General features: G+C 44.6%; 5 protein-coding genes across 6 annotated transcripts in view; 3 read left to right on the forward strand and 2 right to left on the reverse strand.

Annotated features, from left to right (window-relative positions):
- Positions 1-8,953, reverse strand: part of tesk1b (testis associated actin remodelling kinase 1b) — an 18,540-nt gene extending 9,587 nt beyond the window's left edge. The window contains exons 1-2 of the mRNA XM_031850798.1: positions 8,758-8,953; positions 7,241-7,960 (exon numbers count right to left, since the gene is read on the reverse strand). Coding sequence (XP_031706658.1) covers positions 7,241-7,435 — 195 coding nt within the window. The 5' untranslated portion in view covers positions 7,436-7,960; positions 8,758-8,953. The remainder of the gene's footprint in view (positions 1-7,240; positions 7,961-8,757) is intronic.
- A 6,489-nt stretch (positions 8,954-15,442) lies between these two features.
- faah2b (fatty acid amide hydrolase 2b) lies at positions 15,443-19,889 on the forward strand. The gene is made up of 11 exons (XM_031850801.1): positions 15,443-15,730; positions 16,341-16,423; positions 16,871-17,007; positions 17,136-17,345; positions 17,505-17,624; positions 17,766-17,901; positions 18,027-18,144; positions 18,229-18,348; positions 18,538-18,649; positions 18,847-19,035; positions 19,131-19,889. The coding sequence occupies exons 1-11, from the start codon at positions 15,539-15,541 to the stop codon at positions 19,304-19,306; spliced, it is 1,593 nt and encodes a 530-aa protein (XP_031706661.1). The 5' UTR covers positions 15,443-15,538; the 3' UTR covers positions 19,307-19,889.
- On the reverse strand, positions 19,144-25,002 carry nelfa (negative elongation factor complex member A). The gene is made up of 11 exons (XM_031850799.1): positions 24,786-25,002; positions 23,677-23,848; positions 23,339-23,500; positions 23,143-23,232; positions 22,857-22,984; positions 22,697-22,766; positions 22,514-22,614; positions 22,271-22,379; positions 21,789-22,117; positions 21,573-21,672; positions 19,144-20,973 (listed from the first exon to the last, which is right to left on the reverse strand). The coding sequence occupies exons 1-11, from the start codon at positions 24,993-24,995 to the stop codon at positions 20,789-20,791; spliced, it is 1,656 nt and encodes a 551-aa protein (XP_031706659.1). The 5' UTR covers positions 24,996-25,002; the 3' UTR covers positions 19,144-20,788.
- On the forward strand, positions 24,555-27,841 carry nicol1 (NELL2 interacting cell ontogeny regulator 1). The gene is made up of 4 exons (XM_031850803.1): positions 24,555-25,531; positions 25,744-25,876; positions 26,432-26,520; positions 27,310-27,841. The coding sequence occupies exons 2-4, from the start codon at positions 25,765-25,767 to the stop codon at positions 27,379-27,381; spliced, it is 273 nt and encodes a 90-aa protein (XP_031706663.1). The 5' UTR covers positions 24,555-25,531; positions 25,744-25,764; the 3' UTR covers positions 27,382-27,841.
- Positions 27,842-35,231: 7,390 nt separating this feature from the next.
- nat8l (N-acetyltransferase 8-like) lies at positions 35,232-49,170 on the forward strand. 2 transcript variants are annotated; one of them, XM_031851263.1, is made up of 3 exons: positions 35,241-35,799; positions 36,985-37,149; positions 47,173-49,170. In XM_031851263.1, the coding sequence occupies exons 1-3, from the start codon at positions 35,496-35,498 to the stop codon at positions 47,538-47,540; spliced, it is 837 nt and encodes a 278-aa protein (XP_031707123.1). In that variant the 5' UTR covers positions 35,241-35,495; the 3' UTR covers positions 47,541-49,170. The 2 variants fall into 2 exon arrangements, with proteins under 2 accessions (XP_031707124.1, XP_031707123.1); XM_031851264.1 differs by lacking the exon at positions 36,985-37,149 and having other exon boundaries at positions 35,232-35,799.
- The last annotated feature ends 3,666 nt before the right edge of the window (positions 49,171-52,836 follow it).

The raw sequence follows: 52,836 nt of genomic DNA on the forward strand, positions 1-52,836 counted from the left end.
ACACACACACACACACACACACACACACACACACACACACACACACAGGTCAATGAGAGTCAATCTCCGCTTCCGCACTCAACCCTTTGCATGGATGCACACATGTAAATCACATAATTGTGTACAGTAGTTTGTTCTTCTTGGAGCAGAACTTCAAACACGCAGCAGGAGTGTGGAGGGACTGCAGGATTTATCTTTATATACTAACAGCACTTAGAGGACGAGGCAGACTCCTGTAGGCTGGTGGATGGAGCTCTGTGGCCGATTAGGTTTCTTTATACACACACATCCTCCTCCAGCTTCCATTAGTGCAGATTTATCTGGCAAGCAGGACTGTGGGGCTCTGCGTTGGCTGTGGATTTACATCACACTTGTCCGCTTTCTCCCCGCACACATCTGCCTTCTCACTTAGTTGAAGAAATTCTTACACGCTCGTCTGGTATCCTGAGACTCTGAACGGTGACACACACAAACTGTATTTCAGGCATGTTACGGTGCAAACGTGAGCCAACTGCTGATGCCGCAGTGGTGGGAATTGCAACGCTGCTTCACGGTTGTCCCGACGGTTTTAAGACTACAAATAAACAAACTTCTCACTCATCATTTTTAAAGGGCTGAGAGTCTGTCTGCAACTTGGACAGCATTATCTCAGGTGTGTGTGTGTGTGTGTGTGTGTGTGTGTGTGTGTGTGTGTGTGGCATCTGAGAGGATTAACACTGCAAAGACAACAAGAGGGAAATGTGTGGTGTTTTTTTTTCCTTTTTCAAAACTTCTCTATGCCAACCACTTTACTGGTCATCTCCATGACACGCCACTGGAATGCCAACGTCCACGCCTTCATCAAGATTACCCCACGACATGGAGCAATTTATATTTCTCACACACTCACACTCTCTCACACACACACACACACACACACACACCCTAAAGCTCTCCTTCAAAAACACACTCGGCCTTGAAAAGTGCTGCAGTCAGCAGAGGAAAGGTCGCCGGCATCTTTCGCTCTGTGCCGCCAACATGTGCAGTAATGTCTGTCATTAGCCGGCGGCCCGACTGATGCAGAGCGAGACCAGGGAGGAGGAGGAGACTGCAGACGGACATAAGGGCAAAAAGGAGATGAGTTAGACCTTTCAAAGAGCTGTGGTTTTAGGCTACTTGGATAGAAAATATGAGGAATATAATAGCAGAGAAATTGCAAAAAAATGTGCTTCAGTCTCACAAAGTGCAAACCAGTAGTTTAAAGGATGAAGTGAACTAATATAAAGTATGTTAACTTCCTCAATGGTAGCTACAACCCTGGGTTTGTTCCATGAGGGTCATTATTTTGCGTCTGCAACACTATTCAAGTGCACAAAAAAACAACACATGCTGCAGTGTTACAGATGTGGAGCGTTGTTGAATGACTTTGCCTCTGGGTCAACTCTAAAGGCCTCTTTTCTCTTGTGGATTTCAAGGTTAATTCACAACTTCCCAACGTTATAACTGCGGGGCTCCAAATAACCGATGGATTCTGCAAAGCAAAACAATAATATCTAAATGTTTAGTTGTGGCATTTGTGTGATAAAGCATCTTTACAGGCCTACTGGTCTCATTAAAAACAGAATCTACTCGTCAAAAACAGAAGTATCATCATCATTTAATGTGCAACTTCTGCAGCATTTCTTTAACCAGACTACAGCAAAATGTGCCTGAGGGTCAGCTTTACAAGCAAGCACTTGAGGACAAAAAACAAACAAGCTTCAACCAATTTGACAAGTGAGCTTTGAGCTGAAGTGTGATAACTGAGAGTGAAATGTCCCTGAGGGGGTGAACTCCACTCACTCTGTGTGTGCGTTGGAGAATTGTGAAAATGAGCTTCTCCTTCAGAACAACTCGAGGCTTAAGCCGCCGCCTGAGGCTCTGCTCTCAGTTATAGCGAGAAGAAGCAAGAGTGTGAATGCATGTGTGAGGGCGACTGAAACGAGGCACTCAGCCATGCCGGGTCCATCAGTGAACAAGCAGGGAGGTCCCCCTCACCCTCTGTCTGTGTGTGTGTGTGTGGACGAGCCGGGCTCAGAAACACAACCTGATCCAGGAGGCGAACAGTCCAGGTAGCACACAAGCTGACACGCAACGGCTCACTCGGGTCTGTTGCACAACAGCAACACGTCGCTGACCACGCCCCCCCTCACCTCTTCCTTCCACATGCATGACCCCAAACATGAGGGGTCACTCAAGACACTCATGCAGAAATACACAGGTTACACGACTGACCGGATGTCCATCAATCACCTGTTCTTTTAAATGAATGAAAAAGTGAGTAAAAGGTCAGTGGAGGTCCTGCAGGAGCAGCTTAAAGGCTCAGAAAGCCGACATTACAAGTTTGAGACTGGGAGTTTGAATACGTGGGGCATTTACCAGACAGAGAGGGTATAATGACAGACTGCATTGAGATGCATTATTGGAAATGTAGGATGCAGTGTTGTTGGAGTTTGACTCGTAACTTAAAGACAGGTTTTCTCGGCCTCTGCTGTTTTGACCATCTTTTTTTAAAAACCGTTCTCTTGCAAGTGCAGTGCTAAAATCGTTTAAGTGCTCCTTTAATGAACAGGGTTTGGGAAATGAGTCGATAAAAAAAAACATCTCGTAACCTGAGAAGATGTCTCAGGATTAAACGCAGAAACAGGGAGACAGTTTCTGGGAAGAGATGGTCCTGTTGAATCCTTTAAAAAGGTCATTCCAAAACCACAACTAGAGATAACATGGTTCATAACGTATACAGACTCCGTCAGCAACATGATGTCACAGGGAAGTGCCGATAAAAATCAACGGAGCTCTGCTGCGCCACAAAAAACATTTCACCATTTCTGCGATACCGACTTGACGCACACATGCAAACACTGAGTGTGTTTACCTTCTTACAGGGGAGCGGCCTTTCCTCGAGGTTTTTAATCGACCGCGGTGCCAACATGTGGACGGGAGGAAACGCTCATTGTGCGCCGGTGTAAACACACACGCACTCTTGAGATAAACTCGTAAAAACATGGGGAACCATAACGGAAAGGAGGTGGGATCTGAAAAACAGTTAATTGTGAAACTCTTGCTCAACACTTCTCCATTTCAATACTTTAAGCAACAAACATGGTGGCCAAGTGACGATGGGGCATGCTCAGCGCTTTGGTGTTTGTTGCGGCTGTGCGGAACATAAACAATGCTAAGTACTTGTGCGGAGAGTGGCAGCATGTGAGCAGGCCCAGACTGGAGCAAGGGAGGAGAGGAATAATAAAGGGAAGAGTGCTGCACTAAGCTGCTGATGTTCAAGTCTGCACTGGCTCTGCCATACCAACACCACCATTCAATAGAAACAAGACACACACAGGCACACGGAGCCTCCTAAACCCAAACACTGAAACCGATCACAAGCGCACGGGTGACAGCTGATGATGGATCGTGGTTTGTGCACGCATGCAACTTCTTTGTTGTCGTTTTATCTTTCAGGAGGCGCCATTGTTCAGGCAGCGAGGCTTTGCTAACAACTGGTCACATCCCAACAAGTCCTGGTGGGAGAGTCCCGCTAAAAGCATCTCTTTCTCTCATGCACACCATTGCTCTTTCAAGGGGAGTCACGGCCGGAAAATTACCAGAAGATGAGAAGAGATCCCGTCTTGTTCAGAAAGATCATGTACGAGATAACCGAGGTAGTCCAAAGGACTGAAATCAAATCAATGGTTTAGTCTTTAAAGCCCAGAGCGATGTCCCTGGTGGCCTCGGGGTCTGCTGCAATTTAAATATATGCAAACCTTGCATGCATTTTTTCTAATGATACGATTTCACTGAAAGTCAATATATGATAATTCTGAACTTTTCTCAAAAATGAAAACTGGATACACGCAACACATTCGTCGTACTCTCACTGCACACACACACATACCACAGCAGTGTTTGGCAACCCATTTCCTTCACATTGTCACAAGCAGCTGCCACACACTCAGACATCACACACCCCACCATCTTCACTCAGGTTGACAGTATTTGTCGTTTGGAGACTCCAGTCTGTTTTAAATCCGCTCTTTGTGTAATTACTCTCCATCTTATTATCATCATCATCATCATCATCATCATATGTGAGCATAAAGCCACTCTGCACACACACACACACACCTAATCTTGCTCAATCACAGCCGTTATGATAATTACCATGATGACTCGTCTTGTAATGGAGAAATGCTCACGTGACTCATGTTAATGTGTTTGTATTTCAGTTTTACCTCCCACATTTCGCAACCATCACCAAGACAAACATTCGTCATCCGACCTGAAATTATCAAGAAAATGTAGCTACAAGTCAATCGGACGTTCTCTGAGATAAGCACACAAACCAGGGTGTGCCCCGGCTAACAGAAACATTTATTTCTAAAAAGTATTAAAAGATGTTATTTGTTTGATCCCGGAAAAACACTCTACACAAGTGTTTTTCCCAAAACTGCTTTGAAACCAGTGAGAGCCTGCTGGTGTGGTAAACGTTGAGCAATTAGCAAAATGACTACAAGCCATCTGATAGGCAAACACTGATCCAAACATACAGGACTTCTACGAGAAGTCACAGACTGGGACGCTGTGGAAGCTTCTGAAAACACTGTTGTGAGATTTCCATGCCTCATGTAAATTGTGGAGAATTTAACGAGAACCAAATGTGATAAGAAGCCTGCGTTTCCTTATTCTTAGACAGCTGTGTTATCTGCATTAGCAAATACACAAATCCATTATCAGAACGGAAACAGCCGGAAAACGACACAGTAATCCAATTAGAAATCAATCCGACTTGTTTGGTAAAAAAAAACAAAAACGAATAAACTGCATCTGTGAGAAACGCACAGAATAAATATATAATGACTTCCTGCAGTTAAAGAACCGGTGAGTGATGATGCAATGTCTTTGTTGTTGAGGGGTTTCATTGCTTTCATGTTTTTAGGGTTTTAGAGTTTGAGGCTGACGGAGAAAGAAAGGACAAAAAACAGAAGCGGGAGTCTTGCACAAGGCCCCCTCCCCACACACACACACACACACACACACACACACACACACACACACACACTTTGAAGATTACTAAAACAGAAAAACGTTTTTTTCAGGTTACACCATTACACAATGGAGAGGTGAATGCAACCTCCTGTCTGCAACCTCCATTGATCTGCACCGAGGACTGCGCACACGCGCGCGCACACACACACACACCAGGAGGTCAGGAGCCTTTGTAGCCAAGTGCAGGACATCCATTTTCAAAGCCTCAACACAAGTAAATGCATCATTTTCATTTTAGCGACGGCTATATTCAATAGCAATTCAAACCAAACATACGAGAGTGTATTTCCTGCAGGACATTAAGGCCCTGAACTGAACCAGCATACGGGAACAATCGTTCAGTCAGTTTTTAATGAGACCGATAGCCGTGGAAACAACTTAGCATTTATACGGCGCTATCAAAAAGGGCAAGCTGATCCAAACCTAAGTGGCAATGTGACAAGCGAGCAGTAAACACGCTGACATTTGCATGCTCATTGGCCATTCAAAGGGCAAAGCTGAGGGAGTGACTTCATAGACCGAGTGGAGCACAAAGCAATAAGAGTGAAGTCACAACACAAAAAGACTGATTTAAAGAGGTGAGGGTCGACTCGGCCGTGCATTTTGAAGACTGGATTCTTCAGAGTTCTTGACTTCAAGTTGATGAAACGTCAATGTCTCAGTACTACCAGGCTTAAATATGGTAGCATGAATCACAGAGGTTGTGTTAGTGACTCCACAATGTACATTTTTATGTTTTTTTAACCTCTGCCGGTTACAGTGAATGTTTATCTACTCGTCGTGCCAAACATTTAGCCCATCCCACATGGGATTACAAGTAGCCTAAGTATTTCAGATCTCAGTCACACAAAGTAGCGCTGAAACAGTTCGTCGATTCACCTTTTAGCTGATGAACAGACAATCAATCTGCATCACTTTTGGTGGATTACTTGCGATTTTTCACGTGTGTAAATGTGGCTACTTGCACATGAGCACAATAAAACCAAAGAGTCACTCCTAGCAACTACCTTTACATGCAACGGGTGCTTTATAGGGAGTATTGTACTATTATTATTTTAAGGGCTGCAACTAATTATCCTCACACACTTGAGAAGCAGGAAACGGTAAATATTTACAATTAACTGACTTTCAAAACTGTTGATTCATGTCTGTCGATTGGCTAACCGATTAATAGTTTCAACACTTTGCATGACGTACTTCAGTACATTCATTTAAAAAAAGGTTGATACGTGTTCCGACTCATCTGTAGTAAACTTATGTTGGTGGACTAGTCACCAACATCACCACTGTGGTGTTCAGTGATCCTGCCTGACACAAAACATGTGTCAATGTAAGTTTGGTGGGCATATTGTTATGATCGAACAATGGTTTTAGTCACTTAGTCAAGCAAAAATGATTTTCTTCTTTCTCATGTATTAACTAAATATCTGAGTGTTGAACAGTCTGACAAAACTATTTTTAGACAAAATGATTAAAAGAGGAAATATTCGACACATTAATGGAGAATAAAAACCCCTATAATGCTCAAGATAAAGCAAGTTGAACAATTTCTTCCTTTAACGCATTCCGCATACCTAGAAATGTAATTAAAACTCGTGTTTTTCTTCATTATAAACAAACCTTATCATATAAGTTAAATTCCCAAACGGCAGTGTGAAACAGGGGGGTTGTTGTTGGTCTGAACAGAGATGGAGAGTATCGGGTTACCCACACGTGTGCCAGATCTACCTGTCCTGACCGGATCCACTTACACCCCAAAAACACCTGTTCATGTGGGTCACTGCACATGTGGCGAGGAGAGCCTCATTGGATGGCACAGTGAGGTGTACATTTCCACCATAACATCATACTTTCCCTCAAAAATATATAAAACAACCTCCATCACCAACTTCCTCCTGTGATTATTCAGCATCTTGGTATTTGGGTTAAGGATGCACTGGTTGCCATAGATACCACTAATCTTAAGCAAGTCAACAGCTCACTCACAGCTGTCACATAAAGTTTGGTTCAGTTCACTCTCTTGTCCAATCATCTTAAAATCAACAAAAAACAGACAAACTTTTTGTAATCAAGATGTTGTGCAACCATGGGGACCTGCAGGACGCGCACGCTAAACCTCGCGTGCGTCCTCAACAAGACGCCAAACATAACTTAAGGGAGTCATAAGACAGTTTCTCACCTTGAACACCTCGGAGAAAAACCCCGCGCCGATCTTCTCGCAGCTGAAGTCGTCTAGGCGGGCCAGGCTGGACACGGCGCTGCGCAGGGCCCGGTACGAGGACGGTCTGGTCCGGTTGGTTCCGTGGACGCTGTGCATGGGGGGCTCTGCCTCTCCCTCCTGCTCAGACTCGACCCTCTCCGTCTCCATCTTCATCTCGGACGCCCCGGGAAGAGGAGGAGGAGGAGGAGGAGAACGTGTGCGTAGTTTAAAACCCAGCCCGACTACTGTTTACATTTCCCATGTCCGCCACAAGGCCACGGCGCAGGGCTCCACGGAGGGGAGGAGTGATAAACTCTCGGTGGGGAAAACAAATGTCGCAGCTGCGGTCAGCGACCCGTTTGTCCCAATTCCTCCCGTTAAATTCCTGCACACCTCCGGGACAGGCTTGTTTCTGTCCGAGTCTACCAAACTACGCTGCTGCTGCAGGGCTGCATCCTGCAGAGTCGGTGCGCAGTTCTGGTGAAGTCCCTCGTGCCGTGCAGCAGAGGAGGCTGTGCCGTTTTCTAAACTGCGCAGGCTGCTGCTGCTGTCTTGGCAGCGGCGTCTCTTTTTCGGTTTCCTTAACTCTGCTCCTCCTGCAGTGGAAAAGGTCGGGGCTCCCCTTCCCGGTTCCACCAATTGAATCCCGGGTTTCCAGTGCCCACCGAGCAGCCTCAGTGACGCTGCAGCCTATTAAAGCTGAAGAGAGAGAGAGAGTGGAGAGAGGGGGCGGAAACAGGGGCGTTAATTCGCCAAATCATAAAGTGAGTGCATCATATGAGACTGATATGACACTAAAACTCCTGCTCGCACTGACTGAGCTACAAGAGTCTGGCAACAACACATGCTGATCACAAAAAGCGATCTGACGCACGCACAATGCTTGGAGGCGGCATTAGGCTCGTTTGCGCCTCTCAAATTGTGTTTTATCTGAATTACCATGAAGACGAACAGGATCGCATTTGCTCTCAATGAACGCATGATGCAAACAATGATGGGATTAAGAAGAAACCCGATTCCATTAGAGAGTTGATCGTACATGAGTTCGTTTGACGCGTTATCTGCTCGCAGATAACAGTCGTGGATGCAGCAAGATATCGCCTCAGCTTGTTTTTGCCTGTACTTTGCACGCGCGCACACACACACACACACAGGCGCGCTTTACTACTGACCCGATCACTCGGGCAGTATTGGTGGACGCACTAATGGTCGCTCGGTCACATTGGGGGTCTCTGAACACGCGCATGCCGCCTGCATGGAGCCTCCTGGTGCTCTGCAGGGACCAGCGTGTCGCGGAGATCCCCAGCCTGACTGCGGCTTGTAAATTATGGATGCCAAACTGTGCTGAGTTTGTGAGCTCGTCTATCACGGACTCAAGTCCCACAAGTCGCACATTTCAGCTTCATGATTCAAACTGGAGGAAAAAAAAAGAACCGCTGACGCACAACTGCACAGACAGGCGCGCGTGTCCTCCTGAGAAGGAGGATAGGACTTACCTGGCCTTCTTAAAACGTAACCTCCACATGTATGCGCCGGTGTCCTCTGCAGAGCCCCGAGCCCCGATCAGCCCGGTAACCAGAGCTTTATTTTTACTAATTAATCATCTTTGTGCGCAGCCTTCACACACGCACTCGCGGGCTTTAGTGGTTTCGGTTTACGTCCCCGCGCTGCCTGCCTCGCTGTGGGTTTGGTTGCATGTAGGAAGCGGAGCGGTGACTTTTGCTGTGCTTTATTGGAGGCGGCGAGGCGGGGCGGGTCCACACGTGATAACCGCAAAACATGCACCTGTGGGGGCGTTTGAGGCGGCTCAGTTCTCACCTTTAGGGGATGTCTGGCTTATCTCTATCAGAGATAAGCCATGTATGCGTCATAGTTCTGCCAAAGAATGGTGAGACTTTTAGGGACCGTTATACTGTGTATATATGTTATTATGATTATTATCATCATCATTACTACATGATGTGTTGATAAATAGTTCAGTAAACTGGGATTTATTCATTTGAAGGCTCCTAACTCCCCACCCGACTGTCAATAAACCTGCTGAGTGGACACTTTCCTGTTGAAATACTGTAAATTAGCTTTGACGGGAAACATTTAAGAAGTTATTAAGTTCAAAACAAATACATGCCATGTCCAGGTGGGATGTGTTGGTTGGTCCAAATTGGCCTGTAAAAAAAGTATAAATTATTAGTCAATAGCAATATACTTTATACAGACACTAGTTAACAATAAGCTATTGTAATGGATGTACTTAACTGCTTTCATTTTATGTATGTATTTATGTAGCTGCTGTTTTCAAACCCCAGGGTGCCAAAGAAGCAAATATAAAATGGAGATTTAGGTAACAAGACACTGGACCAGAATGAAATAAGTCAAACCCATTCCTGTACTACAAGCTTAAAGAAATAAAGACAATCCCAGTAAAACTCTCAGATGAAACTATGTTTTGTTTAGGGAGAGATACTCACTCAGAGGTGGTTATTTATGCTCTCGGCAGCTGATCATGAACATTGCGTGGGGAACCCAAAAGGTGCTGTGTGCCAAAGAGCCATAAAAAAGTGTGTCGTACAGCGTGAAGCCATCTCACACCTCACAGCCACATTCTCAGAGAGATGACACACCGTTAACACATTCAGCTGGAGGTGTGGAATGAGCTTTATGTCGTCCTTGCTGCTGTCTCTCACTGCATTATTTATCAATCAGTTGATTGGCTCTGCTCAAGCCAAAGGGAAAACACTAAACTCACACTATTGTTGCTGATAATAATATGTACAATTTATTATTTAGAGCTGTTGATCACTTATTCATCACACTGACTGTTATAGCTGTCAAAGTTTGGCTTCATTTGAGCATGCGTGTGTGACAGGAGATTATGTTGACTCCTGCTGACCTTTCAGACTGGTCTCAGGGTTAATTTATCACCCGGCAGGGGCTGTATATTGTTGGGCAGAGATTTTCCTCTGATGACTTTCTGTTGTCTTTATTGACTTACTGCTCAAATAACTAAACTATGTGTGAAGAGCAAACAACCAGACGGTCTAACCAAACTCTCCTAACTTTATGGCAAACGCTGAACAATGGCTAGTAGATAGTACTCCAGATATAATGTGGGCATTTCAATTTTAATTTAGTGTTTACTTTTTCTATGAATTGATATTTGTATCTGAAAGAATGTAAGCAAATAATCTTCCCTTCAGCCTCAGCTGTAATTTGTGTTTAGTGCTAATAACTAAATGTTAGCATGCTAAACCGCTAAACTAAGATGGCGAACATGGTAGCATTTAGCTATAACCATGGCTGAGCCTACAGATAACATTTTTTTTATATTTATTCCATTCAAACCAAACACTGACTCTAGACGTTTTCACGTTTTCGTGTCGGTAACCGTGGTCCTCCTACACGCTTGGCACATGGGAGAAGTTTTAGTTAGTTGCAATCTGCAACCTCACCACTAGATGCCGCCAAATACCACACACCGGGGACAGTGATGGGATTAAAATGATGCGTTGCCAATAAATCAAACCAAGCCAAAAACCCTCAAAGAAACCAATTCACACTATTAAAAGACCCAAATCAAAACCTGACGTCAACAGTCCTGTATTTGTCTTCTACCAACTGAAGGGCTGATTCGTATTTATCTCAGCCGTACATCTAGGAAATATTGCTAATAACTTTTTTCCCATCACAGTAAAAGTGGGCTTAAAATCAATGAGAGTCCATCTTCCTTCTGGTCTCACGAGGGACAAAAAAATGTATTTTAATGAGGCTGGCTCTCATTCAGATCCCCTGCTGAAAAGTTTGAACAACCCCCGGGCAGGAAGGGAATCAATAGCACGCCTGTTCAGATCCCCTTCACCAGACAGATCAATCCCTATACGGAGCACAATAGCAAATGTTGGACTGGAACTGATCCACGAGCTGTTAGTTACAGTGATTGAGAGGAAGCTCTGGTCAGGACCCCTGCTCTCGATACGGTGTACAATGTAAATAAAACATCAAGCCCCTCCTGCATCTGAAATTCCAATTCCCACCTCTACATCCAGGTCTGGACAGTAAAATCTATATCCTGAGCCTGCTGTGTCCCGATGGTGGCCCCGACTCATCTGTGGGTGCTAACGAACACACTCTCCCCCTGCTCGGCCCTAACAGGCAGCCAGGCGGGGGGCCAGGGGCCTTTATAATTGGTTTTTAGAGGACACCAGCTGTTTCATGTGCCTGCACGCCTGTCCCCAAAGGAGGAGCAGAGGGGTGAGCGGGGTGAGGGGGGGTGAGGTAGTGGAGTTGCCACATGGCCCGCCTCCCCATCCCAACCCCCCCTCCTCCTGTGCTGGATGAAAGACTACTGCTGAGTAGACGAGAAGAGGTGCTGCTGCATTATAAAGTACTTTGTTTTATTTATTTATTACCAGGAACAATAATTGTTGTATTAAAACATGTCTTAAACAGTAGATGGGAGTCAACTTGCATTACTAAGCAGCTAAACACCCCTTAAAAAAAAACGTATGAATCGTGATTTAAGGTGAAAAAATCCCATTAAAGTTTTACCTGCTTCGTCCACCCTGCAACTAATATTGTGGGTAAATCATTTTCACTAATGAAAAGGGTCACTGAGGCACACAGACAACCACAAAGACACACACACATGCAGTCAGCTTTTCAACCTCAAGGGACAGACATATCAGACTCCATTGGTCTCCAGGGCAGAGTGGAGGCGCCGGAAAGTGGATCCCATCCAAGTAAAGTAAATTACTGTCCACTCAGAGATGACTGGAACCAGAGGGGGGGGTTATCTCATTAGGAAAATGAAATGCCTGGATAATACTTTATGTGATCCGTTTGGTTGTGATTGTTTCCAAGGAGAACGGAGTTTGAAATTACCAGAGAGTCACAATCATGAGCTATAGGTAGATGGCATGTGACGTATATCCCGAGACAACAGAGGCAAGAAAAAAAAAAGATGTAAATCAATACAAAGGAGCCAGAAGCCATCCTCTGTTGTTCACTGACCCCGTATCAGTTTACCCTAAAGGCCTGCTTTCACAAAGGCTCTACGGTTCCCATAAAACACATGCTAAAGACACGACATAATCTCAAAATAACGGGCAGTTATGTGCAGTTACATTTGCTTTATGCACTTTTCCCAGACAGCAGCGTTTGTCCTGCAGAGATACAAACACCGCAAATTGTGTGTTTTTCCTCTGGTTTTCCCTCCTGTCTCAACATGCCCGGTAGCTTTCTGAGCCTCAGGTTTCACCTCACAGGTAAGGAATGATTTGTTTTTCTTGTCTTGGGTTGGAATTTGATATGTTTGTGTGATGTTTTTTTGGACTGGGCCCCCTCGAGGAGTATACATCTTTTTTACTCTGTGACCATCACTGTGTTTTGTCGACAGATGACGCTGTTTGTTTGCTAAAGTATTGCCTCTCAGCGACGTGTTAATGGGTTAATGGTAGGTTAATGTCTGTGAGCAAAAGGTCCTTTATTCCTTTGACAGAATATAAAGTGCACTCACCTCGTCCTGGTAGAAACTTCCTGCCTCTGAGCGTCATCTCTTAATCTCAAAACAGGCCGTGAAATTAGGTCCTTCCTGAAAAAAAGAGGATCAATAAATAGCTCAGCAGGGAGTTGCTGCCATTCTGTGGATAACACTGATTTCACATTTCTTATATTCAAAGCCCTAATTGGAAGTTGTCAACTAATAAGATGAATGCACAAACCTCCTCTCGTTACACAAACTTATCAGGCCAATTAAGCTGTTTTTTTAGACAGGAGCTATTATTTAACATATGAATACCATCAAGCTGCAGAATAATCTGCAGTGTAACTACAGCTGTCAGATAAATGTATTGGAGTGAGAAGTAGAGATTATTTATCACTAAAAATGTAGCTGAGTAGAAGTCAGGAGTAACATAACATGTAAATATTCAAGTGCAAGTACCTCAGATTTGTACTAAATGTACACATGTAAATCAGGGTCTTTTATTATCACAGTACAGGACAGCTGTAGAGAAATGAAGCAAAAGATACCAAATAGATAAAAGGCATCGGAAGCGGTTTTAAATAAAGTGTCACAAGCGTACAGCACACTATTTAAAAAGATAAGGTGTGTGCAGGGTGTTCATGGTGCAGTGTAACTCACTATGGATTCTCCACTAACCCACTGACCTGCATTGCAGAGGCAGTCTTTTTGTGTGTGCTACGTGCTCTGTTTGTTCAATGAGACATGAAGGCAGGGAACATGACAGCCTTTAGCAATGCTGCCCTCTAGTGGTGACAGATCATTACTTCACTGGAGCATATTCGATCTGTGCGGGACAAGAAATACTCCCTTCTGACATCAAAAGGCCCATTTCAGGATAGTAATATTATATTATTAGAAAAAAAATGAAGAGTAACGAATACATAAAAGTGTCAAATATTAAAAAGTACATGTCCCTCTATGGGTGTGGAGCGATGCCGGACTCTGCGCACCAGCTGGCAGGCTTCCAGCTGTGCAGAGCTCTCCGGTAAATCGAAGGGTGGAGGAATCTGTTTCTACTCCAACAGATGTGACAGCGCTTCTGCAGCACTGTTCTCCTGATGTGGCATCTTTCATAATAAACTGTACTGTACTGGTCGGTGTTTACATTCCACCGCAGGCCAACGTGCGCTCACCGACCACATGCAGTGTGTGGAGCGGGACCAACCAGGACTCTTTAGTTGTTGTCCCTGGTGAGTTTAACAAAGGAAACCTCAGCCATGAACTCCCCCAAATACGGACAGTTTGTTAAATGTTCAACCAGAGAGGCTGTGACGTCATACAGCTCTCAGCAAGTGGCTCTGCTTCTGTCTGGAGAGGCCTCAGACAGATCACGAGCTACAAGCCTAAATAATATACTTGTTTTAACGCACTGTTATCTGATTGTTTATTTACCATATTTTATTGCACGTATTAATATTTCTCTATTATTAAATTATGTCTTGATTATTGCACTGTGTTTATTGTTACGCACCATTCACTTGTCAGATTCCTTGTATGCGTCACGTACTTGGTAATAAACAGTTCTGATTCAGATTCTAATGAAGTAGAAGTAGCACAAAATGGAAATACTTCAGTAAAGTACAAATACCACAAATTGTACTGAAGTAAAATACTTGAGAAAATGCTGCTGCGGTTTGTTTGTTTGTATTTTGAATCTTTGATATCATTAATCTGAATATGGTAAGTAATTATTGTAACCAAAGCTGTCAATGTAATAGGGTAGAAGTATATAGTCCATAAAATGGAAGTATCTTATATATTATACTTAAGTAGTACTTGAGTAAACATTCTCAGTAACTTTTAATTGATGTAGATGATCAGAAGAAAACAGAACTGTACAGTTAAAGTAATACATATAATGTGAGGTTTTTAGTGGAGTTGAGCTGCAGTATATTATATATTATAATATTTCTTAAAATCCTGGGAAAAGAAATCAAGGCTTAAATTCAAGGGCATTTTCTGTGAAACTGTGAATTAGATTTTACATAATTTTGCAATAAATGGCCGCCTCAGCATGTTAATGACTTTGCAAAAAAGAGCTACTCACAAAACAAAACAAAATCTCTTGTTAACTCGGAGGCCGATATAGGTCATCATCAAGCTAGACAAAATAAAGGCTTTATTCCGGTCATTGTTTTCAAAATAAAAGCTCGTATCTGAAAGTCTTACTGTATCGCATACAAGTTTAGATTTAACTTGAAGGGTAATTCTGGATCCTCATAATAGTGATCAATAGTTGAATAAATACATGAAAATCTTGATTCAAGATTAACGTACTATGTTTTTCGGGCTCTTTTCAATCCATCTCATGGTCTTCTTCTAGTTCTACTGATGGAGATTGTGACAGTTTTTACACTGTAATTTAACAGTAAATATTGTTAACAATATAGAATACAAAGCAGCAATGCAATAAATATACGAGGCCTACTAAATACTGAATAATGATAGACCTATATAGCCAACATTGTGCAGGGTTTGCATTAAAATATATATATGTATATATATATATTTGTTTTTATTATAAATATTTCTTCGCTAGTGAAACATGTAAAGAAAAAACACTCATAATAGTACAGAGATTATTTAAAATTTTTAGATAGAAAAAAAAGAAGCAAAACGTGAACTTCCGGTTCTGCCCTCACTAACCTTTGTCAAAGTGATGTAGCAGGTTTGCTTATCAGCCGCCGTCAGCTGGGAGGAGTTCAGTCCGGCGTGTCCACAGCCGAGCGACCACCGAGCACCTCCGTCCTGCAAACATGGCACTGACCCGTCTGGAAAAGGCTCAGGTATGGCTCTCCAAGGCGCTCATGGGGGTCTTATACATGCTGTTTCGGCTTCTGTCCCCTCGTGGAGCAGAGGAGTCGTTGAAGAGGAAGCTGCCGGTCGTCATCAACCCTCTGCTCGTCGTGTCAGCGACGCAGCTCGCGAGGAAGATCCGGAGAAAAGAGGTGTGTACCCGGGTCAAACTACGAGACAAGCGCCGCTGGACGGGACGAGATTTAGCGAGATTAATTGGCTTATAAATGGTCTCTTAAAACATATAATTAGTCTGAAGATCTTGCCAGTATGATTATTTCATGTCTCACATTCCTGGAGCTTGTTTTTAGCCTTATTGCAGCCAATAAGACAGCCGCACCTGTGGAATAAGAACAAGTGTGGCTTATATAATACACATTATGAAGTGGACACAATGGTAACAGCTGCTCTATAATGTCCCTGCAGCAGTGTCTTTAGAAAGTTATCTGTAGGACCTAGTGTGCTTTAAACACAGTATGTTGGAGAGAGAGGACGGGTTAACCCACTATTTAATTAAGTTAATGACAGTAAGCTTAGAAAGAAAACAACCAGCACAATAATGTATAATGCGAAATGCAGCGCAGATGTACGGCCGCGCCTTAACATGTTAGCAGAGGAACACCAGTAGTAACATTATCACTATAAAGGGTCTTCTTTTCCTCTCTTGTCATGAGCTCACCTGGAGGAATCCACTGTAATGGTTGCATCTAATCCTGGCAGCATGTACAGCACCTGTATAGTCCAACTGTGGTGTTTCTGCAGGTGTCGAGTGTCCAGGTGGTGCGAGCTTACATTGACAGGATCCAGGAAGTCAACCCTTTTCTGAACGCCGTCACTAAAGACAGGCAAGACAGAACCGCTCCTCTGGGATCTGATACCTTTCATGTTTATTGTGCTATAGAGCTGCAACTTTTGAATACACAAGTTGCTCTTTTTTTCCTCACTATTGTAGGACGATGCATACACAAAAGACAATTAAACAATTAATCTAGAATCGGATAATAAAACAATAGTTTGTTCCAGCCATATTCTGCTCCCATGTTTCTTTTATTAATAAATATTCCTCTTTGTTTGGAGGTAAATTATCATTTATCTTTAACGTTTTACCTTTACCCCTCTACAAAATGTACTCCATCATCTGAAAAGTATATTTTTAATTAAATGGTAATAACTCTCATGGCAACACTCAAATTCTGCCACTTTAACAGCTTCCACTATGATGCGTAATCTTAAAATGAAGCCTTCTTTAAACAGTTATTAAACAGAATTGGGTGAAATAATCCTCCGCCCAGGTTCGACGCCGCCCTCCAGGAGGCGACGCAGGTCGACAAGCTGATTGAGGAGGAAACTGGAGGAGAGGAGGTGCTGGAGGATCGCCTGCCTTTACTGGGAGTCCCACTCTCTGTCAAAGAGTCCTTCGCCCTCCAGGGTAACTCCCACAAATCTAATCTCCTGTTACTTTACTTCACATACATCCAATCACGAGTATCATTTGAAACCGATGACATATACCGTTAGCTTTGTTGACTTTCTTTAGTTTTGATTTCCATCTCGCAGGTATGCCCTACACCGTAGGTTTGGTCTCCAGGAAAGGAGTCGTGGCCACCGTCGACGCTGCTCCGGTGGCCCAGCTGAAGCGAGCGGGTGCCATCCCGATGGGCGTCACCAACACCAGTGAGCTGTGCATGTGGTGGGAGTCCAACAACCACCTCTACGGCATCACCAACAACCCGTATGACTTCGAGAGGATAGCGGGAGGAAGTTCAGGTTAGAAAGTGTTCAACTAAACTGTGTGTTTAAGGATGCACCACTCGTCTAGGCAGGGTTAGGTCTGCTCTGCGCTGCTCCTCATAGTACAGCACACAGATCCACGTACTTACCTCTCCTCCCTCTCTGTTTGCGTCCTCTTTCCCCCGCCGGCCTCAGGTGGGGAGGGCAGCATACTGGGAGGAGCAGGCGCAGTCATTGGCATTGGCTCAGACATCGGCGGCAGCATCCGCATGCCCTGTTTCTTCAACGGAATATTTGGCCATAAAACCACACCTGGTAAGAGAAACCAAATGTGAAATGTATATAAATGCTGCTTAGTTGTACCTAAATGCTAACACTTGTGTTTACAGCTTGTTTCCGCTGCACCTTATCGTTTAAGGAACACATTACTACACCCTGTCTGTTGTGTGTCTGTAGGTGTCGTGTCTATTGAGAACCACTACCCTGCTTGCTCCGGCAGACAAGAAGAGTACTGCAGCAGTGGTCCCATGTGCCGCTACGCCGAGGACCTGCTGCCAATGCTGAGGATCATGGCGGGACCCAACGCTCACATGTAAGAGCTCTTTTAGAAAATATCAGTAACAGCTGTCAACAACTTGTCTGGCACACACACAGATCAAATGTCTGAGGTGCCACGTTTGTCTGATTGGCAGTATTTCTTCACACGTCTGTATTCAGGTTGTCCTTAGACACAAAGGTTGACCTAAAGAAGCTGCGGTTCTTCACCATCCCCCACGATGGCGGCTCTGCAGCAACGTACCCGGTCAGCAAAGAGCTCATAGAGATTCAGAGGAAGGTGCGTCTAATCCAGCTCTCTGTCTTTAGTCTGTAACAGGGAAGGTTTTCTCAAGAGTTAAAATCCTCCCGCGATGTTCTCCAGGTGGTGGAGCGCCTGGAGGCCGACCTCGGAGTGAACGTCCAAGAAGTGCGTTTCCCTGAGCTCCGCTACGGCTTCCAGATCTGGGACACCTACATGGGTCTTCCTGACAAGGAGGGCAAGGTAGGTCCTCCTCATCCAGTCAGTCATCCAGTGTTGTGTGTATTAGCTGTGCGCTACAGTTTGCAGTCACTAATGCAGGTTAGTGTCACCAGCCTGAACCACATGTCTGTTGTTGGTAGCACGATAGCCGCAGCGCTGCTTTATGTGACTTTAGAAAGACAACATAACCAAGTGTAAAATGTAACTCAGCCTCCGCAGCTGTTCGCTGAGCTGATGGGGGAACCAGGACAACCCGCGTGGCCCGTTTGGGAGCTGCTGAAATGGACGATGGGAAAATCAGAGCATACCTTAGCTGCTATCGGTAAGAGGGGGGGGGGAATATATCATTTATTTTAACTTTGATCAATTAGGTTTCCTTTACTGAAGTCTGAAACCACCGTCATTAGACACATTTTAAACAATAGTGTACTTGTTTGTCTCTGTATAACTAATGAGATATTTAGATGTCTTAAATATGCAGCTGCACAAGTTTCTGTGTGTGTGTGTGTGTGTGTTCAGGTTTGGCCCTGATGGAGATGCTCCGCGTTACCAAACCCTCCGCCTTCCTCATGCAGCAGAAGGAGAAGCTGCAGAAGGAGATGGACGAGCTGCTGGGCACCGACGGGGTTTTTCTTTACCCGTCTCACCCCAGGGTGGCTCCCAAACACCACCACCCGTTCTTCAGGCTCAGTGACTGCGCCTACACAGGTCAGTCCTCGTCAGAGTTCAACAGGCCGTCCTCCAGTGTTCAGTGCAGCTGTGAAAGAAAGTGCTTCAGTCTTATTTTCCTTCCTTACCTCCAGCTATAATCAACACCCTCGGGCTGCCGGTCACCCAGTGCCCTCTGGGTCTGGGCGAGGAGGGTCTGCCCCTGGGGGTGCAGGTCGGTGCCGGGAAGCTGCAGGACCGCCTGACCCTGGAGGTGGCTCTCTACCTGGAGAAGGCGTTCGGAGGCTGGAGGGACCCCGGGGCCAACTAAAAAAACAACCACCATCACCAAACACTCATATGCCGACAGCCATTACCAAACCTCCAGACCGGAGCCAGTTGGGACTGAGGATTGTGGTAATCTGTTACCTGCCTGGCTGCTTGCCGTAGTACACAAAGAGGCACAATCAGATTGCTGTTTATAATTTACTCTGTTCAGAGAAGACTGCATCATGAGCACAAGCTTTAAAGAAAAGATTTTATATATAAGTGGAAATTGAGCGTAGACATCAACACAAAACAAGGCTTTTTGTGACTGAATATCATCAATCTCACATCTTAATATGGTGCTAGTGACTGTCAACTGATCCTGTTGTTCTAACTAGACGTCCGCTCAGTGGAGCTGATGTTTACCCGACTCCACAGACACTAATCTAGAGATCAAGTGTGGTCAGAATAATGAAACACCTGTGTAGCTGTGGAGGGTTTAACTAAGCAGGAACAACAGTAGACAGACGGTGGAAAATGTTTCAACACGCCGACACAACCCTCGTGTTTTAATGTGAACGCTGCAGAACGGCAGTTAAACAGTGGAGTCTGCTTTGTTTCATTTCATTAAAAAAAAGGTGTGAATACTTTCTCTCATGAATTCTTGTAACAAAACTATCTATGCAGCAGGTCAGGACGACACACGGTTCTGTTTTTGGAGGAAATGGAAAAATACGACCTGGCTATTGTTTAACTACAGACTAAAGTTAAACCAGTTGTCACTAAACAGTGTGAGAGCGTGAGAGTGTGTGTGTGTGTGTGTGTGTGAAGGGGAGGGAAAAGGCACACAAACAGGAAATACAGATAAAACCCCTAAAAGACAGAAACATCTCACTGGAATCTGTTGTCACTTTATTTTCTTCGCTTCTTTGGGAAAAAAAAAAAAAATAAAATAAAAAAGGATGAAAACATCCACCAGAAGGCTCCAAACAGAACTTGTCAGCATTGATAACTCAGCTCTTCTTCTTCTTCTTTATTTTCTGGTCAACTCTACGTTGACATTATTGTTCTTTTTGTTAATGTCACAAACCTGTTCTGAAGGGTAGAAGATATACTGCGAATGTGACGTTCATACAGAAATCTACAGACAGCCCGTCTTCTCTTTAGACATGCTCGTAGCTCGAGCGCACAAATGCTAGAAGGTGCCTGCCGTGAGAGTAACTCCTCTGATCGGACTCGTATGAATCTCTGACCACAGCGTTACTCGGGGGCCGGAGGTGACCTAAAAACTGAAACAACAAAAAAGGGAAACAACCGAACAGAAAGTACAGAACTATTCTTCAAAGACTCCTGCAGTTTGGCGGTGCAGGAACAGGGAGGATCGTTCTCTCCTTGACGACTTCTCGACCGCCGGGTGCTCGATTTGGCCCAAATGTGAATGCAAATACTTGTAAGCGTGTAAACATGGTTTCTTTGAAGTGGATAAGAAATTGTGTGTGTGTGTGTGTGTGTGTGAGAGATTCATTCTTTGAGAAAGTGAAGCGCCTCAGGAGGTGTTGGTGATGGGTTTGTATTTCTTGAGGCGGGTCCACTGTCCCGTGGAGTAGTTCATTTCGAAGACGGTGTCCACCAGCATGGTGGTGCTGCCGGTGCCGTCGGCTTTGGGCAGGACCTCCGTGTGCTCGCTCAGCTTGATCTGGATGATGTCCCCCTGCTCCGGGCACGGGTTCTCTGCAAGACAGGATGCGGTTGTTATTGGGCCGACCGGGTTTGTGCTCAGGGACCATCGGGGACACCTCCTTTAATTATACGACTGTGTTGAGTATTTATGCTAATGGTTATTTAAATTAAATTATTGAACTCCTTGACAGACTGCTTGAATGCTGGGAATTTAGATACCTGCATTTCCTACGGTTATTGCCCCTGGTGAACAAACCGATAGTTAACCGTTAACCTGGAGGATTAGTGTGTTGCGTGCAGGGGGATGTGGTTGTAACGCCTGACAAGCTGTCCAAACACACCGACAATCGATGCACAAACAGATTAAACCCACATCTACGACACAACCTGACCTGCTGTTTAAAGTGAACGCGGTTAGCTCAGGCTCACTCAAGGTGGACTGAACTTTAAGGTGGGCCAGTGCCGACTAGCTGCTCCTGAGTTTCGCTCAGTTTTTCTTCATTTTCAAGATTTCTCGGTTAAACGGTTAATTATTAACGTCCCTAGGGACAAAATAGATTACTTATGCGTGCATATTTTGACAATCAGTCAGATCAGGTTTACTGGGACAGAAAAAGGCGTTTCTTCTTCTAGTGAGATTCCTGCTGTACCTCTGGATCCAGCCATGAAGCCCAGGATCAGGGCCTTCTCTGGTCTGGTGACCTTGTTGGCCGTCTTGAACATCTCCTGGGCCGCGTACATCTGGTCTCTCTGAGGAGCAGAAACAGCGGCACAGAATTTAGCTGGCTGAGAGGACCACTGAGGAGCTTACATACAGATTCAGTAATACTGAGGAGGAGCTTAAACGCTCTCTGTTTCCATCTTACCGTGAGTGACAGATTCTTTTTGGGCTGGGCCTGTGGCGGCATAGGGGTGGGTGTCGTGGTGGGGGTCTGAGGTGTGCTGGGAGGCTGGGTGGGGGTCTCCGGCTGGCTGGCCGTCGCAGCTGCTGGGGGCCCGTTGGTGGCCGGGGTGGAGACCGGCGTGCTGGGGGACGTGGGGGTTGCGGGGTTGGCCGTGTTGCCTGCGTTGTACATGGGCGTTCTCTGTTTGTACTGGCCCGGTAAGGTGGCGGTGGCGCCGGCGCCCGCCGTCGCCGACTCCTCCGGTTGGCGAGCCGACTGCAGCGTGTCCCGTCCAGAACCACCGGCGTTGGCTTCAGAGGAGGTTGGTGAAGAAAAGACATTGTGAGTTTGACATGAGGCTCTGCTGACGTTCTCTCTGCCTGCTTGAACTAATAAGTGCATGAAAGCATTTAGCCCTGGCTGCATGCTAGCCAACAATACAAAGCTTTGTGGTTTTGTCTAACCTGGCTGGGCCTCGGAGCTGGGAATGTAAGAGGAGGAGGGGACCATGCTGGGTGTGGCGGGGAGGTAGCTCGTCGACGGCAGAGGATTCTCGTTCAACGCCCCGAGTTTCTGAAAAACCAAAACAGCATTTGTTACGATAGACCCAGAGAGAAGCCGAGTGGGACAGCGAGAGAGGGCGATATGAGAGGAAACAGGAGAAATCCAGGACGTTTGAGCGACGTTAACAACGTGGAGTCAAGCACCTGTGCAGAGACGAGGCCGGCGGCGTAGTCGGGTGTTGTGTTTTCCACCACCGCTGCTGCTGCCGCTTCTTCTTTGGCTGCTTTCTCGACAGCCTCCGTTTCTAAAGCAGAAGAAAACATTAACACACACTCATACATTTCATGGTGGAGCTCTAACACTTGGGTGGATGGAAATGTAATTACCCAAAGTCTTTCTTCTCCTCTTAGCCTCTCTTCCAGCTCCGACCATATCCAGCTCAGAAATATCTAAAAGCTGAAAAGGACAACAAAAAGAAAAATTCAAACCACAAGCACATCAATTATATAAATAACTGTGAAATTGTTTTTTAAAATCTGACATTACCTTGACTCCCCTCTCTTTACGCAGGGGCGTCCGTGCTGGGGCGATAGGCGTGCGGTTACTGGGGGGGCTGAATATACTGGGGGCAGTGGGACTGCGGAACGGGGCCTTGGGAATCCCCTTGAGAGGAGCTGTGATGCAAATATTGACACGCATATCAGCAATGGTGACACAAGTCAGAATACAAGGTTTCCTGGCCACAGCTGGAACAAGTGATGTTTATGAAGGTACTTATTAAAAGCACTGAAAGAGCAGATGTGTGGGATGCATTTGTAGATATTTAACTCACTAGTAGTGTCAATCTTTTTGACCAATCCTCTCCCTTTGGCATGAAAAGGCACTCCGGCTGTCTTTTTTAGCTGTTGGGCTGTCTCTGTGGCTGGAAAAGAAAAGATAAAAAAATAATGCACCATTGAAGATTCTTGAATTTGAGGGGAAATGGGAGAGTAAAACTTTTGTAATAATTGAAGTTTCTAGTAACTTACATTTCTGCAGCAGCTCTGCTCTGAGGGTTGCACTCTTGGGCTTCCTCTTCAGCTGGAAATGTTTGACGGGGGGTGTGAGGGGTCCCACCAGAGTGGTTAACGCACTCTTGTTCAGGTACTGGCACTCCAGAGGAAGCATGGCAGAGGCCTCGCACTCGCCCACTGAGGAAGGGAAGAGATTAACCGGCTATTTACCACAGGACAGATTACTACAGAGTAAGTCATATGGTCTGTGGTTGCTTTAACACTCACTTCACAACCCGACATGCATACATTTAATGTGAGGGAAATTTTTTTGTGGATATGCTGATATGCACCACAGTGACACATTCCCCTACCTTTCTCCCTGAGCTCTCCAAGAATATCCTGCACATTTGGATTCTGCTCCTCCAGGTCCAGATTGAGAGAGCCGGTCTCTGGGAAGGACTTGAGGATGTCGGCAACCATCAGCACCCACGGCTCTGAATCCACCGTAGCCAGCTGGATGATCTCCGACAGGGCCTCCTTCATCTGGGGAGAGACGACGACGACGGTGTTAGTGAAACCACTTTAAGAGAAGAATGCCTTATGCTGCCTGAGAACAACTTATTACTGTTTAACTAACTATGTTTGTCCCATTTGCTTCTTTTCTTTTAATATTTTTCATCTTTAGGTTCAGTTGTTTGCAATTTGAAGGTGTTACCTTCATCTCTGTGATGGACATTTAAGGTTTAATAGTGAAGAGACTAATTAGCAGAATAATAAACAATGAAAACAACTATTTGTTGCTGCCCTAATGTCAAGTAGTTTAAATTAGCTCCACTTTGAGCAGCTACAACACAGTAAATAATCAGTAATACATAAAATAATATATAACTTTTATCTTTATTATTATTATACATACATTTCTGTGTAACACTGCAGAGCTTTTACTTGTAATTACGAGGTTCTACTGCTTTAACTAATTACAGACTAATAACATCTCAGAGCAGATACTCTTGAAGAGGCATGTCTTTTGTTTGTTTATAACAAACTGAATATGCATGAATATCAAGATAAGATAATCCTGATATCTACATACAGAGTAATTGTTGTGTTGCACAGTGTATTTATATTGCACAGATGTTGTGTGGTCTACTGGGAGCAGTTGTGCATTATGACGGGTTTCAGATATGATGGTACCGCCCTCCAGCTCAGTCAGCTAGCTCTGCTGTGCCCATCCCACCATGTCTGCGGGAGAACCTAGAGGCTAATGTTTCCCGGTGTACACCACCGTCTGTGTGTTAATGTCGAGTAGTTAGTCGTGTAGCTACATATATATATATGTTAATCGTATAGATGCTGATCTCCAGAAACCGAGGTAAAAAAAAAGTCAGAACCAGTCGCAGGAATAAGAGCGGCTTTGTGTTTCTTGTATTTGAGGTATTAGCCTTCTTTAGCTGTCGTGCTAACAGCTAAGCTAACCCACCTCGTCAACGGTCCGCCGGGGGAGATGCAGCATCCCGAGCAGCAGCTTCAGCTTCACCGGCGGCGATAAGCTGGAGAAGCACAGCCGTATGTTGTCTATCACCGACACGGTGAGGAGGGAAGCGATGCTGGGAGGCGTCCACAGCTCGTCCGTGGATCCCAATTTGTTGTGAAGCCACAGTCCCGTGTCGCTGTCCTTCATCGACGCCATCTTGGAAAAAGAAGAGTTTTTTAGTTCGGGCATTTTAACGGGCTACCTAAAGACAACAGTCAGGACCCCGCCCAGTACGCAGAAGGTCGGGGTCATTTGAAAAAATTGAACCATAATAAAATGAAAAAAAAAAAAAAAAAAAAAAATAGGTATAATTCACATTTGATGTTTTGTTTGTCCATATGTTGTATGTTTTTTTTTTAATAAAGTGAAAGAAGGGTGAATTTTACTTTACAAATGTAACTGTGTGGGTAAATTAACTGACAAAATCAAAGTACAGCACTTAATTAAATGTACTTATTTACTTCCCACATTTGATAATAAGCTGGTTACAAATCCATACAGTCCGTTGTAGTTTCACTTTTGCCAAGGCCTTTATTTTGAACGTTTAAACCGGAAGTCTTGACTCTGGTCCCCGAAGGCAAATATTACACGAGCCACACGCATGCGCACTGCCTTACACTACATTAAACAATCCTAGGTGGGCATCTTGCGCTGATCTGCGCGTACGGCAAAATATCATCGACCGATTCACGGTAGGTTGACATGCAGCTTGTAAATTAAACAATAATTCTGCTCCTTAAATATTATTTGTAAATTAAATACATATATTTAACAATAAAAACAGGAGTGTTTTCTGAACAAAGCCTGTGGGATTCTGTTATTCCTTTAAATTTGCGGTCGACTAGGACATTTTTCCGTTGTGTTTAAACACACATCCGCACATTTTGTTTCTAATTCCTAAAAGGTAATTGACCGCATCTCCACCATGGCGTCCGGTGGATATCTCCAGACAGCGGTGCTCCTTCTGGCGGTGCAGCTCCTCTGTCTCCGTGCAGCTGATGCGGATCAGGACGCTGGGACTGTCATCCCTGCAGAAAGTAGGTGGATTTAAATGTGACATTTGGATATTTATTTTGCATGTTCAGTGCAGGTTTTGTTCTGCCACAGAGATGTGTTCCTAGTCTAATGATAGCAGGTCCCCACAGAGATAGTGGAAATTGTAGGTCACCCTAACTGGTGTATGCATCACAACATGAAAATGGGCCCGCTCTGCTGCTGTGCGACCCATTTTATCATCTCCACTGGGTTCAAACAATGTAAAGGAGTAAAGGACAAATCCGTATGATTTGGTATTGCAGCCACCATTGGTGATAATTGGATATTTGACCCTTTTGTCATGAGAAAAAAAAGCCCTGGGACAGTTTTATTTACTTTTATCAAGATGGAAATATGACATATTAGTAGATCTCCCTAGTTCAAATGAATACAAATCTACATAAATAGCTCCTTAAAGCAAGACTTTGCACATTTAAAAAAAAGAGAAATGACACAATAATGCGTTTACAAATTAAAGCAACGTATTCAACATGTCACTGACTTAATGCCCTGATGTGAGTGTCTTTATTTCTGAGTTCTTTCCTCTTTATTTCCAGGTCGCCCATGCGTGGACTGTCATGCATTTGAGTTTATGCAGAGGGCACTGCAAGATCTAAAGAAGACCGCGTTCAACCTCGATGCCAGGGTAGGCGACGTCTTCTTCTCCTTCTCATGGTTCAGTTGGAGAGATTTTTCACCTCCAATGCTTTACGTGTTAAACGCTTATGATTCACCAGCCGACGAGTGTTTCACAGAACAATACGTTAATGATCATTGGTTTTTAAGGTGATGGCTGGTTATTGGAGTCGTTTTACATACATGGTATTTAATGTGATCTTATGTGGGAGGTTTCACAAGGAAATATTAACAAGTATAAAAAGTGTTATTGTCTTTATTTATATAAATATATCTAGCAAATAATAAATTCAACTTTCCATAATATTGTTAGTATACCAAAAAAAGCAACATAAGTGTCTCCATTGTCATGGACTAACCCACTAATCGTGATAGAAATTTATTTCCTAAATAGAGACCTGATACTTTGTTGATGAATATTATTACATTAAAAAAATGTAGTTTCAATGTCAACAATGCACCCTTAAAGTCAATAAATAATGTTTTATTGCTGTCTTTACCACTAAGAGCACTGTATTTTACTGCATCATCTTTCACTGACGATCAGATTTGAATTATCTGCAAATAAATAATTGTATTACCCCAAAAAAGCAGCCTTGAGTAGTGTCTGCTGTGTTACTTGTGAGCAGCTTGTAAGCACCAGAGAGGTTCAGGTTAACCTTACGATCATCTCAGACGTAGTTTATTGGTCTTTTAGTCAATGAATCAAACTGAAACTGTAAAAGAGACTGAAAAGTAGAAACTACAGCGTTGAGTTGAGCTTGTGTTTGCATGCAGTGACATGTTGTTGTTGTTGCAGACGGAGACGCTGGTGCTGAGGGCCGAGAGGAGGGCTCTGTGTGACTGTATGCCCACCAACTCACTGCGCTGATCACACCCCGACACAGAACCCCGATCCAAAGCTCTACTCGTGTGCAGCGATTGTCATCTTAACTTATTCACGCAATAGGCACTTTATTTTACTTTCTCTCATATCACTGCTGAGTGACGCTTTGGTTTGAAGTCATGCATCAGATGATTGTTGTTTTAGCCTTATTCGGGACGACTTTTATACCACTGATGTTTGATTGTTTTCATCGCCGCGGGGAGTCGGGTCACTTCTCATCCGTCTCCTATTTTAAGCATAAACTATTTTTTGTACTTTTTAGTATTTGACTGTATAATGTAGATACAGTAGAATGCATCGATACATGTCCTGGTTGTATGAGATTAATGTTTACAACGATTACACACATCAAACTGTAGCATCACATGGGATTTATGTACCTGCTCAAAATATTTCAATAACTGTTTTTAAATAGTTTAACTGATTTTCAGGCTTCTTTTCCCCCCAAAAAAAGAAAAAAAAGCGTTGGGTAACTTATTAAAGAAAGTTATTTTCTTTGTGATAACCGTAAAGATTTTGTTTTTGTAAACAAATCAGCAGAAAGAAATTCAAACAATATTTTAAAAGTTTTCTTTTAAGGCGGATAAAGCATACGTGTAGATCTTGATTTAGCGCAGCACTGTAGCATGAATTTACAGCACTTTTTGTTCACCTACTGTTAATGTAGATTGTATGTATAGATTCTGTAAATGTACGCAGGTCTTATCTGTCTGACGGAGGCGTATGCAAGAAGATAGATGAACGATTTAGTATCGAATGAGCCGAAGGGGGAACAGAGGAATGCTGGCTGCAGCAGGGGACATAGAGAGAGAAATAAGAATCGTCTTATTGTTGCTCGTTCATCAACAGTGTTCTTTGTTAACAATATGTCACACAACACCCCAAACTATTGTCTTAATGTTGTACCTATCAATAAAAACAATGAATGATCTGCACTGTTGTTATTTATTTCTCTGGCTGGGATCATTCTCACAGATCAGGGTTTGTGTGAACGTCAATACGGACGCAAATTAATAAATTCATTCAGTGTTTACGTCGGTCTGCTGGATCTCACAGCTTAAATTACCGGTGTAGCAGCTACAGATTAATTTGCATATTCTTCTTGATTCATCCATTTAATTGCTTGTTCCATAAAATAGATAAACAGTCTAAAACCCAAAGATATTTAGTTTAATGTTTAATTAAATAGTTGTCGCTTAATTTTCTGTTAAATGTCTCCAGCTCTACTTCTTTCATTCACTGTTATGAATCTTATTTTCCCGTGTGTTATCAATGATAATATTACGACCTGCGTCCATACACACAAACACAATTTATTAAAACCATATAACTGTCACATTGACATTTTTCTCTGTCTTGACATTCGATACTAAAAGATTCATCCAATAAACTAATCTGACGGATTAATTGACGAGGAAAACAACACCTTAGTACACTAAAAGTGTTATTTAAAGAGTTCACAATCAATTTGGGAATGAAAGCAGGTTATGTACTCAAATAGTAGGGCTCCTCTTCTGTTAATATTTGTCACAGATGATGTGTAATGTGTGTCCAACACTCTGTAAGAGCAACACCTTGAATAACACCGTTCATTTATTGAAGGAGCTCGCCTGCAGAGTGTGTGTGTGCGCTGCAAGTCACTTAAGTGATGCTTCAAGATCTTGCTGTTTTAGCTGACCTCATCCCCTTCCACACACACACAGCTTTTATTTATTTACAACAGGGATTACAGCATGGGGGGGGGGGGGGATAAAAAAACCTGCAATACCCGTATCTACACCAGCAGGAGGAGCTCAAAGTAAAGGCATGCCGCCAGCTGTGTCGCAGCAATGCAGCACTCTCCACACTCCTAACTTCCCCCATGGCTGTAAATGCAAATGGGGTGAAATACTGTACGAAAGCTGAGGCACTACATTGGCCGCTGAAGCGCCTGCAGTGACCTGGCAGGGATCTCAGCCCGAGGCACCACCGTGTACTGCCAGAGCTAGAGAGGCAAAGCCCCTCATACTGCACCGCAGTGCACAAGCAACCTGATTACACGGGACACTACAGTACCGTTGCTGAGGCAGCTTTAACCCTACAAGACTTCTACTGGTTTTAAGGAGCAACGAAGAGGGTTGAGTATGCCGGGACACCAAGTATACGCTGAATCACTCTGAAGAATCCTTGTTGTCAAGCAGCCTCCACTTTCTTCCTCCCTCACTCCATCTCCCACCCACCCACCCACTCACTCACTCACTCGCTCGCTCGCTGGCTCCTTCTCTCTACGGACGCCTTTCCACTTTCCTTTCATCTGCTCCTGGAGAAGCTCACTGAATCGTTCCAGCTGTTTGAAATTCTCTGGTGGAGGGCAAACGAGCAAAATCCTCAATATTTTCTTCCCCTTTTATCTCACTTTGACAGTTGCCGCTAAAGTTTGCTCGCCTCACCCGACTGTGGGACTTATTTGGCAGCGCAGAAGGCAAGCTCCCCCAAGCCATTTGTACAATATTTTGAGTTTTAGTTAACTATTTGACCTCTTCATGAGGACCTTTAATGAACTGAACTGTTTATTGATGACCTTTAGCCAACTATTTGTCCTTTACCTGTACTTCAACCAATTAGCCAACTCTTTTGAACAGTTTAGACTTCTCTGTATGCTTGTTTCTGACCTCAAAGTGAAGAGCAGAGCAGATGGGGATGGAGCCGGCTATGTGAGACCAACATACTGATGGCTCAAGTAACATCCATTTTGGGATAATGTCTAGATGGTCACCCGAGACTCGATGCCAGACGTCCTATGTCGACCGTAACAGCTTGAGGTCAATGCCTAACCTTAACCAACCTGCGGGAGTTTTGCAAAATCAAGGGCCGCCATCTAGACCTGCATTTTCTCAGACATCTTGATATTGTCCGATATTAGTGGACCTCAGATCCTGAGCTCTGGTTATTTCTTTCAGTCAAGATATTTAGATTTTGCTGCCAGCAGACTGATTCACGGACCGTCTTTTGGTCTGTGAAGGAAAACAAACGTAAAGTACGAGCAAATAACGCAAATTGTAGCAGAGATTAGCCTTAACATGGTCGGTCATCGCAAAACAACCATAACGAGATGCTAAAAAAAACAAAGACTAGCAGCTGGTGTGAGATGAAACTGTGAAAGAAATAAAGCTGTTCACCAGCTGGTGACGCCTCTGATGAGGAAATAACACTAAAACAAACCCCACATGATTCAGTCACCACTGGATTGATGATTAGATCAACACGTCGGCCTGGGAGATGTCCACTATCAGGAATTAATGGGAGGCCAGAACCGCCTGACGCGCATGTTAATTCATGCACTTACCGGTATATGATTCAGGAATTGTCAAAATCTTACTCAATCCCCTGCAGAGTTTGAGGAACTTCTTGAGCTGTGAATATTCTCAGTCTTCTTCATATATGTATTAACAAAGCACTCGTACTGAGTCTTAAACGCGTCTCATTGCAGTTACACAAACATCTGGAGTCACAGTTAATATTCTGGTATTGTTTTAAATATGTCCTGATAATTTAAACTCTGTGTGTGAGAGACACACACACTTAAAAGTAGCGTAAACGCTTTTATTCAGTGCATCTTGGTGTCGATGCCCTGCAGCTCCAGACTGGCGCTGTTTAGTGGGAGGCAACAAGAGGACGCTAGATAATTTGCCAATGTTAGCAGGGCAACATGAATAAGTGATGCATAATAATACGTTCATTATACATATGAATATATTCCAGCTGGTCCACTATAGATAACTGATTACATGTTAGAGAACACATGACCACTGATACAGAAACAAATGTACCCAAAAGAGACACAGAGAGAATTTAGAAATACATACAAATAAATTAAATGTAATATTTCTAAATACATATTTGATCTTATGTATAGAGGTTCAAAGTGAATTTATTCAAAGATAAAGTTTTGGGGGGAAACTGGCCTGTGTGGGGGTGTTTTGATCAGCGCTCTTCCGTGTGTAAAACCACAGCAGTCTCGCCTCAACGCTCAGGGCGAAGAGGTGAACTGTGTTTCTTTTAGTTTAGTGCTTCTGCAGAAGTCATTATTACTTATTATTACTAATGAAACTTCTGCTGCTACTTCTTTTAGTGCATCTATAACTGGTTGTAAACAGCTGTTCATAAAGCCTTTAACTGGTTGTATTGCTTTGTGAACACACCACTTTGGCAAATCTCTTTTTGGATCAGTCACTAAAAAATCCCTTCCTTTATTATCACAGTATTAAAGGAAGTCTGTGCCAGATAGTAACAGTAGTGGTGCCTAAAACTATTCCACATATTGTGTTTTTATGTTTCCTGTATCTAAACTCTGTGTAAACTCTGAGTTAAACCTCCTTTCCCACCCTAAGGGCAAGTAACTCCTCATCCCTCAACAACAGGCCGTATTCATGAGACGTCTTGATGCTGACATCATCCATCGCAACGAGGTCAAAGGGAGTTCCTTCCATTAGTCAGGGTTGCTGCTTCATGTGTGGGTCTTGAGAGAAAAATGATTAACCGTGAACTAGAGAGCCTTTTGGTGGAATAAGTGGTGGTAGAAAAACACCTCATGAATATGGCCTCAGATCTAACGCCACCATTTCATCAGAAACCACTTCAGGTTCCAGTGTGGCTTTGTGCTTCAGACCTGCGACCACAAGAGGGAGACAGACCTCACACACACACACACACACACACACACGCACACACACCCCCACACACACACACACACACACACACTTCTTCTCTCTTCCACATCTGAATCTGTGCCTAAATGTGGAAGAAGAGAGATCTCAGTAGTAAAGACTAAATAGCTTATTGCCTTGAGGAAGCAGATCAGTGATGTATTTCTTTAAATTTGGGGCAAAAAGATTTTTTCATTTGTTAGAGGGGCCAACCAAAGATGTATTAATTAATGTAATATCTATATATCTTGCATTAGAGACGGTATCTTCTGGCATCTTTGGCCTCATTACTTCTGAAGCACCAACATTCTCATTGAAATTCAGAAATCATAACTTTTAAAGTCAAGTCATTGTTTTCTCCTCTCACAGCAGCTTGTCGCTACATTCAAATTAGAAATCTGAATATACTTGAGTGCAAAATAACTCAGCTACAGTCATTTTTTATGTCATATGTTTTTAGAGGAATGTGGATGGATCTGCTGAAGCAGGTGGGTCTCCGGCAACAACAAAATACTAAAGCTTAGGATTGGTTTTCCACCAACAGCTAAACTTTTGGAGCTCATGTGGACCTGCAAAAAAACCAAGATGCAACATGACCGTGAGCAACGTGTGGATGGGGTGGGGGTGGGGATGCTGGGATAGATAGAAAAGGGGGGTCTGGAGCCCCGTGTTTCATAGTCTGTCCGTGTGCACTGCGGATCAATAATCATATCATGATATCACCAATATCTCAATGAAATGCGGGTGTGAAAAAGGCTCTTGAGAGGGCTGCTAAAAGAGAGGAAAGGAGTAAAAAACCAACCTGCTGCAGCTCGCACACTGTGGGAAACACGCCGAAGCCTGAAACGTCTGAGGAGCGGGGTCCTCTCTGGCCGCCCAGTCGCTGAAAAGGGTTCGAGAGGTCACGGCAGGAGAGTAAACAGTGGCATGATGACCTTTGGGGGGTGGGGGTCAGAGGTCACTCTCAAGATTATTAGAACAATATGTGGGGCTCTGTTCGTGTGGAGAATAACTGAGAAGCACATTCAGTATTTTTGGACATATTAGTTTGTAGTTTATTCATTAATAACCACGCTAGACATTGTGTCTCTGAGAGGTTAATGTCAATCCAACGTTTCGATCCAGAGTGAAATATCTTCACAGATTATTGGATGGGTTGACATGATATTTGGTCATTCAGCTCTATAAGAGAAATGCAAACAAAGAATGATAATGACTGTGCAACTAGAGTATGAACGAGTATTAAATACTCAAAGAGCTGCTAGTACACAAGGCTTCTGGACTCATTTACGCATGACTGTTGTGTAATTTATTTCTTGGGTGAAGAAGGAACATAAACGTTGGTGTAATTTGTTTTCATTTCTAATTCATGGTACATACTATGACTTTCTTTATTATGTGTTATTGGTAAATTGGTAGCTATAATTGTTTTCCCTTATTTGCTTTTCATCCTCGAAGATGAGATGTTTTTAAAACTTTGCCGTTTGTGTTCTCTTGGTTGTGACATTACCGACAGCACCTGAAGGCTGCACTGCCAGGAGTCAATCACAAAGTGAACACTGCGCATGCTCCCGGAGCATCTTCCCACTGCTCGGCATGGTGAGATCCGCTGCAGGGCCGGTGCTGACGCGCAGAAAACCATCTTTTCGACGCATTTTTGCAGAGCAAATGTCCGGGCTGTGCAGAGTATGTGATGACTTTTTAACTCTGCAGGTTATCACCTGACCTCCTCCTCCTCCTCCTCCTCCTCCCCCTCCCCCCCGGACACCTTAAGGAGGAGGGAGTGGTGGTGGATGCAGCCTTATCAATAGCAGGTTGCCTCAGAAGATCCGGTTCAAACTAGTTCTGCTCGGCTATGTATGCGACTGTGGCTCTGCTCGGTGCTCCACACTTCCACAAAGAACCACAAAATATGCTTTTAAATGTTTCAGACTTAATATTAAAACATGAACTCTTGTTTTCTTAATTACGCTGCCAATGACATATTTATTGCATAACACTGATGAAGGGATTTCACCATGTGGCAGTGCGTAATAACGAGGCTGCAGACGTTATTGGAAGAATTGTATTTGTTACCAATATGAACACATGGTCTAACCATTGCATCCTTATATGTATATTATTACCATCTTTGACTGGTGGTGAAACTATTGTCATTACCTGTAAATGTCAACAGTTGCCTCATCATTATATCGAAGCTGTCATTAATCATAGCTGCACTTTTGTTCATGAGACCTTAAATGTATGATAACAGTCGCGGTGAATTACAGGGAGTGTCGGGGGGGAACAACAAAGGGCCGGATGCAGCATCATATCGCCGCCACGGTCGCGCGTAAAAGCCGCTATATTGTCGTCGCTGGAGCTCAGTGAACGGTGCAGGTCGCCGAACAAATGGGCTAAATGTGGGGGGGCTTAAGATGCGCAGTAAAAGGCGAGATATAATCTCCATGTGGAGACTGCTGTGGGACGGCAGCAGGGTGACAAAGCGGAGGGAAGCCGCGGAGGAATCACTGCAGTGCAGCAGAGACTGTCAGTCAACACGCAGAGGAGGCTGGTGCGCCCCGCAGACATTAGCGCAACTACCAGCCGAATTTAACAAAACAAATGTCGTTTTATTGTCGATTCATATCAGGGTATGCATCTTGATGTATGGATCTTTTCCACCCACTCATTGTCTCAGTCTGCGCATCGATGGGACGCATCTCAAGGCAACAAAAAAATCAAACCTTAAATGTAATTATAAACCCACATTACAAGCTTCGATTATGATTATGAGCAGCGCGAGGACGTTTCCTAAGCTCTAGACGCCCCGCATCGCCCCCGCTTTACCATGCGCGCGCCTTTGTGCATGGGTCCGGGTATACCTCAAAAAACCGGTGGATCCTCCTCACTAGAAAGACACTATGGAGACAAACCTGTTTCAGAAACAACCACCCCACGCAAATCTCGCCATCACACCCCCTTCTCGTGGGGCTACACGTCCTCACAATGCACTATACTTCGCCGGGCACGCATCACGCCTGCTCAGATGCAGAGAGAGGGAGAGAGAGAGAGAGAGAGAGAGAGAGAGAGAGAGAGAGGGCGGCGGTGTCCGTCTCTCCCTCCTCCATCAGCATTTAACGGCGCACCGCGTCCACCAATCTGTGGAGTGAGAGGACCACCCCAACCCCTGAACCTGAATCCACCCAACCCTGCCTGCTTATAAATACGGCTTGAATCACGCCGGCAAGTCTTGGTCGTCAGAAACGCTCAGGGTTGCGGCAGAACATCCCCCTTTCGTCTTAACCCCCCCCTTTCATCGTTTCTCTGTTTTTTAAGACAATCTCACGCATCATCCATTTTCACTCCCACACTCTCCCCCACTTTTATTGTTTCTTCTTCCCCGAACTGTAGTGGTTTTTGCGGCCAGTTTGCATGCATTTTTCGTCTCCCAAAATGGTTTGCGAGACTAAAATTGTTGCGGACGAACACGATGCTATACCTGGGACCAAAAAAGAGTCGATGATGTGGAGCTCTCCTCCGTCCAGCGCGGCTATGAACGCAGCCGAGGCGAAGGATGTGAGGAAAGACGCGGTTTTTATCCGCGAGTTCGATTGCGGGGATCAGGAGGAGGTGCGGCGCATCTTTTACGAGGGTATAATGGAGAGGATACCCAATTCGGCGTTTAGGGCGATCAGGCAGCAGCCCAAGACCCAGTTTTTATATGCTCTTCTGACAGGTAAGTGCCCTCATCTTCTTGCATCGCGCATCCTACACCGGCTTATTTATTCCCATGTTATAGCTTTCACACCCACTTTTCCAACCCTGAAGAAAACGTCAACATAAGCCCGAACATGAATTATGTATCTACGAGTTGTTATAGGAGTCTCTGTTGCGCATTCATTTGATGGTTTGCATTCTAATGTGATTTATTTGAGCCACCAAAATAAAATTCAACGTGTCTCTGCACCATCCGGCCCTGTAGGCGACGCATAAATTAAGTTGAAATCCGTGACTTTGAACAATCTGACGGCGCACACCGGCATGTTGCTCATCTTGCAACAAAAGGCATGGCCAGCTCGCATGGTGCACGTGTATAACCGGCGGCCCCGCGCTGATGATGTGATGACATGCCGGTGTGCCGTGAATGAACGAGTGAATGAATGTGAGGATTGGCCCACTGCGCGCACGTACCCAAAAAGCACTCCCCTCCGCGCAACCCCTCCGCCTCTGCACCAGTCATGCACTGATATCGTTTGGCTTTTGTTGACGTTGTCCGGCGCAGATTATTAAAGCCACCGTGTAATCGTGACCGGTTGCCGTTACCGCACGTTGAAAATCTAACAAGCTCGAGATCTTTTGGCCGTTAAAAACAGCGGCTTACTGGGTTAATTTGGCGTTAATTAGGCCGCAAGACCCAAAACACGACAGTCATGCCTGTAACCCCCCCCCAACAAATGATATTCAATGAGTCTTAAGTCTCCATTGAGTCTCCATCTTCTACATTTCAGGCTGATGTTTCTCACGCGCTGGAGTAAACTAACGAGCCTACTGTGTTATTGCATGCACACGCAACAACACGCTATGCAGCATCCAGCCTGCTTGTGCGTGTGTGTTCCACTGTGCGCCCCCCAGCGTTACATCCCCCTAATGACACTAATGTCACTTAACGCTTTGATGAATTCTATTCTAACGTGTACTCTCTGGTGAAAGTTCCTACATGTTGTGTTCCTGCAGCTATACTAATGTGCCTTACTTCACAGTTTGTTTGTCACAGATTTTGTTTCACTTATTGATGCATTACAAATGTCATATTGCCTCTTTTTCATTTCTGTGTCTGTGTGGGTGTCAAATTCCGCCAAAATCAAACATGTGATTCTCTTTTCTGACAGGTTTCGTTTATTTTTCTTCCATTTCTCCATAGTAATGTGCTTTTTCGTGACCAAATCCGTCACGCTGACCTGTTGTGCGCCCCTCATTCTCATGGGCGCGCGCTTCTACTACAGCAGGACAGTTATCCACAGCTATCTGGACTGTGCCCTGCACACGGACATGGCTGACATAGAGGCTTATTACATGACACCCACAGGTAAGACGAGGGAGAGACGCGTCGCTGTTCTCCCCTGTAGTGTGACTAAAGAGATAAACTGTCTGGTTTGTCGGTCGGCAACGCTCCACCACCGGTGTTTACTTTAAAAGGGAATCACTGTAAAAACAAAGTTAGCGCTCGTAACTTTGCTGCAGCTCAAAAGATAAAAGACAACAAAACACCCGAATAACTATGTGACTTACAGCTACTTGAAACAGTAAAAGTAGCTGAGTCTGGAGCAGGCAAACCAGAGGCAACTCATCAAATATGCAGGTCCTCTCTCTGCTTTCCTTCTCCTCCACCCCGCCTCTTTCTCCTCTTCTTCCCCCACTTGCATCCTCTCTGAGCTCCACTTGGTCACGGGCAGGGAGGAGGAGGAGGAGGAGGGGTTGCATCGCAGGGCTATTGATCGCACAGAGGAAACTGCTGATACACTTTCTGCAGTACACTTGGTGTCGGCAAGGCTCATTTCCTCCACTGAAGCTTCTAATTGGAAAAAAAAATCAATCCACCTCTGGTGTCATCTCAAACTATTCGTTCTCTCCAGGAGGCGAGTTATGGGCGTGAGCGACTTCCGACCATAAAACCACACGACGCACTGCCCCGTAGCTTCTTGGACACATGTATCCCCTGTTAACCTAAACCACGTGGCCAATATAAAAAGCAGGTGTTATTTAAGCCACTCAATTCCTCCCCCCATTGTCTCTCTCGCTCTCTCTCTTTCTCTGACATTGTGCCCTCTGGCCTGGTAGTCCACTGGCCTACACAATTGCAATTTAGCATTCCCATTATTGCTGCATGGCCGAGATGGTTTAGAGGGGGTCAGGCACCACCGCTCCTGGACAATGCTAATGATTATATCCGTGCAAACTGAATGGGCCCCCGGGGGACCGACACCTGGGCACCGGCCTGCCGTCCCGATGGAGAGGCATCGCTCACGTCACCGTCATTTATCGTGGTGTGTGATGAGTGCACTGTGTACACGTAGGAGTGCGAGGCCCTGAAACATTTCCTCCATCAGCTTCGTATTTCATGAGGTGGGGGGTCCCACATGAACACACGGTTTTCTACCCAAAAATAGAACCGTTTTGGTTATTTTTTCATTTGAGATTGCTGTTTTTCCTCCGCGCTTTTCTCAAATGTAAACGTTGCAAACTACGTCAAAAGTGCTGACAGTGTTTACCTGAGGGGGAACCGGAGGGTGGGCGCTACACGCTTGTGCATCGACGCTGTGATGGCAGGTCACACACACTTTGTAATCATATATATTTAAAGTAGAGAGAAAAACGTATTTGAAACCAAAGCTTTCAGAGCCTTTAAGCTTGTCAGAGGAAAACACAACTAAGGGGTCTTTAAAATGAAGCAGGAAATCCTCCTGTCATCTTTTAGCTTGCTAGCAGTAGAAAAAGAGAAAAGGCTGATTCATAGGAAACAGCTGAGCATGGGTATGACAATCAGTCTCATATCGTACCGTCTAGCATCAGATATAAAAGGCTACTCTGGGTATCGGCTTTGTAAACAAGCTTCCATTACAACAAGTAGCTAAGTTAGCTAATCAGCTAGCACGGACCGTCTATTTAAAGGTGTGTGTGTGTGTGAGGGTATGACAGGGAACATCTGGGAGTTTGTGTATGAAAAAGTTTCTGCGAGGAAGCAAAATAAGGACTTTGTGTAGGGTGTGAATGTGTGTGGGGCATTGTTTTTTAATCAGTGTTTAATAACCGAGATGTCTTGGTGTGGTGGATGATCAATAATATTACAGAATATAAATATTGCACAGCTGCAACCCTGCAGTTAATCAACTGGAAGGAGAAACGCTACTTTAAATGCAGAGAAGAAGAGAGATTTATAGACAGGGAGGGAAAGAGGATGCTTGTGTAGCCGCTCTTTACACGTTTGACGGTTAAACAAAATGTGAATTGAATAAGCGTTAGTTTAATAAGTGGACACTGACCACAGACTGCTTTGGTAACAGAAGAGGTCCAACTGAGCTGACTGGAGCCACGTATCCTTGCACACATGGAACGACTGCACCGATCAATACTCTTATCTCCTCCTCTGTGTGTGTGTGTGTGTGTTGTGATCACTCACTCTGCTGCCACTTACAACCAGCTGTCACCCCTTTCATTTGCCACATTATAAAGTGTGTGTGTGTGTGTGTGTGCGCGTGTAGGCAGAGAGGCTGTAAGGCAAACTGAACAAACAATGGCTGGAAGTATAAATGTACATGGCTGTTGAAGAAAAGATAAAGCTTGTGTCTTTAACAAAAACAGGCGCTGCAATGATTTAATTGATTCATATTGAATTTAACTTTCAAAGCTCAGTTTCAAACTACTAACTGCTAAAAGTCCAGTATTCAAATTCAACAGTCCAATAAGTGTTCGACGAATTCAAACTGATGCAATTAAAACACATCTGCTGGCACGAACCTCTTTGTACACTCTGACTCCTCCTCCTTTCCATCCATCTTTTCGCTGTCCTTCCTTGGTGGAGATGAACCAACGATGACTCAGTCAGGCAGTCGATATGTCCTCCAACAACTACAGCGCATTGGCTGAAAGAAACCGTAAATACAGATTAAATACTTTTCAACTGAAGGGCTGTTTTCTTATTTAGGAAACTAAAGCAAAAAGACGTATTTTATCTGTGAGCCTCTGACCACACATGTACACATTTATTTATCCATATAGATATGTTATCAGACAAACATGAAGATCTCATTTTATTACACTAAATGTCACAATTTCGGCTGATCAGCCTGTGCGAACTGTGGTAAACAAAGCCAAATCAGATGCTGGTCTTTGGCTTTGTGCCAAGCTCGACTCCCATCTGGAGGATTGGAGTCAGCGGTCCTGATAAAACATGATTTAGGGTTTTTAATCTGAAGAAGCTCGGGGCGGACGGGCGAGCTGACTTTGTAGACGTGTGGGGCTACAGAAGCTCACGTTGTTCTCTCACTAAGAAGCTGAAATATTGAAGTCTGCCTCTGGTTCAGACACTTTCCAGGCAACAGAAACAAACTCCAGCTTTGTGAACGCGATCGCTTACGGCACCTTTTACGCTCGTGTTCATCTGCACCAGCGGCTTTCTCATTGTGTCACGAGGCCTGGTTCATGTCAGCGCTCATTGCATCAAACCGTGTTCACAGGGCTCCGCTCGCTCCTCCCATAGGAAGTGAATGTCGGGGTAACAGCCACCATTACCAAAACCCTCAATCACTTAAGCCCATAAGGGCCTGAGGCATTTAAAAACAGCTAAGGAGGAGGTCTCCCCTCATGTTCACACCTCCCTCCCTCACACTCTTCACTTGCTCAGTCACCATAGGTCACTCTGAAGCAGCTTAGTGCCTAAAAAGTGAATGTAATTTAATGAGGGCGACACCAGACTCTGAGACAAATCCTCCCCGGATTTGATACCCACTCAGTAATACTGTCTGTTTAATGAGGCGCCGCGACCACTGCAGGGTCTCATCAACGCAGGCGACATTATCAAACCTGCCGGCCAGTCTCATGGTGTGTGTGTGTGGGTGTGTGTGTGTGGGTGGAATGAGTTTGCGCTCGCTCTGTTCCAGGGGAGCGAGCAGCTTCCTCCACCGGTACCTGCTGTGCTTATTTTAGAACGACAGAGAGAGGCAGACAGAGAGAGAGAGAGAATGAGGGGAGAGAGAGAGAGACAGAGAGAGAGATTGAAATGTGTGGAGGGAGGGAGGATGAGTGTCAGATAGAAAACGAGGGCATATACAGTATATATATATATATATATATTTTCGTGTGTGTGTGTGATAAAGAAAGAGACAAACAGTTTGCAGGTTAGCACACACACAAAGGGATTTCCTGACTCCTCAACACCTCATATTAATAAGGCATCCTTCTTTCCTTTCCTATCCCTCCCTCCCTCCTGTTTGAGCCACAGCCCTTTCTTTCTCTCTCCCACCTGTATCGCTGCTCCTCGTCCTCCTGTTACTCCTCTTCCTCTCCATTTCTCATCTACGCTGAGGGTGCTGCAGTGGCCAACTGGGTTTCATTCGTTCATTCATCAGTGGCAGCAAACAATCACACTACTAATGTTTTACGCTGTAGTCACAAAGGTTAAATTAACACAGATATTATTGTACACACACAAACTATTTCATTCACAGAAAACTACAATTAAGGGCTGAAACTATCAGTCAATTAGACTCCATCAGAAAACCCTTTATCAGCTTTGATAATAATCAATTAGAGGATCGTTTGACATTTGGGAAATATGCTTATTCTTTTTCTGGCGTAGAGTTGGAGATGAGAAGCTCGACACATCTGTTGTGTTTGCAGTCAGTTAGCTTTAGCTTAGCATCAAGACTGGAAACGGGAGGAAACTATCCGTGTTGTCTTTTACGTCACTGGTTGAGTCGGCTGTTCCCAGTCTGTACATGCTGAGGAACTGGAGAACTCACCAGTCCATCACTTTAGCGGTCCGCTGCCAGAACACGAACACGTTTGCCTCTCTCGTCTATTCAGCGTTTTGGACGAAGTGGAGCCGATCATTAATAATGCATCGCAGTGTCACATCCCTCCGCCTTTGTTTTCTCGTTCTGCTTAAATCAATAACGTAACAAAGACACCCGTCAGAAAGAGCAGATGACGCGTCAACGGGCAGCGTCATTAATTGCGGCATTGTGCATTTTCTCACTACCGTGACGGACCAATCAGCGAGCCGGATTACTTGTGTGTGTCCTCTATGGATTAGACACGATTCCTGCAGTTCAAGCGAAAACCTGCTCGGTCTTGATTTACACAGGGAATCTGGACGTAATAGGTTAGAGTCACATTTTGCATGTTGGTGTTGAGGCCCAGCCTGATTGATGGCCTGAAAGGGGGGGGGGGGGGGGGGGGGAGGGGGGGGGAGAGGGGGGGTAGCAGCCATGTGAACAATGGCATGCACACAGTAAAGTGTAGCATGTGTGTAAAGTGTGGACATGCTTGCATACAAAACAAGCGAACGTGCGTGGATGCGTTGATGGGCAGGAAGGCAGTAAAACCAGTAAAGGGTCAGATGAGTTCCTCCCAGCTAATGGAAGCATAACAGCGCACCGTGCACACGCTGTACAAGTTAAGTGTGACGGCACACAGGCCAATGCATCGATGCTTCAGCTTGAAGGTCAAGTTGCTGGTAAAGGCTTCTTCTACTGTAAACGCTTTGATACACATGAATTATTCATTCTGCTACTTGTCTGCGTGCACGTCTGCACGGTGACGGTCACCTCCCTCCTCTCACCCTCATTCGTCCGTGACGGAGGAAGAAAACCGCTGATGCGCGGGTTACGCATGACGGGCTAATCCATACTCCCAGCATGCATTCTGACCTGAGGAGGAGGGGTGTGTCCGTGTGTGTGTTTGTATGGGAGGGAACAAGGCACGGTCCATGTGATGCATAGGACCAAGGCCGAAAAAAGATCTGGATTGATGCTTTTCTCTTGTAGTAGATCCGTTTTTTTTTACTCCTTACTTCTATTTAGTGAATCAAGACCCAAATATGTGGTCAAAAGTGATCTCTGGGATAGAAAATCAAGCTTTACTCGTCTGATGTTGCACCACATGTGTACTAGGTGGAAATATCAACACTAGCACCAATGCCTAGTCGCCATGTAACGCCTGGCAGGGTCAGATTATTCATGCAGTGATGCAACAGCTTTTGACTCAGAGCCACAACTGAAACAAATCACCGGGGCACTTCATGCGCCCCGCAACGACGACATATAAAATGACCCTAAATTGACTGAATTATTAAAAACACACACCCAAGAGACGCAAAACACAAGAGGATAGATTGAAGCCAGTTATGAGCTTTTGTCGGGGCTTAAACCCACAGACGGCCCAGTGAGGCGGCGTCTAGACTGAACGCTTATCGAATGAATTATCCCTCTAGGTTTCATCTGAAGGAATAGAGAATAATCTTATTAGACACCATAAAAACTATTCCTGTGTGTGTGTGTGTGCGCTCCTGTTTGTGAGCACGGGTGCGATTTAGGGAAGACATATTAACATCCCTGGGAAGTAGAAATGAGATCCGTCGCATTAAGAATAATCAGAGCTGCTCTTCTCTCTCCGCTTTGATGTATTTCTCGTCTTGAGATCATCTGTATCCTTCAGGTCCCCTCCCCCCTCTGTAATAATGCTAGATTTTCTGTCCCCCCCCCCCCTCGTGTTAGTATGGCCAAGCAGCAATAATGGATCCTTTCAGGAGGCTCATCGCTATTACTGTTAACACAGATCCCTCTCCTCCCTCTGCTCACTCAGAACAGATGAATGACTTCTTCTTCTTCTTCACTGTCCCTCTTTCTCTGACTGAGTAAGCTCATTCATGGCTCTTTCCCAGCCTCAGTAACACACACCAGAACATGAGCGGCGCATTGTGTATACGTTAGTATATTAAAGCTCTACTCTTTAGCGAGGAGCTGCTGCGCTGGAGCAACAGGAGGGTCGCTGACTTGCTCGAGAAGCACAACAGGGACATGTTTTAGGAAACAGTGTTGTATTCATTCGCTCTCTCTAAGGACGAAGCGGTGTCTCCCTCATGACTTGTAGGAATAGTACTAGGAATGAGATAGAGGTAGATAGTATGAAGAAAGATATAAAAGTCAAAGTTTGTCAAAGTTTTTTCTTTTTCTTACACTTTTATCTTAATATTCTCTTCACTTGGCAACTCTCCTTTTCCCCCCGAAAAAGATAAAAAAGGCACAATACAGCCTCATCTTCCCACTCTGTTATCTGTGAGGACGTAGCACAGCGGCGCTTTGAGCTAACGGCTAACACCAGCATGCTAACTTACTCAAAGTGACATAAAAATGTAGATATTGAGCAAATATCATGTTTACCAGGGTCACCGTCTTAGTTTAATAGTCGCTGATAAACACTAAACTCAAAGTACAGCTGAGGCTGATGGGAATCACGTTGGGTTTGCAGGTTTTTGATCATAAAAGTTGAAATTCAGAACTGAGGATGAATCTGTATGGAAAGTAATAATATCTTTTAGTTTGTGTATCGTGGCAATCCAATACAATCGCTGATGAGACTTTTCACAATGTCAACCCGCTGGTGTCACTAGAGGAAAAGAAATCCGGGGATCACTGAAGACATTTAGATTCATCCTCTGGACAACAGGAATGAAATCCAGCTTATAATCGGTCTGAATGACATTTCCATCCCCAGAGCAGTGCCGCTAGCGTGGCTAAAAAGCTTTAATTAATCCATTCCATATTCCAGAGTATCGCACACAGCTTCACTGAGACGGTTCGGAGTTAAGGGCCTTGCCCGAAAAAAGGAAGGAGTGAGAGTGAGTGAGAACAATTTTCCAAGTCAGCCTTTTTGGATCAAACCTTACCGTTTCAGATCTGTAGACTTGATGAGAGTCAAGAACCTCTTAATCTCATATAAACTGTCTCGTGGAGCCTCCTCCTCCTAACTTTCTCTCCCTTTAGTTCCTTCCATTTCTCCACTGCTTAGAGGTCAATAAACTTACTGCTTAGCTTTCACAGGAAAAGTCAGAGGGTCAAGGGGAGATGTAATATCTCCCTGCACCTCATTGTCCCGTGTGGTCAGAGTGTTTTCTGAGACACACAGCGTTCAGTAACACACAGTCTGACAGGCGGAGGGGTGGTTGGTGTGCGTGCTTTCCTCTGCTGTCCTAGTTCCTGGCACAGGCTCAGTTCAGACAGATGGTCAGGAGGGCTTTATGGAAACGTATTCCCCCCCCTCCGAGTCCAACACACACACACACACAGAACCATAATAATGCCGGCAGAGTGCTACAGGAGTTGACACTGTAGCTTTAGCATCTGCCTATAATAAAACATTATTCCTTCGTATTAGCGAGGGCCGCGTTACACCACTTAAATCTGAGTCGTACAGAGAATCTCTTAAACAATCATCCATCAAAGCTCCACATAATCAACTTCACACTGTCAGAGAGCAGCCCCCAAAGAGCAGCGAGAGACGGCTAACTGAAGGGGTTTTATCATGTAATGTTAGTAAACTCGATGCTCTTACGTGTTGATTATTCAGGATGTTTAACACTTCCAAGGAGCTCTGAATCTTCCCCACATAATTCAAAATCTCAGCTCCCCGATGGGATTAGTGAACAGCGGTTGGCAGACAGTCTCCTGGTGATGCAATCCCCCCCCCGCATCTAGCTATGAGGGTGGGCAGCACTCGGGGTTCTCCTGTTGACGCGGCAGCCTACATGAACAGTTGTTTGATTCAGCAACAGAAGCCTCCAGGCGTGAGCTTAACGCGGACCTGCAGGGGCATCAGATCCCTCCGAACACACGGGACTCCAGCAGAGGCATCGTGTCGACGTCACCGCCCCTGTGAGGGTGTGTGTGTGTTCTTCACGTCGTGGGTGTGTACGAGTGGGAGATTCAGCAGAGATAGAGGAGAGAGGAGGCAAGGAAAGAGAGAGGAAGGAGGACAGGGAGAGAGATTTAGGATTGAGAGCTCATGGACAGACAGGTTTGTGTTTTTACTGTTCGCAGGTCAGTCGCTGCCAGTCAGGGAGATTTATCTGTAACAAACAGATGGCATTTTAGTACAAAACCATGTAACCACTGCCAACACATGCCATAAATACTGCTGACATTGATGGAGAGGCGGTTTGAGCATGGTTACATAATTAAAAAAAACAGTTGAGAGGGTCATTTTCCTTGAAAGATTACGATCGGTACAGGAAATGAAGGAAGCGCATGCACCTAAGCATTATGTTCCTTTTATAAACTGCCTGATTAAGATTCAAAGAACAGGTTTCAGAAGAAACATGCGGGTCAGGTTTTTGACACCCGGTGAACGAGTGATTCTTCCAGCACAACGGACTGTGAATTAAAGAATTCAAATGTGTTTGACAAAAGGAATACACGCGCTTTAAGTAAATAAGAGAAATCTAGACTTACACACCGTAACTGCTGAAAACGCCACTCAAAAGCAAAAATAATTCACAAGCATAATCACTGTGTCATGAAGAGCTTAGAACCTGCAGCACAACTATAGATCGATACTAAAAACGGGCTGATATTGGAGCTCTTAGCGGTACTCTGATGGAGGAGCATTGTCTGCTGACATTTTTATCTGCATTGGTCTAACCTTTGTCTGTGTGTGTGTGTGTGTGTGTGACCAGTGTCTGATACATCAACTCTGGGACACAACAAGTCCCTACGAGCTGCTGTATAAATGACAAAAGTTATTTTTCTAATCCAACAACACCTCTGCTCCACTACTCCATGAGCCCTAAGTGACGCTCTGTCGTGTCTTAATCAGCAGCGAGTGTCTGATGCCATTAAGCACCAGTCAGACACTGGTCTATGTCCTCCTCATTCATCTACTCCCTGCATCTCTTCTTCTACTCTCTCCCCTCTCGCCGTTATGACACGATGCAACATGCTGCTAATGGAAACACAAGACGTTCATTTTGAGTTTCTGGTCATTCAGCCACTGTTGTCGTTTCATCCATCATGATGCATATTTTGTTGAATAACCCGAGTGTGACCCCGTTATGTAAGAGCATGAATTTCTCTCCAGCAAGTAACAAATGTTTCACTATAGATAATCAGTGTAACCTTTAACACCTCTACATATAGTTCATTCATCTCAACAAGACTGAACCAGTGTAGTGCTGAAACTACTCAACAAACTTTACCTTCAGAAGTTAAAGGAATAGTCTGACATTTTGGGAAATATGCCGATTCACTTTCTGGCCTTTTACTTTATGGTAGAAATGTAACTACCGCCAACAGCAGGTCCGGTTAGCTTAGCATAAAGCCTGGGGGAATCCATCTAAAAGCACCTCTAATGCTACGTTCACACCACGAGCAACAGATTGCTTCACTGCGTCATTGGAAAGCTGAAAAAGTTGATTGCCCGATTGTGTTGCCATAGGGCAGATTCAGGCTATGTTTCCAGTCTTTGTGCTAAGCTAAGCTTCATATTTGCACTATGCCTTTAAGTGATGTAAACTAACCCTAATTTAATCAAAGGTATTGTGTCTTGTTTCTGCCAGGCTCCTGTTTCTGGGTGGCGGTGTTGGACGGACGCGTGGTGGGGATCGTGGCGGCTCAGGGCCACGAGGACGACAACACGGTGGAGCTGCAGCGCATGTCGGTGGACTCTCGATACCGCGGCAAGGGCATCGCGAAGGCACTGGGCCGGCGCGTTCTGGAGTTCGCCGTGCGCAACAACTACGCCGCCGTGGTCCTCGGCACGACGGCCGTCAAGTTGGCCGCCCACAAGCTGTACGAGTCGCTGGGCTTCCGCCTAACGGGCCAGAGCGAGGACTACAGGCTCCCCGGGATGAGCCGCTCGCCGCTGGAGAGGCTCTTCTTCCAGATCCGCTACAGCCGCTACCGCCTGCAGCTCCGTGAGGAGTGAGAGTTTACAGGGAGAGGGAGAGAGAGATGGAGAGAGATGGAGAAAGAGAGGGACAGAGAGAGAGAGAGAGAGAGAACGACCCTCCTTCACCCGAGCGCCCCGACTGCATCCTCTCCTCTGACGGCTTTTATTTATTTCATGTCATTAGAGATACCTTTGAGTACTACTTAACACTTCTACTACTTCATCTTTAAAGTCACTAACGTTTTCATCACTACTAGGCTTTTGTTGCTGTTGTTTTTGTATTATACTTTCACATTTTAAATAAGAGTTTGTTTCTTTCCCTCTATTTTATTAAGCTATTTTTTTGTACCTCTACCCCTCCCTTTTAATTATGGGAGGAAAAACAAGTCTTTCACAGAAGACATCTGACTGGCACCCCAACTGGGGACCCTCCCTGCCCCTTTTCGGTTTAAAGATCATGTGACTGATCAATACTCCCCTTCATTACTACTCCACAATGCCCTCTTTACCCCTCCCCCATTACCTCCAGCACTCCCTTCCCTCCCCACATTCAACATCCCCAGCAGCAGACGTGCGTGGCGCTGCGGAGTGCACTGAGACATTTGCATTCTGTGCCATTGGGAGGACGGGACGGAGCGATGGATGGGGTTGGGAGGGGCAATTACGGCTTCCTGGAGAGCAAAACACACAAAAAGAAAAAGTGGTGGTGGGGTGGTAAGCTTGTGGTACACACTTTCTTTTACAAAAGCTCTTCAATGTGACATTTTGTGTGTGCATTTGTGGACAGAGCGTGGTCACGCACACACAAACCGAGTCATTCGGCTTTTAGCCCGTCTCTCAAAGACGCCATATTGAAGCACAGAGTGTGTTACTGACCCCCGTAGTGAGAGAGGAGGAGGACAGGATGGCCACAGGAATACGCGCTGTGTATTCCTGGTACCTAGACGGACACGGATCAGCGCAGTGCATCTTCCTCACATCCCCTCCTCTTCACTCTCTCCTCACCGGTGATTCGATTGGATCTCTCCTTCCTTTCTATTGTTTCTTTTCTTTTTTTTAATCACTGCTTTTCTCACTGGAGCTGTGGAGAGGGTCTCTGATTGGTTGAGGTTGACAGGAGGGTGGAGCTTTCTCGCTGACAGATCCCATGATACAATACAGCTGCATGTCCGAGCTTGTGCGTGTGTGTGTGATTGTTGAGAGTATGTGATGTGTGTGATGAGGCCATGGTCAGACATTACAGACCATATGCCTCAACCGTGTGTGATGAATTATATTTTGCGTGGACAGACACGCACCGTTTCTTGCTATGAGTCAAGTATTATCTAAGTAACTTTCTATGTGTACTTATAAATTGTTTACGGATTGAAGAAATATACAGTCTAACATTTTGAGTTTAGTAGTTGACTGGTAATTAGTAATTTTACACATGTTACCACATTGTAATATGCAAATTCTACTGTCAAAACGACAACAATTACAAAATAGCTGCAGACTACACTCCACGTACGTAATCCAGGTTATTTGGGGAACAACTTGGGTAAAACATGACTACTAGCAATACTTGCAGACCTGCAGAACATAACTGAGCACAAACAGCAAATAATAACCAATATATTGGCATTAGTATTCCCCCCCTTCCCCATGTATTTATATTGTGTATACAGCCGAAAACTCCTGTAGCAAACCCACACTCCATCTCTCTCCATCTCCATCCTGTGACCGTACAACCAGCAGTAGATTCAGCCATCCACCACTCTGAGCCTAAGTTATGTCATCGTACCATTTGTAAAAAGTAAATTATAAAGCGAAATATAACAAAAAAAATCACATAAGATTAAAAAAAACAAAGAAAAAAATTTAATACAAAGTGTAATCGTCATGAAGTTAGCAATGACCCTCCTTGTCTTGCCACCCTCCCCCCCCACAAACTCTCCCGACTTCCCCATTCATGAATCTGTCTGCAACCCTGGGCTCGACCCCACAGCTTCCATCTGAACCCTCCACTGACCTTTCCCCTTTCCCCCAGCCCGCCCCCCCCCCCCCCCCCCCCAATCTCTGCATGCGCCACAGAGCCTTGCTGCACTGCTTTTATTATTCCATTTGAAGCTTGTTGGACCAGCCCTGGAACTCCGCCCCCTCCCTTACTCTGATGTCATCTAGGCAGTGTGACTGCTCCGCGAGAGGGGCCGGGTGCCAGGGTGATGCATGGTTGAGTTAGTATGGATGCAGAAGACGCAGAAAGTGAGAGAGAAAGTGAGTGTGTGTGTGCAGATACACTCACCAACTGCAGCACTGTCTGGATGACATCACGCCTGCCAGCCAACCAACTGTAGAATGCAAAAAGCAATGCAAGTGTGGCATGCCTCTGTATCCGGTGTGTGTACGGTGCCTGCCCTGGAAAAATGTAGGAAAAAAACAACTAATTTATATATATGTATATATATATACAATATATATATATATAAAGAAAATAAGCTTCTTTTTAAATTAACATGTAAAATAAATGTGTTTCTTTGTTTGGAAAAAAACTAAAATTGTATCATTTGCATGAAATGTGTCTTTGAATGCAAAAAAAAAAAACGTTTAGGGAAGAAACTACTAGCACATGGCATACAGTGGAACCACAGACTTTGTTTTGTTTTAAATGATCTTAATTCTCTAAGGAGTGAAATCCACAAGCCAGTGCTCATGAATCCCGTTCTAAGAGCCTTGCGAAATTTGAGAGCGGCTGTTGATATTCAGATTTAAGAAAAAGTTAGTTTCCTTCCTTGATCTCAGTGGGAGTGAGTGTGAGCATCAGACGGCTTCTGTTAAGACTTTGCAGGACTAAGATCATCGACGGGCATTAGAGGAATGATGAAAGAGATAAACACGTATTCCCATGCCGTACATAGTGCAAACATCTTTCATCCACCATGGCCAAGTTTATCTTATGCAGATGAAGCCAACACAGGTGGCAAGATAGTGTGATGCAAGACACAAATGCACTGAAAGCATCGAACAGTACTTGTTTGATGAGGTGTTTTCTTGTGGGGGATGCCTCACACCACTTTGATGCATCTTGCTTTGAACATTGGTTGTAGCTAGAGAGTGAAAAGAGGATAAGACGGCGTTTTGTGACAGCTCTGGAGCAACTGCTGGCCCTCATACAGTACTTACAAACCTCCTAGTAAAAAATGAGGTAACAGGATACAACAGGCAGCCAAAATAAACATGAATACTACAGATTTATTTTCTAATAGCACAGTTGTGAAATGTAGGCGTCAGTGGAGCCGAGGCCGTAGAAACACCACAGCAGGGACACATCTGGAGCGTCATATTAACTTATCGCTTCCAGTGTGTTCAGGTCCCTCCCCCCTTCTTTAGAAGACGCGGGCGTGGTCTGAGGGTTGAGAGTGAGCGGTGCGATTCGCCGAGGTGGTTTGTAAAATAAAAGCGTGCTCTGGATTTTGTGGGAGAATGTGAAGTCTGTCGATTCTGAGCCATTTCTGCCAATCTCAAATTATTATCCACACCGATACACATTCTGAACAAAGGTAACATCCTTTAAACGCCTTCGCTAAGGCCTTATGCACTGAAATCAAACGCTGGAGTTCAAATATGTTGTGGACTGCATTGAGGTAGTTAAGGGGTGATTCTGAATTGTAACGCTGAAGTGCACTGACTATAATGCATTTATTTTAGTCCGAGCAACATCTGTCTTCTACTTCATGTGAATGCTAACGCCCTGTGAAGTCTCACCTCCCATTTAAAACTGGTAACACATAGTTAATGTTGGAATGTAGTAATTAAAAACTGTATGCAACTTCTACCAGAGTGTACATTTAGTTACAAACCATTCCTCTGCTGATGTACAATCCAAAAACAACCTCACACTTTTTTTTTTTTGTTATTTGGTTTTCTGTGATTTGTTTGGGTGCGAGTGTCCCATTTGGTTGAGGTTTGAGAAGGTATGCTGCACTTAATGGCCTCTCCTGCTGTTATTTAGAGCGCTTTAGAACCCAAAAATGACCATCGGACGCTCAGTCACTGAGGCACAAGCTCCAGCAGTGTTTAAAAATCCTAACCAAACGGTTCAAAATACCAGTATTCGTCACGATCAATATATTTCATTCAGTTCCTCGACTGGTGAAGGAGCATAGAATTCAAAACTGCACAAATGTACAGATCCTGTGGGTGTGTTGCTCTGATGTGTGTCCATGCTCGACAGCCTTGGGGGGGGGAGACACTCACGGGCATGAATGTAAACTGCCAACATTTAAGGTCTTAGAAAGATTTCGCTGGTTGCTTTTTTTGTTTGTTTTACTTTACGACAGAGAGGAACAGGAGGAACAGCAGCTATTGGTTCTTCTCATTTCGTGACTACACCACTTCATTAGACGTTAGACATTCTGTGTGATTGTAAATAGCCTTGTCTTTTTCTTTACGTATTATTGACGGCAACGTGTCATCCGTGCTGGTTTGAACCAATCCTGGTGGAGTTCATTTCTTTGTCTCAGAAGATGGCTGTCGCCCGGAATGTTCCACCTAACGAGGAGGGCGAGGGGTGAGGGAGGAATGGGGGGAGGGGTGGGGGGGGGAGGTCTGCAGCAACAGCGCTCCACAGCATGGACTCCCTTCTCTCTCTCTCTACCTCCGGTGAGGACTTTGCTCCGCTGTGGCAAACAGAAGGACTCACTCTGGACTGAGGCCACAGGTGCCAAGAACACATAAGCACTTGTAGCACAACTGTGTCTTGTTTTGCTATTACAGTACAGATAGTTTTGATTTTTTACATTTCCTATGAAGAATATGGATGAAGTTTCTCTTTCTCCTGTGTTGTCGACTGTATGTATCGCCAGCATATATACAGGACACGATACTGTAATTCCTACTACGACCCGTGGCTCATTTTTGAGGTGGAAATTTGCCAAAGGTGATGGTTATTGCTGCATTTTTATTCCTCATGTGGCTATATTATGTTAAACACAGCCCTGTACTTACTTGGTTTTATTTGGAGAAAAAAAAAATCCTGCCCACGTGCCATCTAATCAAGCAATAAATACAAAAAAAAAAAAAAAAAATTACACACCATCAACAATGATTTTATCAAAAACATGAAATGCTGCATTGACGTTTTCTCCCTTATACTGCACCAGTTAGTGGCAGTGACCACTCATCACATGGAAGCCTGAAGAATGGTGATTGATTGTAAAATGTTTCTGTTTTTTGTATTTTTCTTTACAAAGAGGTGTCAAAGACGTGTTTTTTTTTTTTAACTCAAAGTACACAGGTGTACCTCTGCATATTTGTACAGATGTCAATAAGGAAAATGGGGGGAAATGACAAG

The sequence above is a fragment of the Anarrhichthys ocellatus genome, unplaced genomic scaffold, assembly GCF_004355925.1.
Source record: "Anarrhichthys ocellatus isolate YVR2014 unplaced genomic scaffold, GSC_Weel_1.0 scaffold11, whole genome shotgun sequence".
In the NCBI taxonomy this organism is placed as follows: Eukaryota; Metazoa; Chordata; class Actinopteri; order Perciformes; family Anarhichadidae; genus Anarrhichthys; species Anarrhichthys ocellatus.

Bases quoted from the DNA above. Each gene is read 5' to 3' on its own strand.
- faah2b (XM_031850801.1), top strand. From the start codon at position 15,539: ATGGCACTGACCCGTCTGGAAAAGGCTCAGGTATGGCTCTCCAAGGCG. The intron at 17,902-18,026 runs GTAAGAGCTCTT...GTCTGTATTCAG, and splicing joins GCGGGACCCAACGCTCACAT to GTTGTCCTTAGACACAAAGG. The intron at 19,036-19,130 runs GTCAGTCCTCGT...CCTTACCTCCAG, and splicing joins CAGTGACTGCGCCTACACAG to CTATAATCAACACCCTCGGG.
- nelfa (XM_031850799.1), bottom strand. From the start codon at position 24,995: ATGGCGTCGATGAAGGACAGCGACACGGGACTGTGGCTTCACAACAAA. The intron at 23,501-23,676 runs GTAGGGGAATGT...TCCCTTCCTCAG, and splicing joins TGGAGAGCTCAGGGAGAAAG to TGGGCGAGTGCGAGGCCTCT. The intron at 22,985-23,142 runs GTGAGTTAAATA...TTTGCATCACAG, and splicing joins CAAAAAGATTGACACTACTA to CTCCTCTCAAGGGGATTCCC.
- nicol1 (XM_031850803.1), top strand. From the start codon at position 25,765: ATGGCGTCCGGTGGATATCTCCAGACAGCGGTGCTCCTTCTGGCGGTG. The intron at 25,877-26,431 runs GTAGGTGGATTT...CTTTATTTCCAG, and splicing joins GACTGTCATCCCTGCAGAAA to GTCGCCCATGCGTGGACTGT. The intron at 26,521-27,309 runs GTAGGCGACGTC...TTGTTGTTGCAG, and splicing joins CGTTCAACCTCGATGCCAGG to ACGGAGACGCTGGTGCTGAG.
- nat8l (XM_031851263.1), top strand. From the start codon at position 35,496: ATGCATTTTTCGTCTCCCAAAATGGTTTGCGAGACTAAAATTGTTGCG. The intron at 35,800-36,984 runs GTAAGTGCCCTC...ATTTCTCCATAG, and splicing joins TTTATATGCTCTTCTGACAG to TAATGTGCTTTTTCGTGACC. The intron at 37,150-47,172 runs GTAAGACGAGGG...TGTTTCTGCCAG, and splicing joins TTATTACATGACACCCACAG to GCTCCTGTTTCTGGGTGGCG.